Source organism: Pseudochaenichthys georgianus, chromosome 6 (genome assembly GCF_902827115.2).
Source record: "Pseudochaenichthys georgianus chromosome 6, fPseGeo1.2, whole genome shotgun sequence".
NCBI classification, from domain to species: Eukaryota; Metazoa; Chordata; class Actinopteri; order Perciformes; family Channichthyidae; genus Pseudochaenichthys; species Pseudochaenichthys georgianus.
The window spans coordinates 33,833,460-33,884,050 of NC_047508.1; the positions used below are offsets into that span (position 1 = coordinate 33,833,460).

Consider the following 50,591-nt stretch of genomic DNA (forward strand, 5'->3'; position numbering starts at 1 on the left):
GGCCAGGCAGAGCGGATGAAGGAAATGATAGCAGGTGTGTGGGTGGGAGGTGTGAGTCTGAGGACATCTGCTGGATGGTGTGAGGATGGTGTGAGGATGGCAGATCTGGGTAGTGTGAGGGAGGGTATGGCCTGAGGGAAAAGAGCAGAAAGGAGACATGCCAGGAAACAACAAGGAGAATACAAACTCCTTGTGACAGTAACAGTAATGGGCTTTTCTTTGTGGAACCAACAGGCCTCATTTACTTGATATTTTTTCCTTTTAAATACATTTAACCAGCTAAGATTCATTCCCTCACCATCTAAACCAAAGACATTAATCTACATAGATATTTAAAAGCTACATTTTCTACCTGCATGATGGGCTGAGAGATAACACAGAAGCGCTAATATCAGACTGCTTGCATTTCAAAGGCAGACATATCAAGTGTTGCCCCTGAGATTTGCTCAAAACATATAGTATATTTTTCTTATTTTAATCACTATCACTTAAAATGTTACATTCACAATTGTTCTATTAAAATCTAAGTTACATGGACACAGTGAGGCCAGAACTATCAGGCCTATATTTTATTATTGTAGCAACGACTGTGAGAATTCAGAATGTTAACATTGTTTTGATTCAAAAAACTGTGCTCACTCAGATGCAAAGAAAGGTCTCTTCAGATCTCTTCAAGTAAAATGGAAGATTTATATGAACATTTTATATCTGAACAGGACGAAAGAAAACTTTTGACCATTTTTTACTGGTCAGCCAACAACATGGATGAATCTGCAGGTATGTTATCCACATAGAATCCCAACTCTCTGGGTGAGGCATTATTTGAGAAATCTGTTGAAAATGGTCACTTTAAGACGTATTGGCATCAGCTAATTAGATCACTATTCAGGTACCGCTCAACAAAAATACACCTATTAGCTACTCTGGCTCTAAAGGTGTGGAACGAGCTCCCCATTGAAATGAGGAGAGCTGTAAGTCTTCACTTCATCTAGACCTTTAGACCCAACAAAAATATTTTTTATATTTCCAGCCCTTACAAGGTTCAGCCCATTTGAAGCCAATGCACCACCACTTACAATGGTTTTGGCGAACTTGAAGGAAATGCATATTATTGAGAGTTTGTATCACCATGGTTTACCGCATCAGCTAAATGAAATGTAATGTTACGTAATTAATACAAGGCAAGTTGATTTTCTTTGTTTTGGCAACAGGTTCGGTGAGGCCAAAGCGAAGGATCATTAAGATGGAAGTGTCAAACCTCGAACCATCTGCCCTGACTCAAGGCCAGATAAAAGCGTTGGCTTTTTGCTTACCGTCTTTCCAGTGTGGGCCCAAAACTGATGAATTGAGTTTTAACCAAATGTGGTGCAAGGAAAGGGTATGTGTGTGCCAGTTCAGCACATCTTTAATAATCCCACTCTCATTGGCACAAGCTGAAGAAGAAAGCAAAAGGATAACGCTGCTTTTGACCCAAATCCACCCTCATCAGATCGACATACCGACGCTGGCTAACACGAATAATCACTTTAAAAAGATACAGTTTGAGGGGAGGGAGTTGGTGAGAGTCACCCGTGTGGTTCACTCACCAGAGACAGCAGACAGTCAGAGCAAATGGAGAGTGTCTGACTACAATTTGGAGGGTCAGATGATCACGTCTGTGATCTGCACCTTGAAAATGGACCTGGAAATATCGAGCAGTGAAGAGAGATGGCAGTCAGAGCCCCAAGTGGGAACGACGACCCCTGAACAAGGACACAGAGAACATCACTATTTTAGTTACTGTTGAAACTGCTTTATGTGATTATTTGTGGCCAGCAAGACCAAACTGTAAGCACAACTTTGACATAAGTAAAGTAAACTTTTTTCGCAAACTGTTGCCTAATTACACATCCGCAGAAGCATTTTTTGGAGTCCTGTTTTCACCCATGACTACAGGATTTTCTTAATTAAATCTCTTGTAGTTTCGTTTTGCGCTTCACAAACTCCTAAAGGAAATATAAAATTATACCAGCGAGTGAGCGAGAATAGTAAAGACAAAGAGGCTACGGCAAAGCAGCTAGTCAAGGCTGCACATGAGCTATGCTAACCTCAGCAGTGTGCTAGTATGCTTACAATGACAATGCATGTTTAGCTGTCATATTTACCATCTTATATTTACAAAATGTGATGGCAATCCATTTAATAGTTGTTGAGAGATTCATGTCCAGACACTAGCCAAATATATTTATTAAAGTCACAGCAGCTTTAAATGACCTTTGCCAGTGAATTAGCAGTCATACTGTTCAGGTTTAAAACTGTTCATGTTTGCATTAACAATAAGTTGAACATGATCAATCAATGACTTCTGTGAAGTGAGAAAAACTGGCAGAACCACGAAAAAAATACTGTGTTTCTCGAGAAGTTTGTACATTTTGCATGTTATTGCTCTGGGTGTTGGTACTTCATTTGATAGTAAAGCAGATGGTACACACACAAAACATGATGCTTCTAGAGTAGTACTTACTTACTTGGTACTCACCAAATTGCATGAGTGTACTCAAATGAAATTACATAATGTTTAGTACACACACCACTCTTGTGCATAAACACAAAAAGCCACAGATACACTGGTGCCTGTGGCCGCTGCTTCCTCTGTGGCAAATGAAAGAAATGCATGTCAGATCTGGTTTGCAGAGCACAGCTGCTCCTTGGTTTTTACTTTCATGGCCTTTCTTGTACAGCTAGTATCGATGAGGATGTAAGCTGCAAAGGTAAACGAACACTTTAATGTCTGCTTGTGGAAGTCCTTTTAGGCTTCAACGTGAAGGGAAGTTGTCACAATATCTCATTAAATAAATAAGCTTTAATATGTTTTGACAAATCAAATTCAGAGTTCAAAGCAAAGTTCACTAATGCAGTAAGACTGAAAATAAGAAGGGTAAAAGGGGGGGGGGGGGCAGGGGGGCCAGTGCCCCCCTAACACTGACTTTGGACCCCCCTGTGGCCCCCCTAAAAAAGAAAAGAAAAAAAGTTTATGATCAAACTATTTCTTGGCTGATGGAATAGGCAGAAGTAACGATATTTGTCATTCTAGTCGGACCCATTAGAGCATTCACGGGTCTCCAATACATCGATCACGAGCTACCGGTATCTCGCAAGCCCTCAATAGCCCCCACTTTACAAATATGTTTTTTTTTTTTTAACAAACCGTCATCGCCAAGGAGGAGCACCCAGCCTCTGTGAGCGAGCGAGCGAGACAGAGAGCACACCTTTATCTATTTAATGTGTTGTAAAAAATAAAGAAATCATTCCAATGTGTAGCCTACTACAGGACAGTAAAAAAAAAAACTGTTTGAAAGGGGAGTGATTAATAAAATATGCATAAATAAAAAGAAAGAATATTATAGGTAACATAAGATAAGAATAAACAAGTTTAAATGATTTGTTATTGGTTGTGATCATATTCTAAAGATTTTTTGATTATTGAAAAGTATACAGCTCCCTTTCATCTGAGTGTTGAGAGCTGTATCCATAAATTCCTTTTGTGCTCAAAGTGCACCAGATTTATGCATTTAACTTAACATTTTTAACATTTAAAAAATAAAAAACCTTCCCGGGGCTGCATGCCCCCGGACCCCCCTAGAGAAGGTTAGGTCCACCCCCAAATAAAGCAGGTTAAAATAATTTTCTTTTAGTAAACACTGAAAACGGGTCCCACAGACCCAAACAGCATACAAAGGTAAGCATATAATAATGTGTAATGAAACAAATACCAATAACTGTATTGCATTGTTTTCTTAGGTGTTTTCATACTGTCTTTTTCGTCCTGCATTTATTGTGCCCCCCTCAGAAAATAACTGGCCCCAGCCTGGCCCCCCCAGTCAAATTGGTCTAGAACAGCCACTGCGAACACTCACATGTTAACAGGCCTCAATTTAGCAGCACTGTGATTTCACCAAAATTAGTAGCAGAAAGACTCGAGATCTAATAAGAAATGCAACTATTTAAAATGTACCTCCCTTTAATACAGTTGCACATAAATCCATTTTTATCCTGTTCTATGCTTCTGCTCATCTATAATCAGAAGCAAATGGTGTCACCACATGTGATCACTTTATACAGTACATCAAAATCAGTTTAAACCTTTAATTTGAATCCCTCAACATTAAAGATTAATATTGCTTTAGTTCTACCACAAAAATAGAGTAGTATTAACTGTCTAAAACAACTCCACTTCTAAACCTGGCATATGTTAACCAGGTAAAATTACAGTCCCAACATGTTGTTTGAAGAATGGTTAATAAGTGACACTAACAAAAAGGGAATGCCATCCTTCCTTTAATCAATAACGGATGGATAAGGAAACGTTTTGAGTAGCAGTCTGAAGGTGGAGGGACCTCTACTGGTGTTATCAGTGTCTGATGTTGAGTGTAAGAGTTATATTTAAGAGCAACAAAAACAAATAAAAAATAGTATGTTGAGAGCAAGTTGAGCCAGACACAGTGTCCCAAATTCTTTACTATTAATTGTATACAGTTATTTGTTTCAGGTCAGTACATTTCAAATAGAGCATTATAGACTTGTACAGATCTCACGTTGAATTTGTTGGTTTGATTAGTAGTAAGGTATTGTTTTTTGGCTCATTTTATCATTGTGCATTGCATTGTGGGGAAAAAATACAGCATCATTTAAACAAATAATGTTTTTTTGTGTGTACAACAACTGAAATAAACCAGACCAACCACAGTGAGCTGTGTCATCTGTAAGGTTTGAACAGTTGATTTGTTATTTTAAATACTATAAACATAAAAAAATAAACAGGTTACTGTTTTATTTATTTAACCAGATAAAAGCATTGAGATAAAATCTCATTTACAATGCTGGCCTGGCCAAGAAGGCAGCAACATTACACGTTCTTACACATAACACAGACATGTAAAATACAGAGAACACAACTAAGTGCAGGTCTCCCTTGAAAAAGAGATCTATGATCTCAATGGGACCAATCTGGTTAAATAAAGGTTTGAAATGAAATGAAAAGTAAACAAGAAGACGAAAAGCAGTCACTACATTGTGCACATTTGAGACAGTAAGGTACACTACTTATTACTGCAAGAGCAGCTGGTGGTAAGGACCTCAGACAACTTCAATTTAAAACACGCTATTGGGACCTCAGTTTTAGGCTTGATTGAAAGTCATTCCAAGACCAAGGACCATAATAAAAAAAGACTCCTTTTTCCAGCCTCAGTCCACACAGCAGGACCCTAGCGGGAACCGTATCCAGGCACTGGTTCTGAGGTTGTAAGAGTCACAAACTGGAGCAAATCTGGCACAATATACAGTGGACGTACCTAAAATGGCTTTATACCCTAAGAATGAATATTGCATGTTATGTTATATAAAACATTTATTTAAATATCCCTGCAAGTGAATGTTTTCAGAAATGTTCATGTGACATCAAAATATAAAAAATATATTCAACTTTAGATGAGGACATGATTCCTCCACTAGACCAGGGGTCTGCAAACTTTTTGACCAAAAGCGCCATTTTGCTCCTTTTTCCCAAAAATGTTTTTGTCTGGAGCCGCAAAACATATTTCATAGTTTTGTATTGTTATATCCGACAAAAACTACAGTTTTTTAGCATTTATTAGGCTATTTATTACATGATATAAAACTGTTAACCTCTAATAAGAAACAAAGAACTCTTATAAGGAGAATTAAAAATAATACACCGGCCTACTTTAAAATAAATGAAACACAGCACTTGGGGAGTCCTCTGCACATTTGAAGGGAAAAAAAATATTATTAAAATGGGCCCACTTTGAAATAAATAAAACATATAGCTGCACCCTAAAAAGAGTTAAAGGTCGGGTAGGTAAGAATGGAGAAACCAGCTTGAGTGCGCTTGAATTTGAAAGTACACAACCGGAAAAAATATGCCTCTTCCTTCAGACCATACAGCCTATGCTTCAGACTTTCTTAGAGTCCCTCCTCCAACACACACGAACATGACCAATGAGGGCACGAGATACATTTGTGCACAGCTGGAAGGCTGACAGGCAGGTAGGCCATCCAGTTATTTTAGCCGGGCCGGCTCAGATGATTGGTCGTGTTTTTTACAGCGCTACGGCTTCCAGAGATTAATTTTTGTATGTATTTATTGTCAAAGCATTTAATATATTCATTGCTATCGGGACGTTAAGAGCATTCCATGGAATATAACAAAAAGTGTTTTCTGAAATAAATTACATACCCCATTGAATTATGACTGAAGATCGTCAGCTGTCTTCCTCTCCCTTGTTGCTCCTCGATACGTAAAGGCTGCACCACCGTTGACAACTTCTCTCTACATATCAAACATACCGGTAAACCAGCATCGATTGCTGTGAAAGCATATAACTCTGTCCACACAGAATTAAATCCTGTGTTCCTCCTGTACTTTTTTTTTATTTATCCATAGTTCGCTCATCGAATCGGGGGTCAGGTTATTCACCTCCATGAAAAGGCGCTCGCGCGGGACCGTAGCAGGATGTGACGCATATTTTAGTTGACCTAATTAAAACCGTTTTGTTTTTTATTTATGTGTCACAGTATCACCTCAAAATACAAGATACGAAACATTTCAACCATGCAACAAAATATAAATAGTCCTACAAATACTTTTATTTTATTTCCTTCTTATTTTTGTCTAAGCTCAAGGGAGCCAGAGCAGAGGGCTTAAAGGGCCGCTGACCCCTGCGCTAGACGGTATAGCAAACACGTACCAGATATTGTCTAAAACTGCAAAACAAAAACAAAAGTCGTTTTGTGATTCCACAACAAAGTTTATTGAGATGTCTTTAATATCTTTGTGCATGCACCAGAAATAACCCGTGAAATAATGTATGTACAGTACAATAACCTCAAACACTTATAGGTGTGTGTCACTTCACACTCGGCTCATTGAACAATTATTTCATGCATCTGCAATCTGATAATAGCTTTCCTAACTTCAAGGCACACATACATGATGATCAACAGCACTCCTTATATCTTATACAAATACCTTACTTGAATTCTAAAGTTTTCATCATTTGCTCCTTTGTTGTGATTTGCCTTATTTTCAGCACCAGGTTTGATCTATTTGCTACTGATGTGGCACAATAGGCTTTCAGATGATCTTCAAACTACTGGCACTTGTTCTAGACTAGTCTAAAGCCTGGAGTTGATTCTCCTGTGTTTCCAGTAAATCGTTCATTTGTTGAATTATCTTCATCAAGTTTCTTTTGCTTTCTTACATCTGTCAGATGTCTTCATCAAGTCACATTACCCTCCTGTGCTCAGTTTATTCTGTAGATGGAGTGGTGAAAATGTTACCAACGATAAATAATTTTGACATGTATCAAAGAGTGATGGTGGTATATATATATATATATATATATATATATATACACATATATATATATATTCGAGTCATACCTTCTTGGCATTGTCCACACACTGCATGTAGGCCGAGGCGATACTGGAGCAGGACAGAGTCTTTCCAGTGTTCTCCCTGTAGCATTTCAGAATCTGACCCTGCAGGTCACTGCAAACCGGCTGGATATCAACACGCCTGTGAGACACATGTAAATATAAAGAACAATGGTTTCTGAAACATGCAAAGTAGAGAAATATCTTATATATATGCTAAAATCCTTAAGTTCCCTCCACGGGGAGTTTCTCTCCCACACACTCTCTCCCTCTGCCTGAAACACCTCTATTGGACTCCTTTGTTTACTTCCAAAACATAGGGACATCACTATGTTGCGGACTGGGCTCTGGTTTCAGACAGAGGGTGAAAAGAGGTGCTGCAGAACAGGCAGTATGAGAAAAGTAAATACCTTTTTGAACATTAAAGCATGTAAACATGTCACAGTAGAGGCACAACATACAATATGAACCTGCAAATGAGCATACTAGGTCCCCTTTAAGACCGGATTATTAAGACAGGCGCATTTGGACATCATTTTTGGATTCATGCAAATACAATGATTCCAAACTTACGCAAAACGGTTGTGAGTGTCTTCTTTGCCCTTCTGGAAGCTCTCAGCCGTCACTTTATAAAACTCAGTGCACTGTCAAACAGGAAAAAAAACTCATAAAGGTCAAATATTACAACATATAAGAGCTTGTTCTCTGACAATGCCGGCATGCTGCTGCTGTAAACGACACGATGAGTGCTCAAGTGGAAACAGAACATTTGTGGAGAGCTAAACAATGAGCAAATACTCATTATGAAGCTACAATAAGAGCTGCAGATTCAGGCGATTCTCTACATTGGGTTCACCTTTTTTTCAAGTTTTGTGACGTGTTCCCTGTAGAGAGCGTCTCGTTTCCTCAACTCTTTCTCCCGCTCCTCCAGCTGATGAGCCTGTGAGTTTAAATGTGTTAATAGCTAAAACCACAATGACATTTTCATGATTTCATATATTGTGGACAGTCAACAGAATTCCAATATGTGATATCACTTTATTCCCTTATCTCATCATCAAAGAAATGAAGAGCAGCAAAGCATAAACTCAGCAGCTTCAGTGCGATTAGAGTAGAATGAAAGTGAAAAGTGAGTCATGCACGTGTAAATGATCTCCCGTCTTACCTTCACCTCCATCCGCTGAAACAACACGAGAGGGCAAGAAAGAAAGAGATTCACAGTAAGAGGAGGAAGGGTTTTCACATTTTCACGAGAGATCCTATCGATGTACAGATCGTGTTGTTTGTGTGCTTACGTAAAGCTGCACCATCAGCCTCTCATCGTCAGTCTTTATTCGCTCCTTCGCGATGGCCTCCGTCAGGTTCTCCACGTACGCCGCCTTCTCCGCCTGCAGCGTCTTCATCACCTGCTTCTCCACCTGAGTCTGAGCGGCTGACAGGGCCTCTGCATGAGCCTGAGCCCTTATCTCCTCCAGCCTGCACACAGTTCACATGTTCTACTTGCACTGGTTCATCCTTCACACATTTGTTTAAAGCGATTGAACAGGTAATAAGTTGATAGAAAGAAATATCATCAACTGCAATTTTGATGGTATTTTTCAAGCAAAATGTTCAATCTTTAGCTGGTTTCAGCTTCTCAAATGTGAGGATGTACTGCTTAGTATCACTCTTCACTGATTATCTTTCGGTTTTGGCCATAGATGGAAATCGTGGAAATTATGATGTGCATTTTTCAATATTTTCTGACATTTCATACACAAACCGATTATTCGAGCTACAAAAGTAATTGGCCAATCAACTAATAATGATTGACCATTGATTACAGGCCTAGACACACAAACTTGTTTCCACTCTGACTTTTCATTATGTTGAGAGTTTGTGAATTTGTAACACTTTTAACCGATTAATCAAACCAATATTCAATTCAATGGCTCACTGCTACATATTAATCAGACATCTTATTTCAATTAAAGTGGAAAACAACATATATACAGTTCATCTAATCCCACAGCAACAGGCCCCAAAAGTCTTCCCACATAAGAGGACAGGTCAAAGAAACAGGATTCCTTACTGTCGCTGCAGCTCCTGCCTCCTCTGGTAGATCTCCTCCTCCAGACTCATCTGCATCTCCTCTTTGATCTTCTGCCTGAGGTTCTCCTCCACCACCTCAGGAGGAGCAGGTGGGCCTGTAAACACATTCAATCATTGATAAAAAGCTTAAAAAAATTATATTTGTATTTAAATATCTTGCTACACTCTTTTCCTTGGCGATCAGCTCACCTGCTGCAGGTGGAGCTGCTGAGGCTACAGCAGGAACTTCAGCCTCAACGGCAGGGGGCAGAAACACCGTCAGGGTGGGCTCCTCAGCAGGTGGAGCAGGAGCAGGTGGAGGTGGAGGTGGTGCCAGAGGCTCGACGAAGGAATGGCTTACAGGTGCATCAGAGGGTACAAGAGCCAACTCCACACAGTGACAGGGAGGGGAGGGCTCTTCAAAAGTGAGCTCTGGGGGAGGTGAAGGTGCTGCCAGAGTCTCGGGGGGAGGAGAGGGTGCAGCAACCAACTCTAAAAGAGGAGAGGGTGCTGCCTCCGGCTCTAGTGGAGGAGAGGGTGGTGCTACCAACTCTAAGGGAGGAGATTGTGCTATCACCGACTCTAAAGGTGGACAGGGTGCTGCCACAATCTCTAAAAGAGGAGAGGGTGGTGCTTCTGGCTCCAGGGGAGAAGATGGTGCTGCAACAAGCTCTAGAGGGGCTGCCACTGGCTCTGGTAGAGGAGTGGATGGTGCAACACACTCTAAAAGAGGAGAGGGTGGTTCCACCTGCTCTGGAGTAGTAGAGGGTGCTTCCACAATCTCTGGGGGAGGGGAAGGTGCCGCCACAGATTCCAAAAGAGGAGCTGGTGCTGCCACCAAATCTAAGGAAGGAGCTGGTGCTGTCACTGGCTCTGGGAGAGGAGCGGGTGGTGCAACAGACTCTACAAGAGGGGCAGACGGTGCCACCGTCTCAGTGGGAGTAGGTGGTGCTGTTACCAGCTCTAAAATAGGGGTGGGTGGGGCCACCGGCTCTGGGGTAGAAGATGGTGGTGCCACAAGCTCTAGTGAAAGACAGGGAGCTGCCAGCGACTCTAAGGAAGGAGCTGGTGCTGTCACTGGCTCTGGGAGAGGAGCGGGTGGTGCAACAGACTCTACAAGAGGGGCAGACGGTGCCACCGTCTCAGTGGGAGTAGGTGGTGCTGTTACCTGCTCTAAAATAGGGGTGGGTGGGGCCACCGGCTCTGGGGTAGAAGATGGTGGTGCCACAAGCTCTAGTGAAAGACAGGGAGCTGCCAGCGACTCTAAGGAAGGAGCTGGTGCTGTCACTGGCTCTGGGAGAGGAGCGGGTGGTGCAACAGACTCTACAAGAGGGGCAGACGGTGCCACCGTCTCAGTGGGAGTAGGTGGTGCTGTTACCAGCTCTAAAATAGGGGTGGGTGGGGCCACCGGCTCTGGGGTAGAAGATGGTGGTGCCACAAGCTCTAGTGAAAGACAGGGAGCTGCCAGCGACTCTAAGGAAGGAGCTGGTGCTGTCATTGGCTCTGGGAGAGAACAGGGTGGTGCAATGGACTCTAAAAGAGTAGATGGTGCTGCCACATACTCTGGTGGAGAAGATGGAGCTGCCACTGACTCAAAAAGAGGAGTGGGTGCTTCCAGCAGCTCTTGAGGTGATGGAGGTGGAAGCGTTTCACATGCAGGCGTTAAATCAAAAGCTGCAGCAGGAGGGACTGCAGCCTCAACGGGACAGGGTGGTGTTATTGGGGTTAATTCAACAGTGGGTGGAGCCTGAACTGTTTCCACTGGTGGAGCAGACAGTAAAGCAGAATGAAGAGGTTCAACAGACAGAGCTACAGCAGCAGGTGTTTCAGAGGGCGGAGGGGAAGCTTGAGGTTCAGGTGGAGCAACAGCCAAGTCCACAGGTGGAGGTATGACAACAGGTTCTGCTACTGGAGGTGGAGACAGGGTTTCTGGCTCCACATGAGGTCGGATGAAGGATTCAAATGGAGTTGGGACTACTGGCTCCACTACAGCGGGTGGAGGAGGAGACTCCACAGGTGCCTCTACTTGTGGAGGTGTAGTAGGCGGAGGTGGAGAGGAGAGAACAGGGTCAGTTAGAGGTGGAGCTTCTGGCAGGGAGTGAAACTTCACAGGAGGTGGAAGTACGAGTTTTACAGGAGGAGCCAGTTCCACTGATGGAGGAAGGGATGGGGCTTCAAGAGTTTGGGGAGGGGTGAACGGAGGTGGAGGTGTCAGGAGAGGGAGTACGTGTTTGACAGAGGGGGGGGGAACGGGAGGTGGTGTTTGTGTTTCAGGTGGAGGAGGACGTGGTTTCTGTGAAAGTGGAGGAGCGACGACCTTAGACTCCTTCATCCGATGGATCACTTTGTCTGACAGCTGGAGAGGAACAAGAGACGCACTTAAATTACATGGATTTGTTAAGGATTTCTTCTTATAGTTAAGTGTTTTTCTTTAAGTGCTTTTGACCTCCGTTTCTTTATCTGGCTTTAGTAGCGCGAGATGTGACCGGCCTACATAGATTAAAAGAAATGGAGCTGTCATTGTGTCGGAAAATCATGTCTTTGCAACTTTGCTTCTGTCTGATGAATACTTCTGTATTTAATTCATTATTTAATTAAATAATGAATAAGACCTATCTGAAGGTCATGATCACAAAGAAAGTCTCTAAATACTAAAGACAAGGTCAAAACGTATCGATCCCTCGAGAGGAAATTCAGTAGGAGTTCTATGTAGTCTAGTCAACAACAGAACTTTAGTTGTAGACATTTGAAAAACGTTCTTACAATCGCTACAATTATTACATAAGCTGGACCTGCCTAACCTTCCACTCCTTGTGGTTGATTAGTTATACATAATTATGTGTGTATCAGCTTAATGTTTACTTCGCTGCTCTGTCCTTAGAGTTTTAAAGTACCCTTGGTGTTGCAGGAGGTCACCGATAGTGGTCGATAAACAAAGGTCGCAGTTTGATAATTACCTACAAATAACTTCTGGGGCTTGTTTAAATACTCAAACACGAATTTAGAATTGGCTTTTAAAATTGTATATTTGTGACACACGTTATTATTTAAAAAAACGTGATTTCTTTTTTAATAAATTAGATCATCTCCTTAATAAGTTTATTCAAGCAGGTGTACAAGTATTTGTATTTTCCTTGTAGTCCATGTTACAGCCCACCATTTTCTTGCTATATTTAACACCACAGCAGTGTGTGAAAGCCTACATTTTTGCAGTGACAACAAACATGAGGTCCAATTCAATCAATACAAAAAAATACTACATATCTCACAATCAGAAAAGTATAAATCAGCAGGGCTTGCGAAAACAACCTAACACTCCTGCCCTGTGCATTGAGGGTCTGTGCATTGAAACAGTGTGCAGTATTTGTTTGAATACTTTCTCCCACTGGCAGACCCATGCATTCTCCCTGAGCTTTCACTCACCCGAATGCCCTTCACAAAAGTGACTCCTCCACCCTCCTCTCCTGGGAGGTGACTCGGGCTGTTTCCCCCCATCCACACTCCAGCAGCAGCAGATACTCGCTACTCTTAGTATTTATGATATTATTTAATCCACAAAGTGGATGTGCGCTCAGTGATATCAACTCTACAGCTGCAACAATCTGCCCTTCCCACTCCGAGCGTCAACAAGAGCTGCTCCTATTGGATATTGCTGAACAACGCGGCTCCTGATTGGTCCGTTTGCTTTACAGCGTGTTAGACATGAAGGAACATTGTGTCCCAGCAAACAATACTTATAAAACTAACAATTTATCAGTGTTTTGAAGTAGCCTGACTTAGTACATTTACACAAGTACTGAAAGTGCATTTTTAATTACTTGTACTTGGCTTGAACATTTACATTTTATGCTACTTCATGACTACTCTACTACAATTCAGAAGAAAAATATTGTAGGCCTATGTTGTAGGCTACATGTAAAGTATCCACTATATTGCTATTTACTTGACAGATTCATATAATTGATGTAAAGTATAATCAACACATTAATATAATATAGCCTATTATTACAATACACAGCAGCAGGATTGAACGTGTGTAAAATTGTCTTCACCTTTACTAACTGCAAGGTTAAGATCATACATGCATTGATCTGTCAAATGATGCATTACAATCCAAAAATATGATACACTTTATTCTGAAATGGGGCTTTGAGTATACTTTTTCTACTTTAAGTTTATTTTTAAAGAAGTGGTAGTACTCATAATTTACGTAAAATTAGCAATGAAAGCATGTATAAATACTCAAGCAGTACTTAAGGTACACGTTAAATAACACTTCATAATATATTTCTGAAGTACAGAAAGTTAAAGCGCTTTTAATGCAAAATGTCTCATTTCATAATTATGTATATTATAACATTGTATCATGGTGATTGATACATTTTATGTAAGCATAACTTTAATGTTATAGGGGGGGAAACGTGGATCTTTACTGCTGGGTTGCTTAATCTAAAATACATCATAACAATTATATTTTGTGTTATGTGAGAGGAGTAAAGACAACTTAGACATAGACGAGCAGAAGTATGAAGGAGGTTCAGTTATTAATACTCATGTAAAGTACAAGTACTTCAAAATTATACTCAAGTAGAGCCCTTTAAATTAGCAACAGATACTCTGGTATCTTCTGTGTATTTGTAGCAGGTTGTCATTTTAATGAGTGTGCAGGGAGTGTAAAGGTTTATTTTAAAATGGGATGTTTCTTGTTGAGGAAAACTGATGAAATACACCTGAGACAGTTTGACAGATGAGGAAAACAAGATTACAGCAACCTTATGATCCACATAAGTTATCCCTCTATACAAACAGTGTTTCCAGCTGCTTCTAAACATTAATGTCTTACATCCAACAGCATCACAGTATTGCGTTCACTGTACTGACAAACGTTGGTATCAGTGCTAAAATGGAGTAAATTAGCTGTCACATTGAGAAAATAAATAATAAAAACTTTTAAAGACACAAGAAAGTTGCACCATCATTTTGCACCTGATAAAACGAATGAGGTACCAATATTTAAGAATAGGGCTGGTGATATTTTATTATCAATAATCCGATTTAGGAAAAAACAACAACAACAAAGTGACCCAGTAGCCAAAGCTTAATACAACTTTCTCTGTCTGTTCTAGAGCGCCATTATTTCACAAAAATGATTAAAAACACATTATTGAGACACATCACATGTTCCCTCCATTATTGTGTATTGAGTCACAGCTAAAAATACTTCTTAACAAATGCACTATTTAGTCGTGTTTGAATAACGTTCGCTAAAACTTCAGTGACGAGTTTTGTTCCGGGAAATTATTTAACAGTTGAAAAATATGTGACCAGTTTTAAAAGCTTCAATTAAAAATGTAATTTGGCTACAGGAATCTACAGTAAGGCTGCAACAATTCTTGTAATTATTGATTAATCTGTAATTGATTTTACCGATTAATCTTATGGTCTATTAAAGATCAGAAAACAACAGTTTAAAGCCCAAATATATTGAAATAACTTCAATATTAGACCAACCCAAAAAGCAGCAAATTCTCCTATTTGAGTCTCCTAGGGATTAGCTGATAATAATGAACATATAAAGTATCACCAGTCTTATCCTCTAGTCTAAACTGAGTGTGTGTGTGTGTGTGTGTGTGTGTGTGTACTACTGTCTAAGAAAATGACATAACTTCATAAAATCGCTGCAGGTAGTTTTGACCAAAAACAACCTCTAAGTCCATCACAGTGACTGTGTTTCTATCTGACCATTAGTCCCTTATCGTCATCTTCTTCTTCCTCTTCTTCACTCGGCCTTCTTGGCCTTGCCGCCTGGTCCACGCAGAGCCGCCCACACACTGCTCAACACCTCGGTGTACAGCAGCGTGCCGAGGAAGACGACCGCCGTGCCCACCCAGTGCCACGTGGTGAAGGGGTTCTGGAAGTACATGATGGAGATGATGAGGCTGAGGAACTTCCTCAGGGTCACCACCAGAGTGACGGTCAGCGAGGCGCACTCTGTGGTCAGGATGAAGACACCTCTGATGCACACATACCTGAAAAACACTGGTTAAAGGCTGTAACAAGAGGGTGAGACAATACTAAATAAATGTGATTTACAATTCAGCTTGAGTCTTGGACAGCCAGTGTAACTATCTTGTTTTGTCTCCAGTGAAGTATTTACAGTTTGTTGATTTCCTCACATAGTTAAAAACAAACAAAATATGTTGGACACTCCAGCTGATAAAAACAAGAATGATTTGTTATTTTAGAAAATAATAATAAGCGGTTTCTTATCTTTTCACCTGTGAGCTAATTGTGCAATATGTTTTGATACCTGTGTAAACATGAGTTTCAGAGGAGATGTGATCAGTGTTGGGAACAGCGTATCAGGTTATTGGGTTTCTGCCAGTGTATTGAAAGCACACCCAGCTTATTTTTAAAGATGATCCTTAACCTAAAATGTGCTGGGGATACGTTTTCAGGATCTTTTAATAGCATATTAAAAGTTATTCCTTAATTTCAGAATAAAATACATCTTATTTTACCAATTGAATTTGTTTAACCTATATATTTATTTTACAGAATATGCATACAATTTATAGTGTTGGAGAAATAATTCACTACCGAAATGTGGATACTCGAACTATCAGACCACCAACAAACAGCGGTTGACAAATGTTTGATAGCCAACGCTAACTATGACACAAACAGTGTGTCTACTAGCAACCCACCAGAACTATACAATATTTTACAAGAAAAAAGCACGGATTAGAGAGAAAACAAAATGAATGATAAAGTAAAATATTTTTTTAAATATATAATGTTTCTTCCTATTTTCTTAATCAACTCGGGGGCTCTTTTGGAGGTCGGTCACTAGTGTAATCACTTTTCAATTGGATAAATAAATAGAAGGTAGTGATATAAACGTGTTTGTTAGGATACTGTGTGATGACGTTGATCAGGAGGTAGAGCCACAATATTGGCATCGTCACTCCGACCACAGGAACAACTGTAGGAGCTGAGAGGGAGAAAAGAGAAGTTCATTTACATCTGTGAGAAAAGAAGCAATGCTCTCCTGACATAATAACAATACAATACAAAAGGGCTTTATTGATATTTATTAATAACACTCACTGCTCTGACTGAAGTGGACGGCGTGGTTGTAGATGTCGGTGCAGAGGAGCAGGAAGCCCGGCAGAGGCAGGCAGTGCTACACAGAGATGGAAATAAAAAGATCAATAGCTGTTAATATGCCATAATTGATTCCCCAGGGAGAATATTTCCAAAGAACTCAATCATGTCGGAGCAGGGATAAAACTCACATTATAGAAGAGGGCTTCCTTGGAGTGTTTTCCGTACTGCTTGTACAGTGTCTCCTGGAAAATGCCCATCCTCGCAGACATCAGCAGAGCAAAGGTCAACATGGCGATACCTGAAGAAAACAACATAATAAAATCACTTTAGGAGATCATGTTAATGGAATAGATGTTAAATCTGAATCTGTCTCTTACATTTTATTAATTGTACCTTTTCATTTTAAATCTAATTATGACCTTGGTTGGCTTCGTCACACTCATTCCAATAAGGTCAATCGACAGAAGGTTTATTAATATGATTTTGTTACATTTTTCTGTAGTTTTATCAGCAAAAATGACAAAAACGCTGTTAAACTTAGCTGCTTTCTCTCTTTTATTTGCATGTAAATTAAACATGTTTAAGTTTTGGAATAAATATGTAATTTATGATATGTCTTTGGCCTGTGGTGAGTTATGATGGACATGTACACATTTTCTTGTCATTTTCTTGACTAAATGATTCACAATGTAATGACAATAATCCATGGTTGCAGTCTTTTCATTTTGAATTGTCAATTGAAAGTGCAACTCACCTATAAGCCAGTGGATCAGTGGGTAAAAGCCTTGCTCTTCTGATCCCTCAGTGGCTACATTCTGCAGAAACAAAATGACTAAATGCCTCAGAAACATTTCAGATCAATGTTGCATGCACTTTGAAAGAGAAGAAGTCTCGTACTGTTTAGAAAAACAGAGGACTCACCACTTGTTTGGCAGACATGATGGTGCAGATGAAGATACCCGCTGAAATTAAAGCTATAGACAGATATTTACTTGCTGTATACCTGCAGGGGGAGAAGAAGGGGAGACAGAGATTAGTGCTTTTCAACCTGAAGACATGACTATATCATATCTGAAGTATCATTGTTTTCAGGAAGGTGTACCTTTTCTTCAAGATGATTATTCCCAGGATCATGTTAGCGATTAGCGAACCCTGCAATGAAACAAGACAGACATCAGACTCAGGTGATATATGGAAGTAATGTCATATTAAAGAAACTCAATAATAAAAGGTTAAAAGAAGACAAAAGGCAGCTCTTACCGATCTGAAGATCATGTGCAGCGGCATGGCGATGTTGAAGTTGAGAGCGTAGTTGTTGATCACACTGACAGTGAAGAACATGGTCACCATGATCACATAGTTGCTGGGGACGAGAGATGTGAGATAACAGGTTTGTTTTAGTGTCCATTCTACATATTTTCCTGCAACAGGACGTTCAGACCACCTGGTTGAGTTATTACCGGATAGGGATTGCTGGTTTCTTCGTCCCAAATTTTGTTTCAAAGATGAAACCTTCTAATGCGATGAAGAGGAACTGAGCGAAGGTGACTATGTTTCCACATCCTGGGAACTGTCTGCAGGACACAACAACAGAGAATATCCAGGTGTTATATCCAAGATGTTAAGCTTTAAAAGGATGAAATTGCAAAACACAGACTCAATAATTGACATAATTGCATGTGTACGCACCCCAGAAAAAGTGGGTACCTCTATGGCAGAAGGTCATAAGGATTCAATAAAATATACAAATAACTCTGGCATTCACTCCATATGCTTCATGTTCTTCTACTGTTTCTTGTTCAATTTCTATTAATGAAAAATATAATAAATATGTTCTTAAAAGAAAGAATATTTATACTATCTTTAAAATCAAGAGATGTTGCCACAAAATGTTGAACTTTGGGATACATTAAGTCATCTATTATCTTATTCTAAAAAGCACCAATCACTTTAGAGCACTTAATCTATAATAAGTTAAACACAAGTACAAGATAAACTCCTAGTGGCACTTACACGAGAAGCCTTTCTCTGACAAATTGATAATAAATGACTCTACAGTTGCCACACACACCCACACGCACGCACGCACACGCGCACACGCGCACGCACACACACACACACACACACACACACACACACACACACACACACACACACACACACACACACACACACACACACACACACACACACACACACACAAAGCAAACACAGCTGTGAAACCTTTGCCTAGTAAAGTGCACAGGAGTTTATACACAGTCTAAGTTTGTCACTGACCTTACAAGCAGCTCCAGAGATACCACGTTACAGCAACAACCCACAAACACCAGAACAATCGCGAAAGCAGTCCCCATGTTGGTGAAAGCAGACAGGAGCTCTGTGGAAAAGGTGTCACTCAATGAAGCGGATTTCTGATCGGTGCATATTTGCAAGTAAACAGCTGATCGTGTGTCTTGCAAGAGATATTCTGCTTCAACACAAACTCTGAACCCTTATTATACATCCATGCTCTGAACACGTCTGAGATTGAAACTTCCTTATTGCATAGGCTCATGGGAGTTGTAGTTCCTTTCTGACACAACTAGGGGGAAAAGGGTACGCAATGTCCTTAATGTTCTCTGTATTTCAGGGAACATTACGAAATAAATAAAAATACTGTGTAGGGAGCAAAATTAAGAATACATATGGGTAAAATATGTGAAACATAACGACTTGAAAGAGTATCATTTTTGCTTTAACAGCGCAATGACTGCGCAACAGTGACGCACACAAACATTCTAAAGCATGCGCAGATCAGTTGTCTCTATAAAATGGAGGTCTCACTCCGCTCAAATGTCTGGACAATATCACGACACCTCTTATATTACAAAACCAGCCCTGCTGCAAAAGCCAAGACATTTAAATATAAAATATAAAAACTTGCAATATACTTTTTTTTTTTTATAATTTATCCGTTTTTTGGTCTCATTAGAATTTCTCTTTTTATGTCTGCCCTCCTTGTGTTTTCATCATGTTTTGCCATATTTAACCTTTTAGAGGTTTTTTTGTGAATTATACAATGTCCTTGGGTAAACATTGTTTTCAGTCTTAATATATATTTGTATCTTCTGGTAAAGTGGGTTTGGGAGGACCCTCCATCTATCTCCATGTTAAAAACATTGATCCCAGATGAGTATGTATGAGTCTGGAAAAAATAAAACACTGCCTGGATGGAAAGACTCATCTTTCCATGCAGTGGAGGAAACACCTGGAATCTCTCGGTGTTAAAACTGTCTGGAGTTATCTGGAATATCACTGGACAGTGTCTATGGAAGAATTATGGACTTGAGCTTGTCTATTTTTACCATACTTCACTTCTCCTGCATTACGTGCAGTTCAATCTGAAACATTCTCTTGCACTTTTTCTTTTTTACTCTTTTTCTTCTTGCGCCATTTCTATTGTTTAAAAATAAAATGTTATTTTATACATTTATGTTGCATTGTTGGAGGAGCCTGGGACTTAAGATGTTTATTGCCTACATAACTACACTGTAACTACTGTGCATATTACAAACAAATGTATTAATCTTGAATCTTATACTTAATTCCATGTACTATAACGTGTCATGTTTGGTGGTTTATTTTGTGTGAGCTGCCCTTTGAGTCATTTAATTTTTCATTATTATTAGAACAGTCTTGTAACAGAAACTAGTTGTAACATGTTGTTGCTGTTCTGTGAGCCTCATACAGTGGTGTAAAGTAACTAAGTACATTTTCTCAAGTACTGTACTAAAGTACAATTTAGAGGTACTTGGACATTGAGTATTTCAATTTGTTGCTACTTTGTACTTTTACCCCACTACAATTCAGAGGTAAATCGTGTACTTTTACTCCACTATGTATTTAATATCTTAAGTTACTTTGCAAATGTTGATTCATTATTTTGAAAATGATATTCAACACTTAAACGACTTTAATTACACCAGGAGTAAATTCACAATCTACCTTCAATATACAAAGTCATTACAACTAGCTGCACCTATAAGAAAAAAGAAAAAACTATAAAATACAATATTATGAAAAAGGTAAATTGGAAGCTTCAAAGTTTCTGGTTCATCTTCTCAATAGACGATCTTTGTTGAAATACGTGCTGCGTGTATCCGGACGACGTGGTGTAACACCGCTCCTCCTGTTGTATCAGTGTGTGCTAACGGCAGAAACCCGCAGGTTTAATCGTTACGAGAATTTTGTTGTTTGATAAATTCTCCTGCCGCCGCCAACATGATTTCCCTCACGGATTCACAGAGTAAGAGCTGTTCATGTTTCCCCGCTGTTCTCTGTCTCTCTCTGTTGTGACTGTGTAAAAACTAGTGATGTGTCGGTCACGAACGAGCCGGCTCAAAAAGCCGGCTCTTTTAAGTGAACGACGGGAGCCGGCTCTCGCCCGCGAACGAGCCGTTTTTTGTTTTGTTTTTGCGGAGGGATCTAGATCGGCATGAAGGCACATTATGCAATGTGCAATGTGGACATTATCCCGCTTATTACACATGGCCACATTCTCAACAAAGTAACGACATGACTCCCAATAATAATTGAAATGCTTTTATGAATTTAGAAAATGATTTTATTGATTTAAAAAATAGTTTTATGTATTGATTTAAATTGACATGCATCCGCTAAGAAAAGCAGTCCGTTGTTACTGTTTGAACTAACGTAACAACGGCTGGAACTGCTTCGATAGTGTTTTTGAGGAGCTTTTTGATTACAGATTTGAAAACATCGTTGCTTGCTTTAAAAGTAGCACAATTCATTATGTCAAACCTTGGAAAGTATCTAGATATCCCTGGCCTAATGCCAAAGTAACTGACAAATGAATATGTGTCGCCGTTTGATGTCTATGTCTGGACCGCTGCGTAAAAAGGAGGGTTTCTACCCCATTACTTCTCTTCTTACTTCTATAAGAATAAAACACGGAGGACGGAGATCTCTTCTTGTCCCTCTCATCTCCCCGCTGCAGCCTAGCAGCTGATCTCAAAGCACGCTCCCCTCTCCTGCAGGGAGAAAAACTATATTACATTTTATATACTTTATATAGGTCGATACAGTAGCCCCTTTTTTTAAATAGTTTTTATAGGTGTTGCTATCTGTTTTGTGTAGCGTGGTTCTACAAGCAAGTCAATGCATTCATTGGGTGGTATCAGAGAGTTACACGGGTCTGTAAATGCAATGAAAACAATTGGCCACAGCAAATAATTTATATTAAACATGTATTTTTACTTTTGAATACTTCCGTACAAAGGATGTATTGAATAATTTAAGTGATATATGTGTACACATATACATCATTAGTCAAAACAGGGCTACATTTGATTTAATTAAAAGGTATAATATGTCGTAAACTGAAGAGCCGTTTGGGAGCCGAAAGAGCCGGCTCTTCTTGGTGAGCCGAGCCAAATGATCCGGCTCACCAAGAAGAGCCGGAATTCCCATCACTAGTAAAAACCCGGTTTGTTAGCTGAATGGATTATGTTAGCATCTCAAACCCCATTGGCTGAGAGCGTCATGACGTCACCTAGCTGAACGTACATGAAGCATTTGTATTATTAAAACTGGGAGACTGTTCTTATCATTTCATGTTTTTACTTTATATTTGTAGTTTTAGTTGAATTTCAAGTGTTACATTTATATTGTTAATTGCATTGATTTGTATCCTTTAATTTGTGTCTATTTTAAGTGTTATCATGTCAGTATTACTACATTGTTAACTTATTTGCTGAAGTAATAACTAATCTACTTTCTTCAAATGTCCTTCTCTTTATAATATTTCATTATACCGTCTTTATTTTTGATAAATAAATACTAGTTTGTTTTACCTCAATAAATTGTTTAAATGTATTTTTGTCTTTTACAGAAATTGGGATGGGGCTGACGGGGTTCGGTGTGTTTTTCCTCTTCTTTGGGATGGTGCTGTTTTTTGATAAAGCTCTCCTCGCCATTGGAAATGTGAGTTGATAAATGATCCTTTAACATCACTGCATGACAGTCGATCATCTCCCTCAGCTCTGACCGTGTGTCTTCTTCTGGTTCAGATCCTGTTTGTGGCCGGCCTCTCCTTCGTCATCGGCCTGGAGCGGACGTTCAGGTTCTTCTTTCAGAAGCACAAAGTGAAAGCCACCAGCTTCTTCCTGGGGGGGGTGCTGGTGGTCCTGATCGGCTGGCCGATTATTGGAGTCGTTCTGGAGATCTACGGTTTCTTCCTTTTATTCAGGTCAGCTCAAACACAAAGAAATCAGTGTCATCGTTATCCAGAATCAGAATTATCTTCATCTTCATCTTCATCTCTCTTTTTGTTACAGAGGATTCTTCCCGGTGGCGGTGGGCTTCATCAGACGAGTACCCGTGCTCGGATCTTTGCTCAGTTTACCAGGGATCAGTCGAGTAAGTATCACAACATTAAATGAATGTCCTTTTACATTTTTGCACACTTCAAACCTGCTCTAGAGGCCTGAAAAGTATTTAATCGGCCTTTGTCTGACATTTATTATATTATGTCTTCATTCGTATCAAAAGCTGCAACTTCATACTATATTTGCAAGTTAAATCCTGGCAAAAAACGGTATTAATCGGCTGTCGTCACTAACAGAACGGCTACAAGTAGTCATGGGACAATCCAAATGTAATGTCACTGGAGAAGGATGTTGTTATTTCTCACAAAAAAGCATACATTTTGAAACTGGAGCCAGAATGTTTGGCTAAAACATTGATTATTAGAATAGTTTCTGATTGATTTCCTGTTGATTGACTCATCTTTTAATCAAATTATAGTTGTAGCTGGAATATAAATCTTCCAAGTTTTTTCTCCATATACTTTAATAAGCATTTGCTTCCTCTTACTCCCTTTCGGACACATATGATTTTCTATTATTATTATTAATATGAAGACTTTTTTTTTAGTTGAATATATAAATATTATCATGAATGTGGATAAATACTGTATTTTAACAATACGGTATTCTGTTTTTCACATTTGTTATTTTTTATTTGTTATTTTTTTAATCTGTTCGAAAAATGATTGAAATGAAATGAAAAGAGTGATTTTTTTTTGTCTGATGCAGTTACATCTGTAAAAAATGCAGCTCATAAAAACCTCTCCTGTGTTTTTCTCTTCCAGCTGGTGGATAAAATTGGGGAGAGCAACAACATGGTATAACGGAGGACCGTGTTTCTTTCGAGGAGTTTCAGTATTTATCATAGCTAATGGTGACTGTATATTTTGGTCATTGCCACTCCAGAACTGTGAATCCAAACAACCTGTATGTTTGACTGACATCTAATGTTTTGTATCTGACTGCCAAGAGATTTTTTTAATTTCAAAAGCTGGAAGCAGGTCTCCTATTTTGTACCATTCCTGTCTGATATGTATGGACTGATAACATGGGACCACTGGATGAACTCTGCGGAGAGTCAGGGGCTCTTTGAGGGTCCTCTCCTCCAGATCGTGCCTCGACAGACACTGAGAGCACGAGTCCCTCGATGACGTGTTACTGGAACTTTGTACATTCAAGAAACTAATGTTGAGATAAATGTTACCCAGGCGAAGAAACCTGAACTGTTGTGGAAAAGCTCTAAGAAGCTTGTGTTGGAGATGTTTTACTGTACGTTTTGTAAGTGCATACTTGGAATAAAGTGTGTCTTTTATACATTTGTGTTATATTTATTTATAACCTTGGAATCCGTTTGTATGTTTTCCCCTTAAGGGCACCAGTGACATTCTCAATCATCAGCCTCTGTTATCCAACATTTCAGTTCCTGTCTGAAAATATCTAAAATGTATGACTTAAAGAGGCCCTATTACGCTTATTGGGGTTTTCCCTTTCCTCTCGTGTGTTATAGGTTTGTGTGCATGTCAATGGTCTGCAAAGGCTAAAATCCCTGTGATCCCTCCAGAGAGAGTTTCTTTCCCACACACCCTGCTATATTGACATCACTATGTAACACTCACAATTCTGTTAGCTAAAGCTCCAAAACATTGTACGTGATAGGCTACTTGTACAATGGAGAGGGACAACTCTAAGCGGTTGACCAATCACAACAGAGACAGCCAGCTAACCAATCAGAGCAGACTGGGGCTCTGGTTTCAGACAGAGGGTGAAAAGAGGTGCTGCAGCACAGGCAGTTTGAGAAAAACAAACACCTTTTTGAACATTAAAGCATGGAGACATGTCACAGTAGAGGCACAACATACACATATCAATGTAGCCTGCGGATGTGGACCTTAGGGTCACAAGGTGTATGTGAGGTTGACGAATGCTGGCGGAAGATGTTATATCTTCCCATATGATTTGCAACAAGAGGGCCAATAATTATTACAAATGAACAAAGCTCAAATTAGCAAAACTAAAAAGATTGTAACTTGTTAGTTTCAGTAAATGAATGTAGATTCCTGTTCATTCACTGGAGGAGAGACAGACAGCTTTTTATGACAAACAACACTTTATTTCTTGGACTTGAACTGTAGTCTCACTTCTCCTCCGCCCCCGGCCTCCTGCAGGTGTCCGTCCACACACACACATACACACACACACGCACACGCACGCACACACTCTAACGACACGCTGTCATCACTTCAGCTCTCCTTCATAAAGCTCTGATCAGTGTCGTCATCATGTCGTGACCCCGGGAAGACCCTGCGCTGCTCGAGGGAGTCTTCAAAAGCTTCCATGTCCGGTGTTTGTGATTAACGACCAGCGACAGTTTCATCACCTGTCACTCGTCAATGGAAAAGTCATGTGAGACGTAATGAGAGCAATTAGCCTCATTGGTGACGCTGCATATTAATGAGGCGATTGGTTTTTATAACGTACCAGAAGTGATAGAGGAAGCACAAATCACACACCCTGCAGGAGAGCACAACCGAGCACAACACAATCCATTTTCCAGACAATCATTAAAGGTAAGCCTATTCTTATTTTATCATCATTATTGTATTATAAGTATGATTATTGTTAATGTAATGTCATTGTAGTTTTTTTTTTTTTTTTACAATTCCTGCTGTTCATGTCTTATATAATAAATAATACAGTTTTATTATTTTAATATTTTATAATTTAACAGATTTCTTTTTAATTTAAAATAACTTTTATGTTCTTTTTATTTATTTATTTATATGTATTGTAATCTTAAAGTTAAAAAATATAATTGTACTTTTTGTGAGAAAATGTAAGAACATTAGTTTACACACTTTAATGTATGCCCCTTTATTTGTATAAGCATATAATAAACTGTTTATACCACTATGTACTCTGGATTTTAAAAGACAATAGTTAATTAATGTAATAATAATAATTTATTTTGTGTTTAAACATATGATTGACAATATTGTAAAATACTCTTAAAGATATCTTCATCTTGAATATTAAATATATCTTTAAAGGATTAACACATTTTGCACACTAATAAACACCCTTCTGTTATCTGTGTATAACTTCATTATATTGTAATAACGGTGATGTGGTTGTTTCCCTCTGTTCAAGTGATTATATTATTTGTAATTCTGTCATTACAGAGTTAAACAAACATATTAAGCAAATATTAAACAAACATATTAAGGAATATAATTATGACGAAACATGTTCTACATCGAAATGCAGCAGAGAAACTGGACTCCTCAGGCCATCTGCTTATAACTTCATTATATTGTAATAACGGTGATGTGGTTGTTTCCCTCTGTTCAAGTGATTATATTATTTGTAATTCTGTCATTACAGAGTTCCACCATGTCTCTAATTGTCACAATGCTGGTGGTGACTTTGGCTGCTCAGTGTTGGACTTCCCCACAGGTGGGTCAAAGTCATTTCCTTCTCTTTCATATTTAAGCTGAAATTGAAAAAACAAACATATTAAGGAATATAATTATGACGAAACATTTTCTACATCAAAATGCAGCAGAGAAACTGGACTCCTCAGGCCATCTTATACCTAACGGGAGCACGTAAGAATGAATAACTGTACAATTATCTGACACTCAAATTAGGAGGAAACATTGTTTGATGTTGATGTTTTACAGAAGGACATCGCTCAGTGCTGCAGCGCCCCAGCAGAGAGGAAGGAGACACCTTACACTCAGGTGAGCGTGCAGCTAATAACATATATATATTAATAACCTGGATACACTAAATGTGCTCCTATTAATGGGTAATACTGTAACTGGTCTCATTGGTATTTGAAGATGATTTAATAACAATTAATAGAGCCATTATTAAATGGACTTCCACATGTTTTATTCATAATACTTTGCCAGAAAGTGGTGCCTAAAAACATACATGTATCAGTTTGGTACTCTGACTTAACGGTAATATTCTTATATTAGGCAGTATAAAACTGATTCCATGTATTGTGTCTCTCTTTATGTTTGTAAAATCTTCCTTTCTAGGGCATGTTTTTCTTATCTTGGTCTAAATATCTGGTTCTGTTGTCCCTGCAGCGACTCACAGAGATGGACCGGGTTTGAATTTGTCCTCCTTGTTTCTGGAGCTTCTGCTGCGAGTTGTGGAAGAAGGTAAAACCCTGACAGTTATCACCGCTGCATCACTTAATCCGAGCAATTTAAAGTTACATTTGTGTGTTTCTTTGTCTTCCTCAGCTGCAAGCAATCCAGATAATTACCCAAATGAACAACAGCAGAATCTAAATTATTTGTGAAAACAATTGTCCATTGTATTGTCTTGTTGCTTGTTGTTTTTATTAGGATGTTCTGTGTGTTACTACTGTTTGAGTTCACTTGTAGTTCAACGTGTGAAATAAATACAACTCCCTTACCTTGTCTGTTTCACATGGAGGGGATCACACACTTTCCCATGATTATAAAACAGATTTGAGTCCGCTTGGGGCAACAACTAATGAATTCACACTCCACAAGAGACACCACGATAAACACCATTCATCATCACACCTTCTGAGAGAGGGGGCACAATTAGGTTTATTGCAAATGGCCGCCTGAAGTCAAACAAAGGTCACAAACTGAGAAGGGTTTTATAGACTGATATATTTTTGAATAAAACTTAATTTGCATATGGCTCCTAGATGTTTACCACATGATCACTGACCTGACTGCAGGACACAACGGAATGAACCTGGCTTTCATTAAAAAGACAAAAGTACAATAAAGGATTTTTTTTTACCGGCTTCATTTTATTTGTATACAATTAACATAACCGGACAGGTCAGAGCTGATAAATGTGGGAGGAAATATCAGATCAACCTTATTTTGCATCGTGTGCATAACAATCTGTGCAAGAAAACCCCATCATTAAAACACATAATCCATCCAGTGTCGTCTCTATATTTGATCAATGTCACCTTTCCCCTGCTGACATTATGCACACGTCTATCCTTAAGGTTATTCAAAGACGTACAGAGATATTATATATGTACTATATAACTGCAGAGATAGTTGCACCATAATCTTCCATTACTCTGTTTTACAGCGGTTGTTACCTTGCTAGCAAGACGACTGATATTATTGTCCAAATTTTCTTGTTCTCGTTTATACACATAAAGACTTTCTGTCAGTGATAATACATTATATAATAATTATTATTGGGCAGTGATTCAGTGAAATCCCTTCAGAAGCTGTGTGTTATATGTGCACAGCATTATAGGATTATAAATGTGACCTTTTTGTTTTCCCTTCACTATTGAATAACTGACCCCATGTTGTTAAAGGGACCACACACTTGCTCTTTCACACACCAAAGCACCACGAGTGACACACAGCAGCACAGCCGAGGACAAATGAGTCAGAGCCGCACTCCCTCCATCACACACTGACAGCTACAGCTAAATCTGATGGGATTAAGCTCCCTGTGAGTCTACAGAGGGCGGTGTTTTGAAGGTGGAGCTGTGCTAGTGAATGCAGAGTGATAACACAGCAGGAGGGCTCAGCTACGTCGCCCCCTGCTGTGCGGCTAGACGTCCTGCAGGTCCTTCTGGATGTCCCACAGGGTGCTGGCACTCTCCTGCAGCTGGGACACCTCGTCATCCGTCAGGGTCATGTTGACAACGCTGGCCACGCCCCCGCCGTTCAGCACGCAGGGCAGACTCAGATACACCGCGTCGCTGATGCCATACATGCCCTGCAGACACGAAAACACAACGTCACTGTCTGTCTGCCAAAAGTCACAGAGAGAGGATACAACAATGTAAAATCATGTGCTCATATTTAAATAAGGGGGATTCATCTATCCAGCTTTTAAACCACTTATAGGAGACAGAAAAGACATTTACTAGATATTTCCCCAGGGAGATGCACTTAAATGAACCCATATTCAGTAAAGCTTTGTTATATATTACAGAGGACACACATGTTCACCGTCTGCTATATTGTGTATTCATGTACACATTATGGAAAGATTTTGACACAATAAGTCAAACAAAACAGTGAACATTTCTCCCTCATCATGCTCTATTGGCATACAGTAAGCTACAAAGGAAGCTACAAGCAGAGGATGAATGCAAATCGAAACTAAAATTATTATTATTCAATTTGTTTCACACCTGAATTAACTATATATTTATTGATGTCTGCCATATATATCAATTTCAATGGAGCTGACTGTGGGTACTGTGAACTTGATTTCAGACTATTGAGCTTGAAATTGTAAAAAAACTATTTAATTTACATTTTAAAAAGGAGGTATTCACAATTTTATTTTAATCAGCTTCAGTCAGTTTCAGATTTTGCTTTAGAAGTCGAACTTTAGACTTCAACACATCGATATGATCACGAAGAAATTCAAATATATGCAAAAGAAAAACAATCTTTGTTACCTGCACCATGGTGGAGACCGGGTGGATCCGGTTCATGTTCCTGATGAGGCTCTCCACCAGGTCGGCCACACTCAGACCGATGGCCCAGTTGGTGTAACCCTTCAGTCGGATCACCTCGTAGGCGCTGAGGGACACAGGACACAATACACAGGACACAGGAAAGGTGGGGCTGAGTTTTCAGACTGCTTAAAGATTGGATTTATGATAGTTGTTTTTTTTTTTTTTTTAAAATGGTGATGAAGCAGACCAGAAGTGCAAAAAATAAGCTGATGAAACACAAGAACACTTAGAAGCACATTTCCCTCAGGACGGCTGCTTTAGTCCTCTAACCTGATGAAAAAGAGATCAAGAGAGAGATAGTGCTGAAGGCATAATTAACTCTTTAATATCTTTTACTTTAAGGTGTTTTCACTGTCCTATTTTTTAACTACTACTACTTAAAAAAAAAAACACCACATAAGTTAATATACACAAGTGAACTGACCTGTCCACCACCATCTTGTGTGTTTCCATCCAGTTCTCCTCGTCATTCTCTGTGCCGATCTCCGGGTTTAACGTCTGCAGGTTTACTCCGGCCACGTTGGTTCCACTCCACACAGGAACTGATACACACAAAACCATCAACCTCCATCCATACGCTTCACACAGCCACAGTCTGTTATTATCGTAAAATGAAAAAGAATCCTTTGAGAAAAACTTAAACTCAACCGAAAGGATATTGTCTAGATAGAAAAGGAATAAAAGCTAAATCAGCATGATTGTAAATTAAATTGTTTCTGACTTATAATAATTCTCTACTATGAAAAAAGGAGACAACATGAATTTTGGTCAAAAACTGAATGGACGAGATATTCCAGGCGATGACATTATGAGGCAATAACTTCACAGTTTATCCCCAGTGTTTTTCACTTAAAGTCTAGTTGTGTGAAAACAGAAAACAATAACATGATGTACATTTTACTGGAGATTATTTAACCAAGCTATTCAGAGGGTGGTACTCAAATTGAATCCCAATTAAAAATATTTGAACACTACTGCTGTTCATACACAGCTCTCTCACCATGTATTTTGTATGTACAGTACGAGTAGCTCCATACTTCTGAGACATACCTGGCTCCACAGAAAAATAACTCAAAACATAAAACAATATACATGTCCGAAAACTAAGAAGATACTGGCTAACTTAACAAATTAAACACAAATGGACATTTCTAAACCATATTAACTTTCAATGTTTCTCAATGACATCAAAGTATTCTGACCAATCATGAATCCCCTGCCTCCTCACCGCTGGTGTCTCCGTGCTCTCCCAGGATCCAGCCGTTGAAGCTGCTGGGATGGATCCCCAGTTTTTCCGCCATCAGGAAGCGGAAGCGAGCCGAGTCCAAGTTTGTGCCGCTGCCGATGACTCGGTGCTTAGGAAGGCCGCTCAGCTTCCAGGTCACATAGGTCAGCACATCAACTGTTGAAGAAAGTCAGCGTTATCAGAGTCTGAACACTGTGTCTCTGCTGTGTGAGAGAGGACACACAGGATGTCAAATGTGTGTTTGGCAGCACCTGGGTTGGAAACCACGATGATGATGCAGTTGGGGCTGTATCTGACGATCAGAGGGACGATGTGTTTGAAGATGTTGACGTTTCTCTGGACGAGGTTCAGCCGGCTCTCCCCCTCCTGCTGACGGACCCCAGCCGTCACCACCACGATGCGGGAGTTTGCCGTCACAGAGTAATCTGGGAGAGGAGGAATACATATGTCTTAATGGTGAAGTGTCTTCATGTATAGATTAATAGGCAAAAATATAGATTTTTGTTCATACACTTGTCAATTTTGAGAGTTTTTCTACTAAATTCACCAAACGTTGGCAATAATAATGCCTCAGTTGCATCTTTAGACAAATGTTTTCTGAAAACGTATTAAAAATAATTGTCTTATTGTAAATAATTAATAAAGAAAAAGCCATAAATCCCCACTTCAGTAACATTTATATACAGTAACATTTCCAGTTGTGTCTATATTCTGAAGGAAGGAAGGAGGGGTTTGTTCATATATAATTCATAGGGTATGTGACGTATAAACTCGCCTGTGTCCGCGACTATTTTGGAGGTTTTGAGGAACAGACTGCCGTGCTGCAGGTCCATCATCTCTCCTTTCAGCTTGTCCTCCATCACATCCACCAGGGCCAGTTCATCCGTCAGCTCCTGCACACACCAACACACCAGGAAACTCAGAACAACAGCTCACAGTAAACTCATTACTCATCAATGAAAAAGTTATCCTGTTCTCCTATAAGGCCGCAAGCATATGATTCTTTGATACCTTTACACAGATGACACTCTTACCCTGAGCAGGATGCTGACAGCACAGGCCATGCCCACCTGGCCCACTCCTACCACCGTCACTTTATTCCTGGGGAGCTCAGGAGGCCCGCTGAACAGAGGGGTGATGAGCTTCTGCAGAATTGAGGCCATGTTCAGATCTGCGGAGAGTAAAATAATAGAAGGGGAGAGCAGAATGGATCTGGTCAGAAAACATGTCGACTGCAGAGGAGCGACAAACAGTATGCACGGACACAAGTAAGGAGAACAGTCCTGCATCCAGAAAGCAGGCTACGTGCTCTAATTTCAGAAATACTGCATTTAGAATCAGGATGACTCGAGTGTAGAGGCATGACATTGATCTTAATGGCTCTAATAGAAGCATGACTTCGCTGTCATCTCACTCCATTAAAAATAAAATAAATAAAACACATTTCCTTTACACCTTTCTGCAGAGTTCACCTTGAAATGACAAGCAACCTGAGCAACAAAAACAGCAGCAATACTTGCAATGTTTGGCGATGCTCCGAGCTGAGATGTATAAATACCAGCAAGTAATCAGCATGACAGAGTGGCAGGACACCTAAAGGTGTGTTAATGTCTGAATCCACAACTCCCCCCACACTCCCTGTGTGCAGCCCGGTCAGCTGCAGCGTAGAAGAGGGGACATGTGACTCAGGGCCAACTCTTCTCCCTCCCTCCTCCCCCTCTTCCCCAAATGGAAGACTTGGCACTATAATCTCATGTTGAACTTCACTGGCTGACTGCAGACAGTTAAAGGAGTTACTGTAATCCGTTAACGCTGCCTCCATCTGCTGCACCTGAACTACAGATGAGCAACTTGATGTCTATACAGAACAATAACAAATGACTTTCTTCAAATACAGTGTATGAAGTACTTAATAAATTATGTTACTTAAGTGGAGTATAGTGCATGTTCTCTTATACAGCTATGATATTGCGACTGTTTAATAAGAACAGGTTGAAATCTGTTAGGACCTCTGTTAATCCCGTCAGATTTAGCTGTAGCTGTAAGTGTGTGATGGAGGGGGGGTGCTGCTCTGACTCATCTGTCCTGGGCTCTGCTGCTGTGTGTCACTCGTGGCGCTTTGGTGTGTGTGATGGAGCAATGTGCCATCTCTCATTCTAATAATTTGACATCTCTGAGAAAGAATACGAGTCCCATTAAAGGTGCCGTGTCCATTCATTAGCCTCGAGTGAAACTGGATTAGCAGGAGAAAGCGCTGTGGACTGAACACACGTAAACACGAGGAGGTAATAAAGTGGCTTAAGCCTGCAAGTTCACCAAAGGAGCAGAATGTGTCACAACCTTTAATTAGGCAAAGGAAAAACACTGTTGGTACCTTAATGATTGAGGAGCCAAAGTATCATCAGAGAATTTGCAATCACAAGACAGTTGCCGATTGTTTAAATGTGACTTAAGTGCCATAAGTAAACTTGAACTCAGACAGCGCTGTGCAGACGGCAGACAGCACTTTAAGAACTGTAATCCAAAAACAGACCATTTTAGTACCACTATAGTAAAGGGACAATACATACAGGTATATAACTTTGACAGCAATATCTCGTCAAAACAGCCCTTCTTATTATATAGGTAATTATTGGATGAGTAAAAAGGGTTCCAGATAAACTATATTTAAAGCCTATTACTCACAAGAAAGACGCATTTCCCAAACAACTGATATGGAGATATAATTATCTTTTTGTGAATAAACAACCAAAAACATCGTATTTTTTTTACACTTTCCCCCATTTTTCTGCATGGTTCAGACGGTGTTAGAGTACCTGGAGATAAACAAACAAACTGGAAACATACACACCTAGTGACAAAAGTAAGTAGATCCAATCAAACAAAGTGGATAGATTTCATTGCAATTCTACAAAGTTAAAAAAAAGCACCAAATCTGCATGGAAAACAGGAAGAGGTGCTAAAAATGTACCCGTTATCACTTTATAAAGAAAAGATTACACATTTCCCCCCAGTCAGACACAACATATGTGTCCTGCTGATTTTTTTTAAGAAACCCACGGCTGTTTACCTGTTTTGTCTTGAGGGTCCACTTCCTTGGGGTTCAAGTCCTTGTCCTTTCTTCAACTCGACTCACCCTTGACGTGCGGGACTCTGTGCCTGTTCCCCTTCCTGTTTTGTGATCAGGCTGCAGCCAACTGGATTTAATTGACTAAGCCTCTCCATCCTCTACAAAGTCTTAGTTTGGAGATCCAAGGGTCACCTTAGGTACAACGCTCACCAAAAACAACACATACTTCCTGTTGAATAGAATGACAAAATAATGTTTTAAAAGATTGATCATCATTTGGATTTCTATGCATTTTCAAAAAAAAAAAATGTCATACTGATTGGGCCTCATTCACCAGTACTATCTTAAATCCGTTCTTACATTTGTTCTTAAGAAAAGTCCTAAGAGAATCTACTTTCATGCTGTGTTATTAACAGTAGAAATGTTTGTATCAGTGTTATTAAAAAGATTAATCCCATTGTTCTTTTAAAATAAAAGCATGTGCCAATTGTTCCTCATTCGCTGGCTCCCCGCCAATCTGTATAAAAAGGACTGCAGGGAAGTGGGCGCACACAGAAAAACTAAATATAGAAATTTGGGATCCAAGTCAATAATACCGAAACAAAGTCTAGACAGCGGAGCCTCAAACATCAAATGTAAAAAGGGATGCTATTACTTTTCTAGTTTTCAAGTGTTTGTGTATAATTCAATTCCTCTAATTCATGTATTGTAAAACAATACATTATTAAAAATTAAAATATTTTGGGAATATTTATCCCATTTCATACAACTTTGGAATTTAAGAACAATGCCATCACTTATTATTTTGCACCAACATGTCAGGACTCAAAGGTTCTCTTGAGTGTGCATTTATTGTGTTCTTACCTAAAAACAAACTCCTCCAGAACTGATGGATTTTAGGGAGGGATGAAAGGTTTCAGTCATTTACTCTTTACCTTTAAATCTGAGCGCCTCGAGGACCCTGGCTGCCGGGCTGCAGTTCTGAGTGAAGCACAGACACCACTGAGCCAGCAGGGGGAGAATCAAAGTTTGAGCACAACCACTGCAGAGAAAACTGTAGAACAAACACCTGATCAACTCTGCAGCAACACTGAGATAGTGGTCAAACCTTGCATTGAATACATAATGGCTATTAGTGTTCGATGACAATCCGGTCATGTTGTTAACCTCAGAATATGAAAAGTTCCTTAGGATTCATTTAAAATCATTCAGCCAATTGAAGTTGATGATTGAATGTGTTGCACTCAGAAACTTCCAACACATACAACTAACATGTAGTTATTTGGGTCTCAACTTAGTAACCAATGACCTAAGTGTATTTTAAAGGCTATTCTAAATGACTAGTTAATAGTTTTAAAAATGCAAAGACTAGCTCAAAAACATTCATGCTATATGACCCAGGTCGTTTAAGGTTACTTGAAGCATCAAGGACTTCACTAAGGAGGAGTGTGTGTAGCTCTTACCTTAAATAACTCATTATACCCTACTGTCCTACTAGGGCATTGTGTTCCAAGAATGCAGGGTTGTTGGTTGTTCCTAGAGTCTCTAAAAGTACAATGGGAGCCAGAGCCTTTTCTTATCAAGCTCCGCATTTGTGGAATCAGCTTCCAGTTTGTGTTCGGGCGGCAGACACCCTATCCGTTTTTAAGAGTGCGCTTAAGACCTTCCTTTTTGATAAAGCTTATAGTTAGGGCTGATTAGATTCAGCCCCTAGTTTTGCTGATATAGGCTTAGTTTGTCGGGGACATCTTACTTCTTCCTTCTCTCTGTCTGTACCTGTGTACTCTCATGTTCCGATTAACCCAGCTTCCCCAAATGTCTTTCTTTTTGGTGTCTATATACGCCGGGATCCGGAGTCATGGATGATCCTGCGGTCCTGTATCCTGGATCGCGAGTCGTGGCTGTGGTCCTGGATCATCGGTCCTGGATGGATATCATCGTGGATTCATCTTCCTATTATACACACATGCATTTCCAAACATTTGGACTACCTATGTTGCAAATGTATTATCTTTTCAATTTACACACGGCATCTATTGCACGTCTGTCCATCCTGGGAGAGGGATCCCTCCTCTGTTGCTCTCCCTGAGGTTTCTCTCATTTTTCCCGTTAAACTGGGGGTTTTCTCTGGAAGTTTTTCCTTGTACGGTGTGAGGGTCTAAGGACAGAGGGTGTCGTATTGTCATGCTGATATTCTGTACACACTGTGAAGACCACTGAGACAAATGTAACATTTGTGATATTGGGCTATATAAATTGATTGATTGTAGTCGGCCCCACGGCTACGTTCATATCACTATTCGATAGAGAGACAATGGGGGTCTGTCTGAAGACACTAGTGCACTGAAAAACTGAAATGTGTGAAACTAAGAGATTAAACAATTAGAGCTGTTGTTTGGATTAGGAAAATTACACTTTAAATTCACGATAAACATATACGTTAAACGTTGGCGTTGCCCCTCGGCCCCCGACAGGGTGAACAGCGGGGGGGCTGGGGATCTGCTCGGTCAAGCTGTCACGCAACATATCCTTACATGGAAAGAGGTCAGAAGAATAGAATAAAATATAGCACAGTAACGGCACGTCCACACAGCGGCGTGCGTTGAAGCTTCCAACGCTTCTGCCCATTCACTTTGAATGGGGTGACGTCACTTTTAGCTGAACTGCATCGTGGGAAGCGACGCGGAGCGTTGCTGGCGTGGCTCGCTGCAAAAACTTTTGACGCCTCGGCAGAGGCGTCAGCCAATCGAATCATATGCCAGTACAAGCTCTATCCAATCAAACCGCTGCTTGTGTGTCAGGGGCGGGCGATTCATGTGATTGGTTGTTGGTCGAGTGTCAGACACGCCCGCCGGCAAGCGTCAGCGCACGCCGCTGTGTGGACGGGCCGTAAGGAAAGGTGATCTGAAACCTTACTTACGGTAAATCATTAACGCTTTTTTCTAAGTATTATTAATAAAGTAGCTTAAGACGATGCCTGTGCTGCTGCTGCTTTTTTTAAAGGGTTAATTAACGGATTAAAAATGTATCTTTACATAACCCCTATTTAATTTGTGAAGCATGACATTTGTGTAAACTTAAATTACCTGAAAGTATGGATTGATTTGGAAAATGTTTAGTAGCGTTGAATACATGTTTTGAAAGACACATTTTAAATCACTGGTGCGTCCCTGACGGCCCTTAAACAACACACAGAACAATATATCTGGTAACAGCCACGTTTATTTTATGATACACTGCTTACAATATCATAAATACATGATTAAAAATCCTTAACCACATAACCCTAGTTGTTTCTGTCCATTGTGGGAGCTGCCTGATAATTAATCACTCGTTAAGTCAGCAAAATTAAAATTCAGTATTACTTTCATGTTTTTCCTATTGCTTTCAAATGTTACCTTCAAATATGCTATAAAAAATTCAACACGCCATTTTAGAAAAATATCAAAAAATAGAAACAAAGATGCCCCGGAAATCTTTCCACGCCCATCATCACCTCCCTTGACTCGAGTGTAGAGGCATGACATTGCCTCTACACCCCCCACCCCCGCAGGTGACATACAGTCTCTTCATCGTGGGTATTTGCTCTGGTAGAAGTGGTCAAAGAGGTCTGAAGAGCTTGAATTGATTTACTGTCCCAAAAGGAGTAACTTTCTCCATGCGTCTTCTCTGCAGATCTACCATCATTTGACACATGCAGAGTGAGGTGGGCTATGTGGTGCATGGCAACAGCCAGTCTTGCGTAAAGGACTGAAGGATCAGAAATCTGACAAAGAAAGCACAGCAAAGCACTAAAACCAAAAGCATGTAAACTCAAATCCGCACACTGGCAGGGCTGGAAATTCACAAATCACACACAGCAACTTCAGTTTCCCTCAGGAAGAAATGTCAAATAAGTATTACATGATCAATAAGCAAACGCTGTTTCGTTTAGAACTTGATTCGAATGTTGTGATGAAAGTAAATAATCATGATAACAATACGGAGTGATCAGAAAGTACTTTTTTTCATAATTAAAAAGAGCCCCATTTACAATGATAAAAGCTGTGTTCAGCCACTGATCACTTTTCTTTGTATATCTTAACCTGGACTTGGGCAGATTTTCCGCATGCAGTGATGGAACCTGATTACTCCGAGTCTCCTCCCAGCAAGGACCACATACAAAATTAAAAATAAAACGTTGAGCTGAATTGACCTGAGCACCATTGAAATAATAAATCACTCTACCTAACTGTAAAGCTACAGAGAAAGTGTAGAAATTCCTCTGGAAACACAAACACATTCTGGTTAAGTAGTAGCACTGCTTTGTGCTTAAACTGGGACGTGCCAAGAGTGTCCAGGCACTTCACAGTCAGAAAAAAGCCTGGCACAGAGAGTTAGAAACTACAGTATGACCTTCATAGACTACAACCATGCATGGATAAACTGGCCTCTCCATCCTGCACCGGTTCTTCTACATACAAGGGTTAAATACGCACAAAGACACAAACAATTCACAGATTAAAAACAACATTAAATGAGTCTCTTCTGACTGCCACAAAACAGTGTTATCCAGAAGCTACTGTGATCCTCTTGTGGTGTGAGGGAAGCTGCGGTCCAGAGAGGAGAAAGTTCATGGCTACAATTCAATCTGTAACCTCTGTCCAAAAACACGTGGGTAAAGAGAAGGTGAGCCAAGTTTACTGCGTGTGCTGTGTGTGTGGCAGGGAGGTGGTGGTGGCGGGAGGGGGGGGGGGAGAGATGAGAGACTGCGTCTTTACTTGCCGGCGACGCTGCTGCCGAGGCCCAGGTAGCGGGCTGCGTTCTTCACAGCGCCCTGAAGGGGGACGACGACGCTCTCCAGGAGACCTTTGAGGGCGTTGATGTTATCTGCATCCAGGTTCTGGTAGACATAGAAGAGAGAAGCAGCCACCGCCACAAGGAGCAGGAGCTTGAACAAGATGGAGAGGAAGCCTGCTTGGGCTGGAGCTTTGCTCGAAGAGACGGAGCTGCCCCCTCTGGAGAAAGACTCGGAGAAAGAGCGGGTCTCAGAGTGGACGCTGCGCTTCACACGGGACTCATCCAGCCAGTAGTCACTGGGCTGCAATGGCCGCCCAGCTGCCCCTCGGATCGGACGCCTGCAGGTCGCACTGAGCAGGGAAAAGAAAGTCAACCTTATAGGCGAGACACAAGAGTAGACCACCTGGAGCTTTTAATTCAGGGTATATGCAGGAATCCTGAAGTGAAATGTTATACCTTATAAGACCTTTTTTAAGACCCTTCCCACACATTTTAAGACCTCATCGCCACTTTGAGTTTTAACCAGTTACCTTGGCGACACACTTTATCTCACATTGACTATATACAGTATTGATTGTCCTTCCTCCTTGTCTTCCAACCGTTTGGACGCAAACTTGCATTTCCCCATAACGATCTTGTTTAACAACCGGCGTAAACGGACCTTCGCGCGCTATCAAGCAGTGAGCGTGCGATGTCCTGTTCAGATGACGTCAGATCCAACGGGATGCCATAAATAAACTACACAGAATCACACTACACACCTACGCCATGATTACATTCAGGCACACTGTAGAATACAACCTACTATATAACCTATTTATATACTTATTGAAAACAAGCTACAAAATGTGATACCTTGGAAAATGCCGTTTAAAACGTTTTAATAGCCTTAATTTTCGCTAAATTGATCAACTTTTAATACTTTTTAAGACCCCGCGGACACCGTGACCAAGAACGAGGTTCGTTATCAAATAATACGCCAAAGAAAATGTCAGAAAATTGTGGGAAAACTTCCATCCCTGTTTCTAAAAGTCCAAGTTGAGGATTTGTTTTGCAAAACCAAAACATGCTCAGTTTAATGAGTAAAGCAGAGAAAGGCACCAAAGTCTTCATATTTGAGTTGCTGGAAAAAGCATTAACTGCCATTTCTCTATGAAAAATGCCTTTTAAAATGTACAAAGTAAGGATGTGAAATTGAATTGAAAGCTCTTGGAAAAACTAAGTGAACCTTGATTCAAGATTTAAAATAATATATTATTTAATAACCAAACTTGTGTTGTCAATGATCTTTTTTATGTTCAACTTTCCAGCTTTCCAGATTCACGTCCGTTACCTCAAGGCTGTTGGTGTGCTTATTTCATTGGCGAGGATATCTTCCACCACACTCTCGCTGGCCTTCTTCGGGGTTTCCTCAGTAAGAATTTCCTCCTCCACCTCCACCACCACCACCTGTGGGTGTCATTAGAAAGGCAGTGTTAAATCAAACTCAAAATATAAGAGAGAGCTAAGATAAGAAGTACTTTATTCATCCAAATTTGGGAAATATTTGCGTTGCAGCAGCATAAAAAGACAATAAAAATGTAAAGACAAGAAATAAACAAGAAAGTAGAAAATATACATGTTGAATTTACAAATTAACAATAACAAGATTTAAAGCAAGGTATTATACATAAGTATGTGACAGATGGAATATTAAATGTGAAAGTGAATAGATAAATGTACAGTGTGATTTTATTGGATATCTATTTCTAAGATTGTAAATGGTTAAATGTCTCACCTTAGCGAGTCGCCTGCTGCTGGTTCTGGACGTAACTGGAGTTTTCCCTCGGCTCCTCACAGCCTTCTCCACCACGGGAACGGGCTCCTCAGCAATCTCCTCTGAAAACACACGTAATGTTTAAACAAACAAACAAACAAAAGTGAATAAACAACATGAGTTAAGCTTGGTCAGAGCTCAGCTTACCATCTTCCTTGTCACTGTAGTGGTCAGAGTTTGTGTTTCCGTTCTGGTTACTGTCCACCTTGGGGAGAGCTGTGACCTCTGCAGGAGCTTCAGGCTCGGCTGGAGGCTGCTCCAAAACCTTCTGCAGCTTCTTCTCATACAGCTTACGGGTGGTGGCTGTATGAAGGGGAGGAGGGGACAATAAAGGATGAATAACATGCAATACATTAATGGATTTATGTAATTTGGTTCAATTGAGTCTGATAACTTGCATCAGTGTTCGTACAGCTTTTTAAAAGTACAATTCAAGCATTTTTCCAGGTAACCAAATTAAAAACCAAGAGCCTCAAAGCAGTTTTCCTCACATCTAAATATTAACTACAAATGCAATTGTGGAAAATATAACTTTAAACAATGTCTTTAGGCCCAAAGATATCTATGCATGTTGTCACTTATTTGGCCAGCTGTTCTTATAAACACTGATTGTATGGTTTACATAAGCAATTATGTAGATTAGACACCAGATAATGTTGCAAAATCAAGCATTTTCCACATTTTATATACAAGGATATACCTAGCCTTAAAAACATCATCTAATAACCATGTTTGGAATGCAGCTGGTCAAATGTCTGAAAAAGCTTTAAGTAAATATCTGTTGGTGAAAATATGAATGTAGCGTTTACTTAAATGAGTGATTGTAACTGGATTTAAAAACACAACATATCAATTTTGAAATTAGACTAAAAACATGTCTACACAAAGTTAGATGCACTCATTTTAAGTTTACTTTAAATTAATTGCTTTGTTACTTTGATTTCAAACGTGGTAAAAACATAATGATGATAAATATATTACTTATTTCATGCCTTTGTATTAAAAAACAAAACTGCAATCTAATCCTTTATCCCATATTGGAAACGTTTTTGTTCCACAAAAGACTGAGATGGGGCTCCATGAACTCACCAACAATGGGTCCCGCTTCCACACCATGTTTGGCCAGCTGTTGTTTTAAATCTTCATCTGTGAGATCTGTCACCTCTGCTTCCTCTGAGCGAGGCTTGTCTGTCTTTTTGGTAGCTTTCTGCAAGAAAGATTAAGTTGCATATCATTCATCAACTCGTAACTTAAACGTGTCCCATCATTCAGCACCACTTCACAGTTAATACGTGAATTAACAGAACAATTAAATAAAACCTACTCTTCCAGATCGACTTTTGTTGGATACCACGGGAGTGGGCAACTCTTCATCGCTGGAGAAGGTGTCTACAGGCGGGCTCTTCTGATCGTTGAGCACCGTTAGGTTATTCAGATACAGCTGAACGTACACCTCTTTCTTATGCTCTCCGTTGGGAAGTGCCACATTGTTGGCTGTGAGCTCATTCTTCAGCTTATCCTTCGTGAGGACCGACGGATCTTCCAGGAATTCAGCCATGCTTTTTATTTTAAATCTATCGTGGTGCGCTTTTGTCTTTTCTGCAGTTTGCGCCTAAACGGAAACTAGCTCAGTTCACTTTAGCGGCTACAAACAACAACACCGGGAAACGTGACTGAACCGCGCTGTTGTCAAACACCCGACTGGCGCCAATTTAGCTCGCTAGCACAGAAGCGGCTTACAAAGTAAATACCGGGGATTAAGTGTTAGCCTGCTGGCTGTTATAGGAACAGATAGCTTTGGTATTTTTCAATCTGATCCGAGCATGTGCCGCAAACGGGAAAAATGCAAACTATCAAAACAAAAAAAGCGCTGATTTGATTGAATTAGCTTAGCTTGAAACCGGTCTACTTGTGCTCTGTCTGTCCGCGGTCTCAACAGGGCCCCAACAACAACAACCAGCCCTGCTATTGGACGAGAGGTGTCAGTAAGCTGCGCTCTGATTGGCTGGCTATGATTGGGAAGGCCACAAAGAAAGGGCAGCAGGCCGTGTGTTTACAATGGGCGTTATACATCCATGGTTAAATCCCGCATACGCTATTTACACTAGTGTCTGATTTAACTGGCGTTAGTGTTTTTAAGAAGTAGACAAATAAAAATGTACATTATTTATTTGAGTAGCATTGAGTGACGACAGAACAATGCTAATAGTGGTTAGATTGTAGTGGTTGCTAACAGGAGTTCCACCTGTGTAGCATGTTTGTAGCAAGAGTTATAATGGGTTCAGTGCATTTCTTAGATTACAATTGCAATTTTCAACCAAATGTGTTTAAACTCCACATCATCTAGTCACTTTTTCACATCATAAAAGCATTTTTAGACAGTCCTCGTGTAGTCTTTTGTCCATTATGACTGTTAACCTTTTATTATTTCCCTTCTTAAACGGTTTGTCATACTTTTGACTGTGTAGTAGGGAGGGTGGGTGTGTTAAGACTCAACACGTGTTGGTTTATGTTCAACTATCTGTTGTAAGACAAACAAATTACAAGCCCCTTTTAGACGAAGTTTGCCTCCCTTTACAGAAGAGGGCAGCATGAGCCACACTTTTCAAAAGAAATATGGGTCAAGTTTTATTGGATTTTTCAAAAACGTTTTTTCTTGTTTTAAAGTAGTAAAGTTGAGGAGACACAATAGCATCCGCACGATGACCATATGTTTTCAACTTTGTCCTGGGCGCATCTTGATACACAATCATATGTTACAGTACGAGAAGTAAAAGTAAAATCAAGAACAGAAGACGCACAATAATTCCTTTCTTCCAGTCCCTTTTTTTTGACAGATTTGAAAAACTTTATACCTTTTAGTCAGTAATAAAAGATTAAATTATAAATCAAAGCACATAATTGACAGATGATTCAATAATGAAAATATTCTAAAGTTGCAGGCCTACACACTCGCATACAGACATGGCAGTGTTTGACCTCCTGCCTGTCTCAGGCCTCTAACTCTGCGGTGGAGCCCCCCCTTCCCACCGTGGGGACAGCGGTTTGAGGTGGCACTGTGTGGCTCCCCACCTGTCCTTCAGACCTGCCTCTCTGGGGCTTTCTGGGATGCTGCTGCAGAAACCAAGCAATTGATCCCCACCTCGGCTCCAAACCACACTAAAATACAGCACTTCAAGTATAGTTCAGATTTTCCATAGTGTATTTGCCAATGGAGTGTAAGCATAAAAAATGTTGAGCCCTTGAGAAACACCTCTTAAGCTTTCTTTGTATGTAATTTATACAGAAAATAAGGCACGGGCCAAGAATCATAGAGAGTGCCTCTTTAAGCATAACAGTCATGGCCTCTGAAAAATGATCAAAGCCCGTTCTTTAATCGTCAACATTCACGTTTTCAGAATGAGTTCATTTTAAATGGAACCGCTCTACCTGACGTTGACCGGTCAGCATAATCAACGACATTTCTTGACGGATGATTGTAAAATAAATCTAGGGAACAAATGTACCAACTGGCAGGGGAAAGACAAAAAGCAAGTTACGGGGAAATTCAAGTCCAGTTGCTTCAAGGAAGTTGGATTGAGCCGTTAAATGGTAAGTTTTTGGAAAAGACGGCACATCTCAAACTAAAACATCCATGTTCTAAAAGTGTTTCTTGATCACTTAGACAAATGTTGAACACAGACTCCTTAGTAAAGTTTATCTTGGATTTCAAACATTTGTAAATCCCAATTGAGCCAACCGCAGAAGTAGCTTAGGAAAAGTCAACCTTTACCACCCAGAGGATGTCTGATCCAATTCCACTGACACAATAAAACACGTACTTAGTTATACCTAGTTATGACATTTCAGCACATCGTATGATCATCTAATGGCCACACATCTGTTGCATGGTCCAGATTTAATTATAACTAAACACACGGCTGTATATTTAATTTATTTTCATTACATTTAGTGTGACAAGATCCACATTTAGAGTTTTTACATAACCAAAGTATTTTGTTGTGCCATCCAAAACTAAGAAAAGGTGTGTTTTCCTGCACTAATCTATTAAAACAATCTCCAATCCTCAGAATATGTTATTACGCAGTGCCAAACTAATTAAGATCAAATCCTGGGCAGTTTCCTGTACAAAAGGGAGGGTAGGATGCAGGAAGTGGGAGCTGTGTAAATCAAAAGGAGCTGAGATTTGTGTGTCCTGGCCTCGAAACAGCCATCCAATAGTGCTCACACACAGTATATTTTCATCTGTTGACAATCCAAGCTCTACCTAAAGGACACAAACTTAGTTGTAGACATTTCTGTCAGAAGGAAAAATGAGACTCCCTCTCTGGCCCTTGTTGATGCCCATTTGGCCGCTTGCCTGTTTGTATCATAAGTACTCCTCCATATATTTGCATTACTATTATGATTTGGGCTTTTCCCGTTTTATTTGGCCATTGAGACAGTACAGAGCCTTTCTTGCTCATGTCCTCACTGAACTTAAGGCAAAAATTACTGTGTGTGAACTTTCAGGTAGTGAATGAGGAATCTCTGTTAAGGCTCCACAGTGAGGCACCACTGGGACGCCATGTTGGAACATTGGGGGGAAAACTTAATGTAGGCGATCCATCTCTTAAAAAAGTAATGCACTGACAGAATGTGCCTCTTCTGCAAATGCACTATAACACATTATCCACCTCTCACTTCAGGAGATCCTTCACCCTGTGTGGATAGTTAAAGCGGATGTCATCAATTATTTTAATACTCACAAGGGATCAAACTTGTGTTTCGCATATTTTTTGGGGGTTACCCGTCATAGGGCAAAACACCTTTCTGTTTAACACCAAACAACACAAATCAAAGTTAGCAAAGTAGAGCATTGAGCAGTTGAAGAGCCAGATATTTTCCACAGTAGTTAGAAATAGAGGGAATAGTGCACCACAATTCATCAGAAACTGTCCAGAAATGCATACTGGAAAAAGAAACAATCCAATGTCAGCTGACAAGTTCCCCAGATAAACATTACAAGGTGACGTCAATGTTTTTTTCAGCTTGTTTCTGTTGCGCCCAAGTGGAAGAAAATAAATATTTCCAATTTGCAATTCGAAGTAGAGCTTGTGCTATTGAGCTACTGTGCGCCAAACACAATCACAAGCCTTGCCCAAACAGAAATGTATCCACTGTTTGAATGCAGACCTGGCTCCTCCATGACAGCGCCTTCAGGAACTCATTGTAACTCTACACTTTAACAACAAAGGGGAATTTATTTGAGCCAACACAACCTGCAAACAGAACACTTTCTACAACGATACGCAGTGCAACACAGGGTCAAAATGCTAAACTCTGAACAATTTCAAAAACCTGCTCATGTTTCATCACCAGGTTGGCCTTTTTCAACGCGTCTGACACGAGTGAACCAAATGGCCAGTGGCGAAGAGAGGGCAACCTCACACAGGTGACTGCCAGACTCTTGAGTTAACAGGAAAGAAATATTTCCGTGCTTAACTTGGCTGAAGCTCTCAACAGACCTGCCTCTGCTTAGTTTTTCTGTCCGCATGGCTGAACACTGGTACCGGACCAGTATGGGAAGAGCCAACAACTTCTCAAAAGCCTCCAGTGATGTGTCGATTGTGACACCGCCATGCCCCTCGACTGTTTCTTCTCTTAGTCGGGTGCATGAGCTCACAGGACCCTCACTCAAGCGAGGAGTCACTGTTAAGGCCCTGACACACCAAGCAGTCACCAGCAACCCAGTCTCACGGAATTTCGTGTTCACCAACACGATTTTTAATCTATTGATTCGTGTTCACCATCACGATTTGCCCCTTTTTTTCGTGTTGCACAGCACGATTTTAAAAGCAATAAAAAAAAAGCAAGGATAATTGTGTGTTATTGGTGAGTAAATAACAGTGTGTTATTTTGAAAAGAATAACAAATTAGAAGGAAAAAAAGATTTAAAAAAATACAGATTTCAGTATCCTGAGGCTCTGAGCCCCATTTATTTTCCTCACAGACGACAACAAAAGTCCGAAATTATACGATTTAAAATAAAAGCAATAACTGTGGCTTGATATTGAGTAAGAACATGTTTTTATGAACCACACAGCTTCCGGTCTTCCACGACCCGACCGGAGAAAAAGACGTGCTGCAGTCTGCAGGCACGAAACACATTACCAGTAGAAATACATTGCTTTTAAAATCGTGCTGTGCAACACGAAAAAAAGGGGCAAATCGTGATGGTGAACACGAATCAATAGATTAAAAATCGTGATGGTGAACACGAAATGCCATGAGACTGGGTTGTCACCAGAGGACTAGCCGACGCCGGCTGTTGAGTCGCCGTGTTCTCCTGCGTCTTGGCCATGTGTCGCACGGGAACACACCGCAAAGACTTCAGTGCGTGAGTGGCAATAACTCTCCTTACCAGCAGGCGGCGGTAGTGTGTATTCGTCATTCGTAGTGTGTATTCGTCATTCAAGAGGCAACAACCGGAAGACAGAGAAGAAAAACAGACCGTGATATAAACAAACAAATAGCGTGTGCGTTCCATTTTCACTCTCGTCCATCTAAAACATGTTTCGTGCCCACTGGAGCTAGATTTGGGTTCTGCCCGCTCTGTATTAATGTCATGTGGATTTTCCTGTCATGTTGACAGGTTATCATCATGTAGGCGTTGATAAAAGCTCATTCTAATGTTGTGTTATGTGTGCATGAAGGTACGAAATAAAGTTTTGCATTGCCTATCCTGCTATTTGTGTAATATTATTTTAATCACACAGCGATAAGAAACAATAACAATGTGCCTACATAACTGTCAGTTGCAGCCCTAGCATTAGTATTGGTTATAGTAACAGCTACAACATTAAAATACTTCTAGGCAGATTGAGGAGGATAATGGGAGAATGAACAGAGACACATCCATCTGAATAATAATAACTTTATTTGTATAGCACCTTTCATACAGTTCAGTTCAAAGTGCTTTACATCAGTAAGAAATAAGCTATACAATCAGTGTAAAACAAGCAGCAAGAGCAAAGCATAAAGTGGGATAAAAATAATGCAGATATATTATAGTAATCCCAACAGGCCACTGTAGTGCCGAGATATATGGAGTCAGAGGCGGTGCAAGAATAGTTATTTATTCACAAGCTGCAAAGGACATGTTGTCGGGTCGGAGCCCGGGTGGACAAGAGAGAGAGAGCCAAGAGGGCACACACTATTTATAGGTAACCCATAACATGTCCGTGTGGGAACAATAACCGCAACTGTAGTTCCAAGTTTGAATTATGTCCCAGTGGTTAAATAGGTGGTCACCACACCACCTTGTTTATAGTTTGATTCAGTTTTAGTAGAATATAAAATACATGAATGAATGATGAAATGAGCACATAAAATGCAGACATACTATAATTATATTGAGGTACTTGAGACTAATCCTGCAACTGTATAGTTCTGCTCCACAACAATTTGAGAATGAAGAAACCATCACGTATGAAAGGCTACATGTGAATAGAGGGGCAGAAAAACGGCTTGCCCATTTCAATCTTGAACAATGAACAGCGGTAGACAGTATCTCATTTAGTATCATCATCCTGCGCTTCGCCGGAGGCCTTCGAGTGCTTGGCCTCTCTCCGAGCGGTGCCGGTGTGGTGCAGATGGTGGATTCTGCCAGGGGAGTGTAGGGCTCAGCATCAAAGTGGAAGGACTCCTCGGTGGTGCTGGTCCAGGTTTCACTGCTGGTGCCACCGGGGTTTGATTCTGCAGCCACCGGACGTTCCTTAATTTTTTAAAAATAAATTCACAGTTAGTTGGATTTAATACAATGGCTTCTTAAAACTGTTTACTAAGCATTCATAACAAAACATTACCCTGAAATGTGTGTGCTATTAGTTTGGGGTGTGGTCAAGTGTGAGAGGTACATTGTAGACACATTGTGATGCTCTATTCAGATGCTAAAGACATACTTCTAGAAGATTCAGAACACTACAAAATATAATCAAGACATATTTTATCATGTATTATTATAGGTTAAGATAAAAACGTTATTGATCCCATGGTGAATTTCATAAGCTACCCAGCAGTATATCATGTAATTTCAATTAGCTCCTCCTTTACCAGCTGCAACATTAAGGTGATGAGCACATCAATAATTATAATACAATAATATATATATTATTCTGTTATTGTTATATTTAACACTGTAACCACCAAATGAATGAAAATAATGTTTTTGTAAATGAAAGAAGCAAGAAACACTTATTTGTACTCAACAAATAAAATAGTTACCGTGATGGTGAGGTTCGAAGTACTCTCCTTCCTTCTTGTGTAGGGCTCTAAAAACGGCAGCCTGGTTATGATCCACTGCTGTCTGCCAGTCCTTTGTGTTCCACAACTACCCGAAGGGGCAAGTCTCCTGTACCGGGTGTACTGGGTTCGCATAGAATCCCAATTATTCCTCAGCTCTTTCTCTGAAGCACACAAATAAACGATGTAAGCATTGTGGCTAGTTAGCATGTCCAATTCATATCTATATGCAGTGCCAAACTGCACAGCTAGCAACAGCTAGCAACAAGATAACAACAAAACACAAGGTTGAAATAACAAATTACATTTCACGTTAACGTCACTGTACGCTGGCAAACAATAAAAAGCCAACGGTATCTGCTAAAGAGCTCAATTGATGAAAAAGATAATCTTGCCCGAGAAACCAGGTTGCGTTTCAATCTCTCGCCAGAGTCCGGTTTTCACTACTCGGTTCGAGTACTTTTTCTCTGTGATGTCGTACAGAGCTGGCCTCTCCTGGATCAAGGTGATGAGCAGGTCTTCGTTTCCGTCATTCCAGATCGCCATGATGAGATGAAAATGAATAGCAGTCTGTGTGTGCCTTCTTAAATCGTTTGTTTACGTCCCTCACTTCCGTTTAGCTTCTCATGCACTGATTCGCTAGCTGCACAGCCAATCAGAGTGATTGCTTGGTCCGACTGCCTGACCCGATGCATGGCCGATTCAACGCCATGCATCGGGTCAGGCAGTCCAAATAAGGCGTGTCACGGCCGACGGTGCGGGACACACCAAATTGAGTTTGGGCGACAGGACACGCTTCGTCTTCCGACTAAAGAAAACGGCCTGGTGTGTCAGGGCCTTTAGGGAGCGTCAGCATCAACCGTACCCTAATGAACCAGAAGTAGACAATCAACAGAGACTCAGCAGCACTCAGGTAAAAGTGCCAGGTCAGGGGACGTGCCAACAGCTCAGTGCATTCAGCATTTTATTGCAATCGTTGGCAGGATTCAAGCTCAATTTTCAATTAGGTATCAAAAAAGAAAAGGGAATGGATTTTATAAAAGCTGACAAAAAGAAAGCTCTTTGGGGACCTTTGTGTGAGGTGCTTCCATAGACTGACATGACTGTGTTTGTAATTTCCTTACTGGTCTTTCTGAGGTCTTGGTGTTGAGTTATTTTAAGTAATAGCTCTCAGCTCCGTCTCTACTGCAGCCAGGATACATTCCCAAAAACCTGGTACTTCAAGCTGATATAATCTTATTTATTCAATCTTGAAAATTGAAACTTTTAGGCCTTATAGTGTCTCGCCCGCCTGAATGGACCGCTCTTAGGCTGGACCTATATCAGAACTATTTGGTCAGTGGACGAGGAGGCTCACAATGTGGAAAAAGCACTTGTCGTCATGTTTACTGTCCTTCCAGGAGGTAGTGTTGAAGGTTCGGCTCGTGTAGCAGCTCATAGTTTTGGGTAGTAAAACGCCGGGGGTCTATCGATGCTCTGAAGCCTCACAGCGTGGCTCATCCGTGCCAGCGGTGAAGGGCAAATGTGCCAAAGTTTGCTGGGTTTGGCTCTTTTCTCCCCCCCTGGCTTCCAACACCGATGTATCCAGCTGAGGTACAATAATTTGACACCTCTTAAGCAGCTTTAGCATGACAACCACTGCTTTGTTTTATATTCCTGCGTATTTTGAACGCAATCAAAAATTACAGTCAGCAACATCTAAACTGTGTTTTTATCCACTTTGGACTTTTGCCCCTCCCCACCCTCTTCAATCTCCTTTATCCCTCCCTTTCCTATGTGGGATTTAACGTACACTTTGTGGTAACCTTGCTAAGTTATCAATTTTTTCTATGTTCTCTCACACTGAATAAAGGCTTGTTTCTCTGCGCCTGCTTGTTACGACTTCAAGGACAGCTCCCTCCATCTGGCATTAAGTA

At 40.2% G+C, this 50,591-nt stretch overlaps 6 protein-coding genes and 1 long non-coding RNA gene across 9 annotated transcripts; 3 read left to right on the forward strand and 4 right to left on the reverse strand.

Moving 5' to 3' along the window:
- The first annotated feature begins 620 nt into the window (after positions 1–620).
- LOC117448620 (uncharacterized) lies at positions 621–1,871 on the forward strand. Its single transcript, XR_004552352.1, has 2 exons — positions 621–777; positions 1,212–1,871. It is a non-coding gene; the product is annotated as an uncharacterized lncRNA (long non-coding RNA).
- Positions 1,872–6,785: 4,914 nt separating this feature from the next.
- On the reverse strand, positions 6,786–13,200 carry LOC117447682 (uncharacterized). 2 transcript variants are annotated; one of them, XM_034084503.2, is made up of 9 exons: positions 12,928–13,198; positions 9,715–11,860; positions 9,506–9,620; positions 8,730–8,910; positions 8,600–8,614; positions 8,291–8,374; positions 8,008–8,078; positions 7,441–7,576; positions 6,786–7,311 (listed from the first exon to the last, which is right to left on the reverse strand). In XM_034084503.2, exons 1-9 carry the CDS (start codon positions 12,997–12,999, stop codon positions 7,288–7,290), a joined length of 2,844 nt encoding a protein of 947 aa, XP_033940394.1. In that variant the 5' UTR covers positions 13,000–13,198; the 3' UTR covers positions 6,786–7,287. The 2 variants fall into 2 exon arrangements, with proteins under 2 accessions (XP_033940394.1, XP_033940395.1); XM_034084504.2 differs by lacking the exon at positions 8,600–8,614 and having other exon boundaries at positions 12,928–13,200.
- A 971-nt stretch (positions 13,201–14,171) lies between these two features.
- On the reverse strand, positions 14,172–19,163 carry slc35b4 (solute carrier family 35 member B4). The gene is made up of 10 exons (XM_034084505.1): positions 18,892–19,163; positions 18,075–18,188; positions 17,875–17,977; positions 17,717–17,766; positions 17,536–17,617; positions 17,369–17,429; positions 16,803–16,912; positions 16,615–16,690; positions 16,423–16,498; positions 14,172–15,533 (listed from the first exon to the last, which is right to left on the reverse strand). Exons 1-10 carry the CDS (start codon positions 18,966–18,968, stop codon positions 15,284–15,286), a joined length of 999 nt encoding a protein of 332 aa, XP_033940396.1. The 5' UTR covers positions 18,969–19,163; the 3' UTR covers positions 14,172–15,283.
- Positions 19,164–20,748: 1,585 nt separating this feature from the next.
- golt1bb (golgi transport 1Bb) lies at positions 20,749–24,293 on the forward strand. The gene is made up of 5 exons (XM_034085440.1): positions 20,749–20,899; positions 22,505–22,596; positions 22,683–22,861; positions 22,950–23,031; positions 23,765–24,293. The coding sequence occupies exons 1-5, from the start codon at positions 20,875–20,877 to the stop codon at positions 23,801–23,803; spliced, it is 417 nt and encodes a 138-aa protein (XP_033941331.1). The 5' UTR covers positions 20,749–20,874; the 3' UTR covers positions 23,804–24,293.
- Positions 24,294–25,269: 976 nt separating this feature from the next.
- On the forward strand, positions 25,270–27,337 carry LOC117447589 (spexin prohormone 1-like). Its single transcript, XM_034084347.2, has 6 exons — positions 25,270–25,546; positions 26,361–26,432; positions 26,539–26,584; positions 26,660–26,719; positions 27,077–27,151; positions 27,236–27,337. Exons 2-6 carry the CDS (start codon positions 26,370–26,372, stop codon positions 27,292–27,294), a joined length of 303 nt encoding a protein of 100 aa, XP_033940238.1. The 5' UTR covers positions 25,270–25,546; positions 26,361–26,369; the 3' UTR covers positions 27,295–27,337.
- Positions 27,338–27,461: 124 nt separating this feature from the next.
- Positions 27,462–33,859, reverse strand: ldhbb (lactate dehydrogenase Bb). Of its 2 annotated transcripts, none has more exons than XM_034084344.2 (8): positions 32,248–32,374; positions 31,762–31,898; positions 31,503–31,620; positions 30,979–31,152; positions 30,710–30,883; positions 29,906–30,023; positions 29,422–29,545; positions 27,462–28,727 (listed from the first exon to the last, which is right to left on the reverse strand). In XM_034084344.2, exons 1-8 carry the CDS (start codon positions 32,300–32,302, stop codon positions 28,560–28,562), a joined length of 1,068 nt encoding a protein of 355 aa, XP_033940235.1. In that variant the 5' UTR covers positions 32,303–32,374; the 3' UTR covers positions 27,462–28,559. The 2 variants fall into 2 exon arrangements, with proteins under 2 accessions (XP_033940235.1, XP_033940236.1); XM_034084345.2 differs by lacking the exon at positions 32,248–32,374 and adding an exon at positions 33,798–33,859 and having other exon boundaries at positions 28,551–28,727.
- A 4,654-nt stretch (positions 33,860–38,513) lies between these two features.
- Positions 38,514–42,361, reverse strand: tmpob (thymopoietin b). The gene is made up of 6 exons (XM_034085499.2): positions 41,717–42,361; positions 41,482–41,599; positions 40,540–40,695; positions 40,354–40,454; positions 39,910–40,025; positions 38,514–38,926 (listed from the first exon to the last, which is right to left on the reverse strand). Exons 1-6 carry the CDS (start codon positions 41,948–41,950, stop codon positions 38,554–38,556), a joined length of 1,098 nt encoding a protein of 365 aa, XP_033941390.1. The 5' UTR covers positions 41,951–42,361; the 3' UTR covers positions 38,514–38,553.
- Between the last annotated feature and the right edge of the window lie 8,230 nt (positions 42,362–50,591).

Coding starts and splice junctions, on each gene's coding strand:
- LOC117447682 (XM_034084503.2), bottom strand. CDS start 12,999: ATGGGGGGAAACAGCCCGAGTCACCTCCCAGGAGAGGAGGGTGGAGGA. Junction 7,577..8,007: donor GACACTCACAACCGTTTTGC/GTAAGTTTGGAA, acceptor TGTGTCTCACAG/GCGTGTTGATATCCAGCCGG. Junction 7,312..7,440: donor GTGTGGACAATGCCAAGAAG/GTATGACTCGAA, acceptor CTCCATCTACAG/AATAAACTGAGCACAGGAGG.
- slc35b4 (XM_034084505.1), bottom strand. CDS start 18,968: ATGGGGACTGCTTTCGCGATTGTTCTGGTGTTTGTGGGTTGTTGCTGT. Junction 17,767..17,874: donor TGCACATGATCTTCAGATCG/GTAAGAGCTGCC, acceptor GTTTCATTGCAG/GGTTCGCTAATCGCTAACAT. Junction 16,691..16,802: donor AGGAAGCCCTCTTCTATAAT/GTGAGTTTTATC, acceptor ATCTCTGTGTAG/CACTGCCTGCCTCTGCCGGG.
- golt1bb (XM_034085440.1), top strand. CDS start 20,875: ATGATTTCCCTCACGGATTCACAGA. Junction 20,900..22,504: donor TTCCCTCACGGATTCACAGA/GTAAGAGCTGTT, acceptor TGTCTTTTACAG/AAATTGGGATGGGGCTGACG. Junction 22,597..22,682: donor CTCTCCTCGCCATTGGAAAT/GTGAGTTGATAA, acceptor CTTCTGGTTCAG/ATCCTGTTTGTGGCCGGCCT.
- LOC117447589 (XM_034084347.2), top strand. CDS start 26,370: ATGTCTCTAATTGTCACAATGCTGGTGGTGACTTTGGCTGCTCAGTGT. Junction 26,585..26,659: donor CTTATACCTAACGGGAGCAC/GTAAGAATGAAT, acceptor GATGTTTTACAG/AAGGACATCGCTCAGTGCTG. Junction 27,152..27,235: donor GCTGCGAGTTGTGGAAGAAG/GTAAAACCCTGA, acceptor TGTCTTCCTCAG/CTGCAAGCAATCCAGATAAT.
- ldhbb (XM_034084344.2), bottom strand. CDS start 32,302: ATGCTGATTACTTGCTGGTATTTATACATCTCAGCTCGGAGCATCGCC. Junction 31,621..31,761: donor CTGTCAGCATCCTGCTCAGG/GTAAGAGTGTCA, acceptor TGGTGTGTGCAG/GAGCTGACGGATGAACTGGC. Junction 30,884..30,978: donor CATCGTGGTTTCCAACCCAG/GTGCTGCCAAAC, acceptor TTTCTTCAACAG/TTGATGTGCTGACCTATGTG.
- tmpob (XM_034085499.2), bottom strand. CDS start 41,950: ATGGCTGAATTCCTGGAAGATCCGTCGGTCCTCACGAAGGATAAGCTG. Junction 40,455..40,539: donor CTACAGTGACAAGGAAGATG/GTAAGCTGAGCT, acceptor GTGTGTTTTCAG/AGGAGATTGCTGAGGAGCCC. Junction 38,927..39,909: donor AGCACACCAACAGCCTTGAG/GTAACGGACGTG, acceptor TTCCCTGCTCAG/TGCGACCTGCAGGCGTCCGA.